The sequence below is a fragment of the Serinus canaria genome, chromosome 5, assembly GCF_022539315.1.
Source record: "Serinus canaria isolate serCan28SL12 chromosome 5, serCan2020, whole genome shotgun sequence".
Classification (NCBI taxonomy): domain Eukaryota; kingdom Metazoa; phylum Chordata; class Aves; order Passeriformes; family Fringillidae; genus Serinus; species Serinus canaria.
This window is the reverse complement of record NC_066319.1, coordinates 7,302,173-7,372,882: the sequence shown is the minus strand read 5'-3', so window position 1 is coordinate 7,372,882 and position 70,710 is coordinate 7,302,173. Positions and strand designations below refer to the sequence as shown.

The following is a 70,710-nucleotide window of genomic DNA, read 5'->3' as shown; positions in this document are numbered from 1 at the left end:
CTCAGCTAAATGTCAGCTCCGAGTGCACAGCCCAGGGAAAGCAGGAGGAATGCTGTGTCATGGCATGGGCTGCGAGCTGCCAGGGCACCAGAAAACAACAAAGCCCCTTCAGCTGAGCTCCTGCAGGAATGTGCTCCTGGAAGGAAAAGGAAAAGGGGGAGGGAGGACTGGCACACTGAGATGGGAATCAGAATTTGAAAACCTGTCTAAACAAACATCTGGCACTTTCCTCTTCCTTATGTTTCTAAAATTAGAAGAGAAAATGTGAGATTCTTTCATTTATATGTTTGTTTAAAAAAAAAAAAAAAAAAACTTGCAATGGGTGAGCAATGTAAAAAAAGGTATTAAAGGTCTTATTTAGATGGAGATTTTAGATCACCCTGAGTACCACAGAGAGATGAGCTGATGAAGTGCTGTTGTGCATTTTGCCATATAAATAATGTTTTAATTGTCTAAGCATCCATCCATTATATTGTCTTTCCATCCTGGGGCAAATCCAATGGAGTGATTAACCACAGTGCTCTTGACCAAAGGGTAGCAGAGTTGAGATGAGCTCAGATGTGGACTCACTGAACTGATGTCTGGGGTATGACACTTACTACTTGACCAGCCTCAGTATCAGAGGAAGGGAAGAGAGCAAATGTGATGCCTGTTTTCAAAAGGGGTCAAGGGAAGGCTATTAAAAAAGATAGAAATCAGGAAATAATTAGCACTGGATACCTTGTTTGAAACCCTAATGGAAAAAAAAAATACTGTAATCTTTGTTTCAAAAAGTCCCACTAATAATTATTGCCCAAGGCTGAAGAATTACTCTGTACATTCCTTTTTGTCTTGTTCTGTAGTTATCTGTAGCCTACTACAACCAAATTGACATGATCCTGAAATAAACTTATCTTCAACCTGGCTCATTCCAGCCAAACTTAGGTCCTTGCAAATCTCCCCAGACAAACTCTTCCAGTTACAGCAAAATATCTGAAGTACGTTGAACACCAAGGTTCTGTGTTTAACCAATCCCTAAATCAGGTAGGTTCTACATAAAACCCGACTGGAAATCAGGAAAACTGTCAATCTGGAAAATGATGTCCTGTGGAATAACCTCTAATGTTTAACACAGCAATCTTAAAGCCTCAGACCTCCTGAGGCAGGGACCTGGCACCAGGCAGCATGACAAAAACAGCATTTACCAGGCAAGAGGTAGCCAACTCTCTAAATCAAACAGTGTCTTAAATGTAATGGCATTTTTACCCCCAAGATTTAAAAAAAGCAGTGATGGTCATTCCCACTTCTGGTGAGAACATGCATTTTGCTTTTGAGCTGTGACACAAAGAGCTTTGCTTCCATAACGGAGTTTTTCAATGATAATGATGTTTTGTCACTCTTTCTATACACTGAAGTTGAGCCTAGAAGTAAAAGGTAATTAAATACAGGGGTAGAGAGACTGAAATTTGTAAGGTTTGTGTCCACACCTATCCCAGACCATCTCCATTGATTTCCTCAGCTCTTTCATGGTGTGCTGTGGGAACCTGGCACCACAGCCAAGCCTTCCTCTGCTCCTCAGTGGGGCTGGAATGGGCTTCCAAGGACAAAGGCTGGACCATCCCTCCAGCAACAAAGCAAAACCTGTGGGGCCAGATTGCTGATACTTTGAAGACAAGGAGAAATGAATGAAGCCATCACCAAAGCAAGGTAACAAGGTACAATTTGAGGCAAGCTGAGGAAGGAGAGTGGCCTTTGAGAGTGGTGTGCATCCTGCTGGCCTTTTGTAGAGCCAGCTGCGAGGCCTGGTGGCAGAAAGATGTCCAGGCTTCCAGATGTGCAGGTGGAAAGCCTGCAGACATCAAAAGCACTGATGTTCACATCCATTACCTGAGCACCACCCTTCTGTATTTCAAAGGGAAACCAGCTGAACTTTCCCTGTAATCACCACCTGGTGACATCCCTTTAATGAACCAGATTGTACAGGACCTTTGTGTCAGCCAAATAAAGAGTGTGCTGCCATTTTATTTTCCTCTGCTAGGATCCCTCCCAGCCCTGTTCTTCCTGCAGGGAATTCACCCAGCTTATCCTGCAACATCAAGAGGGAAAAGGCAGAGCCAACAAAGATGCCACAGGGTATGGTGGGCAAAGCCATGGTCATGAACTGGAAATGTTGGAAGAAGGCCAGGCTGAAATCTCAGGATAAGGGAAAGCATGAGCTGACAAACTCTTTGCAAGTGCAAAGAGTGCATTTGGCATTTTGTAATTTGCAAGTACATTTGTCATTCTGTAATTTGGTTATGTTGTTTTCTGGAGTTTAAGAAGTCACCTCTTCGCTCAGAGTGATTGAATGTGCCATGACAGCAACAAATAGGATTTAGTAAATTGTCCACAGAGATTTGATTACTTTGACTAATTAATAAACATGTGATTGCTTGTTCAAACAGTAGTCAGTGGACACTTTCCAATATGAACCCAGGTCTGCGACTGGTACCTGTCTCAAAGAGAAAAGCTGCTGAAATTTCTCTATTTGGGATGTGCACATACATGGTATTTCCTACCCTTCTGGACAAGTGGATCCCTAACTCATATCCTGGCATTTCTGTCTTGGGTGAGTAATCTGCACATTTCAAAAAGGCTCTGTGCTGTGCTTCTAAAGAGTTTCTGATCAACCACCCACACAAACAATATTTTTTCTCCAGGGTGTGCAGAGAAAATAGTTTGGCCATTACATTTGTAATGGTCAGTAATTCAGTGGGTAAAAATATGTGAATGGGTGGCTCTATGTCACTTAATCTTTTCCTTTCTTACACTATAGTAGCAGAGAATCAAGAAGGGACAGAGTGTTTCTGTAGACAGGAGATTTAAGGCCCAGAGGAGCCTCGACAAAACCCACATGAGGTCTAACAAAACTATTGAGAAAGTATCTTGTCCTGTGGTTCTGTGATTAAGAAATTAATTTCAAAATTAGCTCCTACCTGCTGCAGGTAGGAGGCTCACTCGTTAAACTCTGTTTCTCTTTTCTGCAGTCCCTCAATTAACTCAAAACTGTAAGCTGTAAACAGGGTATCTGTCCGCGATATTTCTGAGATTTGTGGCCTGCCCCATGCCCCTGTTATAACTTAGAGCAATTTTCAATTTTCTGGTTGGGAAAACTTTAATTTTCCCCATAGGGATTTCAGGGGTTTTGCCATAGATTTCATCTCTTTTGATCCATGTTTTGGTTTTGATTTTATCTAGCAGCCTGCTTTGCATTGTTACTTTGCTAGCTTTCCCACAAGTAAATAATCTCAAGTCAGTGATAATCACCCCCATTATTCCTTAGACCTACTCTTCAGAATCAGAGCAACACGGATCTAGATTTGGAATTATTGCACCTGCTGTATGTCCTAGCAAAAAAAAAAAAAAGTATTTCTTTAAGAAGACAGAAGATGTTGTGGATATCCTGAATTATCCCATGGGGAGCCAGCACCCACACTGGACATGGCTGGAGGGAATTGCTTCGGGTGAGGTCTAACCTGATCCCATGGACTCAGTGGCCAGTGGGGCTAACACCATGCCAGGGGAGCTCAGTGAGCACAAACCCAGGCCTGGTTTATTCCAAAGAGAATTCAGTCTCCATGCTCCAAGGCCACTTGCTCCTAAAAGCAAACTGAGGCTCGGCAAGGAGGGAAGTCTTTTCCTTCAAACCATTTATTTTGACTCCAGCTTAAATGATGCCAAAACAGACCTTTTGTTTTCTGCTGCACAGAAACAAAAGCCCAGTTTCACTGGGCTATAGAAAGACACCCCACAGTCACTCACATCAGCTGTTAACTGGAATAAGTCAATTCACCCTCACCTGTGAGGATCAGTCCTGAGAAGGGAAAGGTTATTTATTTTCCATATTTGGTCCTTGCGTTTTATTTGTTAACTACCACTTGAATGAGTAATAATAAAATCAGTTTACCTTTTTACCTCCATTCATCTCCATGGTTAGGATCGCACCATGGAGAGGTGGCTACAGATCACTTATTGCTGAGCATTAATATCAACATTATATGAATGCAATCTGATGAAATATTTTAGTTATAAGCATTCCTTGAAAGCTGAGGAAAGAGGAAACCTTTAGCTCTGTACAAGCAGCCACTGGCTGGCTCACAAACAAGCCAGTAGTAGCCATTTAAAGAACATTGCAAACCCTTTGGACAATGTGCATTTTATTAGGAAAAGGAAGCACTGAGGAATACACACACCAGGAAAAAGCAAATGGAGTAACTGACCTTAATGTGGATAAAAATGGTGGCACGGGGAGAAATTCTGTTCCAGAAAGGTCATTCCTTTGCCTCTGCATTCCTTCCCCACATTTACATGCTGCTCGCTGGATTCATCAAAGGTCTTCATTATTTGCTCTCAGCACACATGAAACAATCACTTTCAGATATAGTGACCTAATTACTCAAACTAGACAAATGAAAGAAAAAAAAAAAAAAAGGAGGCATTATTTACTTCAGATGTTAGCATTTAGGAGCTTTTAAGAAAAGCCATTTAAAGGACTTGTGGTAGGGAGTTAAACCTGGAGAACCAGGATCATCTAAAAGGGTGGGGTTTGATGACTACAGGCGCTGGTGATGATTCCCAGACATTGTGACTCAGGCTGTCCCAACTTAAACTCCTCTCCCTGTGGACCAGGTAACCATGAGCTGCACAACAAGGATGTTCTCCCCACCTTTCTCTCCCAGCTTCCTTGTGGTCAATACCAGATCATCCTGCATGCCCAGGGCCAACCCCGGGCTTTCAGTGACTCTGGGACCTCTACAATACATCTACACGAGCCAATGGTACCTTTAGAATAATTTCTGCTCCCTCTATGTGTTTTTGTACTTCCTGGGCAGCACAGAAATCAGATGTAACAAGAGAAAATTTTGGATTGAATATTGGTAAATGAAGGCATAACCAAGACCATTTATTACTCAGACGTGCTGTGCCGGAAAAGAGACCCAGTCCAAAAGGTGGATCACAATGGTTATTTTGTGTTGTTCTGTAGAATGGAACAGTAGCAATGATGCAATCACTACCAGTAAATGTCCCAGTCAGACAACGAGTCATTTGGCACCCGCATTTTGGCAGAAAAAAAAAATAGGTACCGGTTTGATGATGCTTATCAGTGCTGTGTCATTTACATAACCATATAAATTGTCTCCGTTAAAAAGAGCTGATTCTGGGGACAAGAATCAGAGTATAAACTTTTGAGCCTCTATGCAATTTCCCCTACAGATGTGAATTTTATTTGCTGTCCCACTACCTCTGCAAGTGTGGGATATTCATCCAGTGTCAGGAAATGTTCCCAGATATTATGCTTGAGCCTGTTCTGTTCAATATACACCATCCCAGTACCTCTACAAGGGTGGGATATTCATGCAAAGAATTCATCAGGAAATGTTCCCAGATATTATGCTTGAGCCCGTTCCAATCAATATACACCATTAGAGAGAGATCCAACTCATTTCCTAATTGCTAAACATTTCACATGGAATGGCAAACGGAAGGTTTAAACCCCAGTGGAATCATATGTGTCTGACCCACAAATAATTGTGTGACACCAGAAGGTTTCTTATCTCCTAGAAGGAATGAGAAGCATATTTCTTAATAGGTTCCCCACCCTGGGTAGCGCAAGCCTTCCTTTGAAGAGTGTCTCTATGGTAATTGATGTTAATGAGCAGCCAGCAAAGGAGAAATGCTGGGTCACCAGGTAGGAAGCCCCCCAAGAGATAATCTAATTACTCTCCAAAACAAATTACTTTCAACCAAAACAAATTACTTTCAATCACTCTGCAACAGATAAGATCAGTGGAGGGAACTCAAAGCTGATGACAGCTGGAGACTGAGGCTTCATGAGTTTATGGATTGATCGCTTTTCTCTTTGGTCCATTTAGTTGAATGACAATGGAGTGACAGAAAATTGGAGCCAAGAACTGAGCTCCCTTTCATTTCATTCAGATGAATGTCGAGGACCTGCCAACTCTGTGCTCTTTGCTGGGTGGCTCATTGATCTGAAATTGGAAAAGCTGGAGTCATGTGTGTCCACAGCTGTAATGGGAGCAAGACTCTCCCGAGGAATAAATATGCAGCCTGGGGCACTACAAAATCCACTCCTTGTGCAACTTGTTCTGTGAGGAAGGGAAAACATGATTTCGTTGCTTTTTTTTTCATGCTCATAAAGATATGAAGCAAAATGGAGCCCTCATTCTCATGAAGCTTCAACAGGACTAAGCTACAAACATCAATTTAAATTGCAGCTCTACAGGGAACGTAAGTCAGGCAGTTGGAGTAAGGGCTGAATGATTAATCAGTGGGGTTTTATATCTGCTACTTGCTGTGCAAAGGGTTGTCATTGCTGCCTGTGTGTGTGAGAAAAACTCATAAATTTGAGGATCACTGTCTTTTGAGAAAGGTGCTGCTATTGCCACTGGAGCCATGAATGGAAAGGGTTTGTGCAGGGCTCAGTCACAGTTCTGCTGCTCTCGATGTCATTAGCATTGGCTGCTTCCTTCCTTCTGTTATCCAGCTGATGGAACATCTGCCTGGCTGAGTCCAAACCACACTGGTGGCAATTTGTGTCCTGTTAGTCCAGGCAATGGGAAAAAGGGCATCTCCTTCCTTGCAGCAGCTGCTCTTCCTTCCTTGCAGGAAGGCTGCAGTGGCAGCAATCAGTAGCTGTTTTGTGACAGGCTTTATCTGCTGGAGGCCTCTGATAAAGAGTAATAGACAGGTCTCAGGGAGCCTTTGCTATTGATTGAAACCTCAGTGCCCCACAGGGAGAGAAGGATTCCCGCCTGCTCTGTAAATGTTCTGATCCAGGGTAAATTCTGAATTAACTGGGGGGGGGGTGTGTGTGTGTGTGTGTGCTGTGTGACTGTCTCTACAGCCCCCTTGGCAAAAGGAATGCCCTAATCCACAGACCCACAACCCAGAGTGTATGAACTGCATACTGAGCCAGGTGAAAGAGCCACCATGGACTCCACCTTTCCATCCTCAGCACATCTGTCTGCTTTGCTCACTTCAGCAACTGAGGGCTCTCTGCCTCTGGTCATGCCAGGATCTTCCTGCTACCTCCAGACATGAAAGAACCAGAGGCAATGGGGCTCTCACCTTCAGCTTGAAATGTTCAAGGAGCTTTGTTTCCAGAAAAAGGAAAACAAATCTAAGATACATTTGACATAAAAATATTTGGTGTTTAAAAATGGCAAAATAGAATTGTTCTGACCGTTATATGTCTGCTCACAGTTGTAAATACACACAAAAACCATTTAGTTTAATTCTGCTTCTTATAGCAAGTCAATATACATAACAACAATAGTCAGATAGTGGAAGATTCTACATTCCTTCCAATACTTGTGATGTTTAAATACCTAAATACCTTGTGGCAATGCAGATATTTCATTTTACCTTCCAGTGGTGTTTCAGATTTTATCTCTTGCTGAAACAAGTTATTTAATGAAGCTGAACTACTTTTGGAGTAAGACATCCATTACTCACTCGTTTCCTCACTAGTCAGATGTGTAAAACCTAAGTAAACTTGAATTACTTTCGAAAGACCATGCAGGCTCTTTCCATGCTGATTTGTTCTGCTTCTCTTACTTTCAAATGGCCTTTTAATTGGCCATTAAAGTAGGAAATTATGGCTGATTAGGATCAATCCAAATGCAATGTTTTGGATGGACTGGCTATTTGAATACCATTCTTTTAGATCCTGTGTCACTTCTGCTTTGTCAGCTAAAGGTCACTTTTAGCTGCATTGGCAGGATGCTTCAGTAACCTTTGCCCTTCAATTCCTGACCCTAAATGTGCCACAGCCATGTTTGGTGGCAGCAAAGGGGACCAGCTGCAATAAGGAACATCACAGAAAATTACTCAATTCATAGAAAATTGTGCAGCTATGTCCAAGCTACACTTTAGGCTTCATTTCAGATGAAAATTACTTCAAATGACCTCCAAGAGGAAGAACAGTTTATTAATAATCTTCCTCTCTCTTGAGCAAAGCCATTGTAAAACTTCCTACATGTTTGTCACCAATGTTAAGGACTGAGTCTGGGAGTCTTCTTAGAAAGAAGGCAAGATATCATTGCACTTTTTAAAACCCAGGTGATGTAATTCCATGTACTAAACAGATTTTGGAGGAGTTGCATGAGAATTTTGTTTTTTCTAAGATATTTCTCCAGGGTTTTAGGGCTACAGTATGAGCTGGAGTGAAAGGTTAGATATCTGTTGACTCAGATGAATGCTTTCCAGAAGCTGAGGATATGCCTGTGTGCAAAATGATCAGGAAACTTTGTACTAGTTTTTGGGTTTACATTTGTTCAGACTGTTTCGTAAAGGGCTTCACCGTTTCCTGCAGTATCATCATAATCAAAGGTGATGACAGCAGGTCAAGAAGCACTCATGAACTGAATTTGATAATCATTTACATCTCTTATCAATTTATACAGTTCTGTTGGTGCCTTGGAATTCTTAGTAGTGATAAGTAGCAGTGTAGCATGAAATACAGACAGCAAGAAAACCATGAGTCTTAGCTGGCTTCCTTAACTCCCTTTCTACCTCTTTTACTTCACAATATGGGAAATTGTTGTAATGTGTTCAGCACACACTCATATTTCTCTGATCTTCATCAAGTATTTGAGGCCCAAATAATAAAAAAAAAAAAAAAAAAAACTGCCACAACTACCCAAAGTGGGAATTCCCCAGACAGGGATTCTTACCTTTCACATCCTTCAGTCTTAACAGGGCTGAGCCATCCAGAGCTAACATGTAGGGACAATCTGTCCCTGTAGGCTGCTCTGATTATTGGCATCACATAAACCATAACAACTCTCCCACAGTTTCTCAGTCAAGCCTAACTGATTCTAGCTAAAACGCCACTTAGATGGTCATAAGCATAATAAATACCTTTAGTGATGTAATTTATTATCATCTTCATGACTAGAGGACACTGGAGTATCAATTTTATAACAAATCAGGATTATTATCATAGGTGTTTTTGAGAAACATCTGCCTTTAAAACAAAGGTACAATCACATTTCTGAGGTGGTTTAACTTCAAGGGAAAGGAGGGATTCAGTGTCTCACCAAACAGACAGGCAAAGCTAAACCCCTTTCATACCCCTCCTTCTTACTTCTGACTCCCAAAAAATCATCACCTGAGCACCCCTGGCTCGGTGTCCTTCTTAACAATGCACCTCCAGTGGAAGTTCGACCTCTGTGGGACAAATCCATCCCAGATTTCACTCAGTGAAATTGTTCAGGGGTCAGGTTTGTTTTAACAGGCCTGTTTGTTCAGGCCTGTATTGGTCTTGCTGCCAAAGTCTTTGCAAATCCTGGCTTCCTACTATGTTCTTCAGGGGCGATTTTGTGGGAATTGTCACTACATCAGCCTGAATAAGACCACCTGATTAATTCTGTCCAGATGTATTTGTACAGGACCACAGGTCCAAGTATGCACTCTTGCAAGTTTGTAGCATTTCTGGTATATCTTCTTCTACTGTTCTCTGTCTATTAAAGGAAAAATATTTCCAATGAAGCTGTAACTTGTGTCATAAAGACAGCATTATTTAGTCACTGTCAGGAAAAGAATACAGATAAATGCTCTGAGGATACCACGTTTGACTGAGAAGCTGATGATCTAGAGTCACCCTCTTCCAGAAAAGTTTCCCTTATGGTTTCCACAAACACATTGTGTAAACAAAGTCCAGGGCCATTACTCCCTAGGTCAAGCTGGAAATCAAAATATAATTTGTTGGCAAAGAAACCTGCAATTATTCATTTCTGTTGCAGGATGAAGATCTGCTCAAAACATAAGGAAAAAAAAAAGTAAGAAAAACACAGCTTTTGTTGGTTTAGTGCTGGAGAAGCATAGTACCAAATATGATCCCATAAAATCAGTAAGGTTTCTTCTATAGCAGAATTATGAAGGATTTCATAGCACACAGAAAAGATGGGGTGGAGGAAATACCTCTAAAACATGAAATAATGGCTTGCAGTGATGAAAAAAAAAGCATTTAGGCTATTTGAAGCTGGTGGGAATTTTGTGAGCTTTAGAGCAGACCTGACCAGAAGATATCATTTGACTGTGCAAGCTCCAAGTCGATTCCAGGCTCAGTACTGCTCTCTGGAATGCATTGACTGATAGCAATAGCTGAGGAAGCATTAGATAACAGAATGGTGAGAGATATTTGAAATTGGTTGTCTGGCTGTGCTCCTTGGAAAGAACCAGCAACAACACACACCAATTACAGTAGCAAAAATCTCCCCAGCGCATTGACCTTCCTTAGCAGAGCAGTTTTAGAAGCAGAACCCCTCTGGAAGTGGATCATTTGGAAAATCTATGAGTCTCTGATGCACTTGAATCCTACAAATTCGCTGAGGACTGTGGTATCAGGGAAGAGACTCAGTGAGTGCTCATCCATCCTATGACATCCTGTCAGTGGGTGCGCGCAGCGGGAGCTGTGGAATCTCAATTCTGCACTCATTCACAGCCCGGGGAGAAATATTGTCACCTCCATGCCTCTTGGATTGCAGAAGCAGCTGGGAAGCAGAGCAGTCCCTGACATATGGTGGAATAACCTCTCCTTCTTAGGCAGGTTTTTTAACTTGTGCTGTGCTGATAAGGCTCTTTATAGAACAAGCTCGTGCTCGAGTAACTGCGTATCGCAGTGTCCTGTGTCTTCACTTCTGCCTTCCCTCATTCTCCTGACATATTCTTCTCCACCAGCAGCAAGAGAAAAGGCTGGACTGCTCTGCTGGCTCTCTGCCATGGGTAAAATAATTTTCTTTTCTCTGTCACTTCTGGGATGACTGGCAGGAACCACAGCAGAAACTAGAAACCGGCAGCATTAGCACTGACATCTCCAGCCCTGCCTGGAACCTTACTGTCCTCAGAGTATTTGCAGCCTCTGTAATTCTCCCACCTCTGACTTCAGAGAAAAGAGGAGAAGACTGACAGATCTCTTCACAAAAGTAATATTAGATCACACTTTTGTAATCCCAACTCCAAAATCTGCAGGAGGTCCCAAAGACCGCCCAAAGGAAGCAGAAAGTCTTCAGTGTTTCTGTGGTATTTCCCTCTTCCTTCAGTGACTTGTACAACCAAAGCTTTCACCATCATATTCCAAAGATATTCCATAATTGAGAAAATGTCTCTTCATCCTAAACACCTCCAGTTTATCACATTTTGACCCTCACTCAGCCTTGAGTGACTCACCTATATAATTCTTCCTTTGATCTCCACCACCAAGTAGCCTGCTATGACCAACTCTGACTCATGGGTGGTTCTTGCCCTATTTCCTCACCGTTTTTTGTGGCCTTCCTTAGTTTCTTTTCAGTCGGTTTCAATGATGTCGTTATCCACTACAAACCCTCTGTTACCTTTTTGGTGTGTTCCAGGATCTCTGGATGTCTGACTTTTAATTATAACTAATTTTATTCTTCCAAAACACATTCACTTCATTATTGCCGAAATCTGGACTTCTCGATCTGCAGAAATTGCACTGGGACATTGAAAAGTCCTGTGGAAATAAATGTTGAAAAGTGCAGTGGAAATAAATGATCCATTGCAACAGGTGAAAATGCTTTTGCAATTGTGTCCTCTTTGGTTAGGAGGTATTTTTGTTCTTGAAGACTTTCTGCCTGGGTTTTCGGCTGTTTTTCCTATCCTCATAAAAGCAGAAAATCTGACACTACCAGGTTTCCTTGTTGCAGGAAGCAGGTCCAGCACTGGAAGTGAATGTGGGATTTACCCTACAATACATTTGTTCTGCAAACAGGTATTTTTTCCTGCAAATGCATTTGTAGGAACATGCAAAGGCACGTGTCTTTCTATTGAACTTTGATAAAACATGCCAATAAATCATAAAGTTCAGTGACACAGACAGGAACTGAAATTAAAATAATGTGTCGCAACTCTCGTATTTTTAATTCAGTGACATTCCCTAGCTCATTTATCTCTAGCTAAAAATAAGTTATCTTCAGTTTCTAGCTAAAAATAAGTTACCTGAATCTGAGTTAATCATCTAGGCTTTGTTTTTTTTTTCTTTACAGAGGCAATAAGAAATGAATACTTCCAGGGTATATTCAACACAAATTTCTTCAGCAGCTGTTTTGTGATAGCATTGGCACCATTCAGTCTAGTTAAGTGTTTGCAGATACTTACCTCTGCCAGGGACTACAGGAGAACTTGGACAAATTATTTAGGTTGGAACCTTCCCCTAACAAGAGACGCCATTCCAAAAAATTAGTTAAGTGCTTAATTATTGTTTTAATTTGATTCTACACTAACCCTTTAACATCAGCGCCTGCAACATCAGCAACAGCAACAGTGAAAATAATTTTTAAAGGCTCTCCATCAGTTCTTGGGAAATTCTCCTTTACAGACAGCTTTTTCACTGATTTGAAATATCATTTAGTGCAAGTGATTTGTCCTTTCTGCCTCAATTTTTGATCCTCGCAGAGATGAATGAACAAGTTCTAAGCATCAATTCCTTAGTGCTTGGAAGAAGCCTGAACTTCTTGATGAAGAAAATAAAACTTGCGATTATGATTATTGTTCCCACTACAGTACAGCAGAAGCAGTGGTCATAAACCAGCTTCTATTCACTGAGATGCACAGAAAAATTGAGCTAAAGAAGCCCTTCAGATTAATTTCAGACCATAACCTCTGCGTGTGTGGTGGGTGCTCAGTACCTTGAAGAATGCCAGGATGAGTTACATGCACAACTGCTGTGGGGCCCAGGGTTGCAGGGCAGGAACTGCCTTTGTAGCAGCCATGTAATAACATTGCAGAGGAAAAAAAGAATTAGGGACTTGCATGCCTTAGTATTATTTACTGGGCTTATAATACTGTGAACTTCCGTGATGTAAGGAAGACCAGAATTGGTAGGAAAGCCCACACATGATTTGGAGGATGCAGCAGGAGACACCTGAATGAAAAGTGGTCTAAATCCTTATTAATTATTCAGCAATCATGCAGGAAAAACCAGGGTCTTTTCTGGGTGTTTCAAGCTGATCACCAAAAAATGCCCAAAGCTAATCAAAAGCAGTAGCTGCTTTTGAAGGGATTGATGAGATTAAATCCCTTGCTCCCTGTGAGTTTGTTATGAAAGACCTTGATCATCCAAATGTGGACTGATCGATGCCATTAACTCCAGTTAAATACACCTGAAGTTACACATGAAAGTAAGGGCAAGATATCATCCTACAAGCCTCTGTATTTTTGTGTGGTTTATCTGTGTGCTCATCCTCACTGAGCTAAAATTGCTTATGAAGAAAATTTTTTTGTGGGAGTGTTTGCAGGAGGGAGATGCAAGTGCAGGGACAGAAGGATGAAAGTGAACAAGAAGCAAAATATAAAAACAGTGTGTGGAAGCTGAATGAAGCTATGTGTTTCAGAGAAAATGATCGGGAGGTGGGGTTATGTCTTGTTGAGTTGTCATTTAATGTCCTGGGCGGGAATTTCTTTATGAAATTACCAGGTTTTTTTTTTTGGGACTCTGAGAAAATTCCTTCAATGATCACTTTGGATGTACAGCAGAAGAGTCGGCAGCAATCCCTTTAAATACGTCTGAGATACAAATACAGTGGAAACCCCCCAAATTTGTCTTCTTTCCAGGGGTACTCCCTGAGCGAGCTCCCTGGGAGGAGCCCACGTGGAAACAATCCATGCGCAGACCAGAAGAAAATTTCTTTTTGAAGCTTAAATCGGGCGATGCAGTTTTACTTCACCTAGGATTTTTTTCCCCCGGTCTCTTTGTAAGAAGGGGGGACAAACAGGAGCTGGAGAGCGCCCCCAGATCGGCTCCCGCGAGGCGAGGCAGCCGCATCCCAGGGGCCAGGCTCCATCTAGTGACACGGCCGGGGATGGCCGGGCGGGGATGCAGCCCAGAGCAGCGCCGGGACACCCGCAGCCGCCGGTACCTGGCCGGACCGGGCTCTGCAGCACCGGGCCGGGCTGTACCAGCGCCGTGGTCGGCCTGGAACCGGGAGCGGCTGTCCCGCTCCCCCAGTGTTCGACCCTACCGGAGAGGCGAGCCCAGGTCTAGGCAGCAACTCTCTTGATTTATGGAAAGAGAAATGAAATACAGGACGGGCAAGGCCGAAGGCAGGGGCTGAGCCGCGGCGGGGAGCGGGGCAGCCCCCTGCCACTGGGTGGGCTGGGTACACACACGCCCACCCGCGGTCCCCGTCCCGGCGCCACATCGGGGCTGCGGGACGTGCAGTGCCCCGGGACCGCGGCCGGAGTCTGGCAGGAGCAGAGATCTCGGAGATGCGGATGCGGAGGAAGCGACTTTAGGGTGTCACCCGCTTAATATTTTCGGGGGGAGTGACCGATGCGGCTATGAAATGGGCTCTATATCGGATGAGGCCGGATCGATGGAGCTGATAACGGCGAGCTATAAAAGGCTGGGGGGCGGCTGCGGCCGCGCTACAGCCCCGAGGCGCCGCGCCGGGATGGGGCTGCGCCCCGCCGCGCTGGCGCTGCTCGGTCTGGCGGCCGCCGCCGCCTCCGCGCTGCCGCTGCCGCTGCCCGACGCCGGCCCGCACCTCAACTACGGCTGGGGAGAGCCCATCCGGCTGCGGCACCTCTACACAGCCAGCAAGCACGGGCTCTTCAGCTGCTTCCTGCGCATCGGCGCCGACGGCCGGGTGGACGCGGCCGGCAGCCAGAGCCCGCAGAGTGAGTGGCGGCGGCGGGGATGGGGACGGGGACGGGGACGGGGCAGGGCCGCGGGGGTGACATTGCTGTCCCCTCTCTCTGTCTGCCCGCAGGTCTGCTGGAGATCCGCGCCGTGGCCGTGCGCACCGTGGCCATCAAGGGCGTGCAGAGCTCCCGGTACCTGTGCATGGACGAGGCGGGGCGGCTGCACGGGCAGGTGAGAACCACGCTGCTGTCTCCGGGGGGGCTTTCCACTCTGAACAGCGGCGTGTTCTAATAATGCGGTAACAAAGCTTCCAGGTGTCCGCCGCCGTCCCTCCCCCACCTCCCCCGCCTGCTCTCCCTAGGAGCTGCGGTTCTCGTCACCGTCACTGCCCGAAAGGCTGTGGGGATTGTTAGAAGGCAGAAAGGAAACGTCCTTTAGAGAGTAAATGATGTTTTGCGTATTCCCTGCCAAAATATACCGAAAGTACAGTAATTCTCATCCGTGGGAGACTGTGATTCTGCTGCAGGAATAGATTAAGCTCTGCCGTAGAATTTGAGTAATTTCTCACTGTTCGGCTCAGGTATTCTGGGGAAAAAAATTAAAAAGAGATCGCTCCTTTGGAAGAGTTGCAGCCACCTGGCTGCCAGGCATACAACTCCCAGGAACACGGGTTGCCATCTCTTAGGAAGCTGCAGACAGGAAAAGGATTTTTGAGGGGGAAAGGATGCTTCTCCACTGCCTCACATCTGCCCTGATGTAGCAGCATAGCCGCGGGACTCTGAGGGGCTGGGGACTTACGTGCCCCTCTGATGCCACTAGGTTTAGCAACTTGTCATTGACATAAACTCTAGCTTTTAAGGCATGTGTACACGTTCTTGACTCTAGAATTTGACAGGTGCAGTTCAGATTTAGTCTGTACAGAAGCCTGAGTTTCACAGAGCGATGGCTTTTTATGATGCCACAGTAAATATACAGCTTGATTATTTTTTGGTTACTCCAGCAAGATTTCTGCTGATTTTGATCAGGAAAGGACTTGGCCCATTCTCAAAATTCCCAGTATCTTTAATAACAGCAACACTGATGTTTCTGAATGTGGATAAAACTAGGAATGCGGAACACAGAATTAAGCTTTTCTTTCTGAATTTTGTTGCTTTTCTGGGCTCAAATCAGTCGAGGCTGAGATGAGGTGCATAGGTTCAGGTGATATGGTAGGTCAATTATTAGCTTAATTCTTTAATGTATATCCAAAACAAATCAGAGCCTGGATTCTGCTCCCATTGAAGCTACCAGCTGAACTTGAGCAATCACAGAATTTTAAAATGGCTTTCCTGTAGCACCATTTTGAAGGCATACACGTTGACTGGAACAGCATTTGTTGGTGTAGTGTATTAGATGCAGGCTGGAGTTTAATTCTGAAAGCACAACAGCACGTAGCTGTGCTGTCCCATCTCCGTGTTGGGGACACCTGCTGTCACCTCTGTGCTCACAGCCCAGCCAGGCAGCTCTGCAGGTAAATCTCAACCTTATCAGCACCACACTCAAGACCGGGAGAACAAAAGGGCAGACACAGTGTCTGGGGGCTGAACCTGTGCTCCTGCAACTTGGCCTGTTTTGACACTGGAAAACTGATGACTGGGGTTGGTTTTTGAATGTGCTGTGTGCTATAGTCAGTAGTTTAGGGGAAATGCTGAATCTGGCATACCGTGATTCCTCCTGTGAAAAAAATCCCTCCTGTGGGGAAAAAAAAATCTGAAAATACTTAAAAAGTCTGTTTGGTATTTTTTTAAAAAAACAGACTAGAGACCATCCCAATGTAGTGAAGAGGGAAAGGTATAGCTGATACACAGGGACTCAATCAATATCTGTTGTTTGTAGTGTGCACTTCTTGAGCAAGAATCTTTTTTATTTCATCATCTTTTTTAGTGAGGCTGAGCACTCATAAAGACAGCCAACAATCCAGCCCTAATTTTACTCCATGTTACTGAGGGTTCTGAGAAAGGCCCAAAAGTATTAAATATGCTCTCTGTTCAGACAGGCAGAACATTCATGTAAGGATATTTCTGTCTCTGCAGACTGAGACATAATCAGCAATTCTCTTTTATTGGCCAAGGTTCAATCACCTGCAGAAGCTGAGACTGAAATAGCAACAGAGTTGTAAGAAACACAGTGCTGGTGTAAAGATCTAGAGATGTCTGACCTGCTCTTTTCCCATCCAAGGTTTGTTTTGGGGTTGAATACAACCAGCCTGGTGGGCATATTTGTCATTCTCACTATTCCTTGCTTTTCAGCTCAGGTATTCCACTGAAGACTGTTCCTTTGAGGAGGAGATTCGCCCAGACGGCTACAATGTGTATAGATCCAAAAAACATGGAATATCAGTGTCTTTGAGCAGTGCCAAACAAAGACAGCAGTTCAAGGGGAAAGATTTCCTTCCCCTGTCTCACTTCTTGCCCATGATCAACACGGTGCCCGTGGAGCCAGCAGACTTTGGTGAATATGGTGATTACAGCCAGGCCTTCGAGCCAGAGGCGTTCTCCTCACCCCTGGAGACGGACAGCATGGATCCCTTTGGCATCGCCTCCAAACTGTCCCCAGTGAAGAGCCCCAGCTTCCAGAATTGACTGTGCTCCCACACATCTTTTCATAGAAACATTGAAGAGTACTGCAGGGTTTGTAGCTTTTTTGTAGTGATATTTGGGAACTCTTTTGCGTGTTTGAGTATGGAGCCAGCCTCGTCCTTGTTGTACCTGTAGGAGATGATTGCCAAGAGGCTGTTCTATAGTCTAAAGAATTGCCTGCCCATAGTTTTGTTAGGAAAAGGAGGATTAAATGCCAAAAGTTTAGCAGCCTTATCAGAATTCCTCCAGAGGTGGTGATAAAATAACTAATTTTTCTATACCAGCTTCACTTCCACATATATTCACCTGTTATAGCTGCTCATATGAGCAAATACAGAAAACCTTTTCCTCTTCAGAGATCTAAACTCAAATACTTGGACCAAAACCAGATGAAGGAAAACATCCTATCAGATGTAACTTGAGTTAATGCTGCTTCTTAAAAGGCTGCTAACAACATTCTGGGGTAAACCTTCTATAGAAAGCATACTACTGAAAAAACAAATCTGCTTGTATATTGTGCTTTTTCTTCCCTTAGAAAATAAGAGAAGAAAGGGAAAAAATTCTCCCTTTCCTTACTGCTAAAAGGTACTTTGAGAAACTTGATCGTTGATTTCTTTTGTAGGCTAAATTATGTTCTCTGTGGCATCAGAATGACTCAGCAGAGAGTTCTCATCAAAACCAGTGAGGATTCAGTGTGTGGTTGGAAAAGTGCCCAGGGCTAGAATTTATGTTCATCAGGTAGGGAATGAGAAGCTCAAATGAATGTTTAAATGAAGATTCTGTTGTATATAAGCATGTATGTGTCATTAGCAAACAGAAAAACACTGAGAACCGATGTATAGGTCAAATCAGTTGTAAAATAGGTTTTTGTGTTCAACCTTTAACCACCAGGAATTCTTTCAAGTCACTTCCAAGATTGATTCAGCATCCATGGGAATCAGTGGAGAGATGGTTTAGTGAGTTAAAAGCTGCAGAACTGGGTCAGGATTCTCCTGCAAGAAGGGATTGTGAGGACCTCTGGCCAAGGCACCCAGTGTCTTCAAGTTCTGTCGTCCCTCTGAAAAGATTCAAGGAAGGAATGGCCAAGGTGAAGCCAAAGGGGGAAAAAAAAAAGAGAATGGTTCGGGGCTTCTACTTGTTTCCAAAAGTTCATTTATAAGAGAGATTTCTGTACCAAAAAAAAAAAAAAAAAAGAAAAGAAAGAAAGAAAGAAAAAAAGAAAGAAAGAAAGAAAGAACAAAGAAAAAGAAAAAAAAAAGCTTTACTGGAAATACCGGTGTTCTTCTGACCTAGCACTTCATTGACAATGCAATATTTATAATTAATTTATTGAATACATACATCTGTTTATTTTGTTACTGTTATTTATGCTCAAAATTCTATTTATATACTTTTGAAGGTGGGTTTTTTAGTTGTAACAAATCTTGTGCAGTTTTGTAATCAACAGAATTTTAGCCAACAATATCCAATTTTTAAATAGCTGTAATTTTAGCCAATTTTAAAATTTCTGTGACTTATCATTAATGTAATGTGTACATTTGCAATAAAAGAAAAAAATCATCTTTAACACTGAAATCTGCTTGACTCTTCTGTCTCCCCCTAAGCGCCATATCCACACATCTTTTAAATACCTCCAGAGATGGTGACTCAACCACTTCCCTTGACAAAAAATTCTGTGGGTAGAAGGCTGCTCCCATTTAAAAATGGGAACCATTCTAACCAGTGCTGCCAGGGAGAAAAGTGGTGAGTTTTGCCTGAAAAAGATGTCAGTTTCTGGCAGGAAAAGAGCCTGAATGTTTCCATTTAGAAATGCTGTGAGACACAGGAACAGCAGATTTCTCTGAATGTTTCCATTTAGAAATGCTGTGAGACACAGGAACAGCAGATTTCTTGGCTGGCAAACATCTCCCATGGTGTTTTCCCATTCTCTTTTGTACAGAGCCACTGCCACACATCAGAGGGTTCCTACTCCTCATTTGCTTGAACTTCTGATCTTCAGTCCAAAACTTTTCAGATTTCAGGGCATTTCATTTCCAGTTTTGATCAGCCACTATATTTTCTTTGAGCACCTTTCAAAACCTTTCTTGAAAAAACAAACAAACAAAAAACCAAAACAGAGAACAAAATAATATAAGAATGAACTTTTCAAGTTTGGGCAAGAGAAGAACAATGACTTTTACTCTTTTGCTAAAAAATTGCAGAGATTTGACAGGAAACATGGCAAATAGTGGAGTTTCGAGGCTACACAGTTTAATTGACCCGGTGAGAGATTTTTTAAGTGGGTGTAACATTGTGAATATTTCTCAAGGTTGCAAAGACAGGCAACCTTACATTTTGGGACCATCATCTTGAGCTCTCTCGTGACCCTATTTGCTGACACCTTTGGCTTACATTCTTCCACCGGCAGCACGATTTTTCATGCAACAGCATGGTTAGAGGTTGGTTCAATATTTATTCAGACAGAGGGAAGAATGCCAGGAGCTAAATTAACCCATACCACTTCCTGGAGAGCTTCAGTTTTCGTTGGAGTTTTCCCATCCCAGCTCTGACCAAACCTGGCTGTTTTGCTTATAAAATCTGTCAAGATCTCGGCTTGAGGTGGGAGGATTGCTGGGAAATGCTTCTCCGGCCCTGCGACACCTGACTCGGTCAGGAACCGGGTGTGCAAAACCTGCAAAAAGCACCTTTGGTTCTGTGGGAATGTAAACACCAGCAGCACCCGTCAGCACAGCCCCGTCCCCTGCCCACCAGAGCCTCTCAAAGGCAGGAGGACAATGGAGGCGCTTTCACTTGCAACAGCAAGTTTTACAGCCCTGAAACGTTTTTAAAGCTCAGGTGTCAAATGTCTCCTTGGGAAGTCTCGGCTGGAAGCTGTGATGTGCAAATACGAGTTGCTAGAGGAGCGGAGAGGCTGCAGGAAAGGAGACACTGAGCGTCGTCATTTCCACTTGGAGGAAGTGTAAAAACCTATAAATCAATTCAAAGTCATTGTGTCCACTTTACCTCTGCTCAAATCACTGAAACTCTGTTGGTGGAAAATTTGGGGGCCACCCTTTCTACTCTGCCAGTGTACTTTTCATATGAATGGGGAACAACTTGATAAATAAAATAAAATTTCCCTTTTTTTCCCCTCCAAAATATACATATTCCAGCACCAGGGTGGCAGAATAGTGTGACCCAGAGCCACATGCTCATTAAGTATCTAGAAAATAATAGTATAAGTTAACTTTAAAACACTTGCTTGCAAATGAGCATAAACGTTTCCTTTGACCACCGTTGATCTGTTCAACTCGTAAGTGTTTTAACAGAGCAGCCCAGAACGGCACACTACAATCTGGGTGGGTATTAACACCAAAAATATTTATGTTTTAGAATCATAGACTGGTTTGGGTTGGAAGGGACTTGAAAGATCATTTCATTCCAGGGGCAGGGACACCTTTCCAGGTTGCTCTGAGCCCCATCCAACCTGGCCGTGGACACTTTCAGGGATGGCGCATCCACAGCTTCCCTGGGCAACCTGTGCCAGGGCCGCAACACCGTCACAGGGAACAACTGTGGGCATACGCACCGAAAATGCACTGCTGGAAAGGCACAGATACTACGTGAGAGAGATGTGCAAACTCTATCATTCCGTGACCAGCGGCAGGAGCCGAGAGAACGGCCTGGTGCCGTGTCGGGGCAGGCTCAGGTTGGATACCGGGACAAGGCTCCTCACCCACAGGGTGGCGGGGGCACTGGACCCGGCTCCGCATGGCAGGGCGGAACTCTGGAAGCGTCTGCACACCGCTTTGAGGCACTGGGTGGGAATTCTGGGAGGAGGGCTGGGATTTTTGGCACACGGGGCGGCATTTTTGGGACACCCAAAAATGACGTTTCCCCATGGACGGCCGGAGATGGCATCTGTGGCGGCGCTCGTGCGCCCCCTGGTGGCCGCAAGCCATGGCTGCCATGGGCGTGGCTTACCGCGAGGGGCGTGGTTCATATTCATAGACCACGCCCCCTCCCGCGCGCCGTCCGCTCCCGGCGTGCCTCGCGCCACCATGGCCGACCTGTTCGATGGGATTGTGATGGCCGAGCAGAGGTGAGGGGACAGAGCGAGCCTGGAGCGGTCCTACAGGGGCTTCTCGGCAGCGCGGGGCTCTCTTGGGCCTCCGCTTCCCTCTGGGCGCTGCCAGGAGAGCGTCAGGAAAAGAAGGGCGAGCGCTGAGCCCGAGGAGGAGGGCGGGGAAAATTCGCCTCCCTGCGCGTTCTGAGGGAGCGAGAAGCGCGGAACGGCCTGGAGCTGAGTCGGGGGAGGTTTGGGCTGTATATCAGGGAACGGTTCTTCATTCAGGGGATGGTCGGGCGCTGGAACAGGCTGCCAGCGGAATTGGTGTCCGCACAGAGTGGGACCCACGCCGGCAGGCCGAGTTGGTGGGCTGAAACCAGCGGAGTGAGGCTCAGCAAGGCCGAGTGCCGGGTCTAGCAACCGGGGCCGCCTCAACCCTCTGCAGCGTTCCGGGATAGCGGGAGAGTTCCTGGAAAGCATCCCAGAGGGAAAGGGCCTGGGGGTGTTGGCCGAGAGTTTCTGAACACGAGCCCAGGTGTGCACAGGTAGCCAAGAAGGACAATGGCATCCTGTCATTGCCAGCAGTAGTGTGGCCAGCAGGACCAGGGCAGTGACCATCCCCCTGTTCTGGTCACCGCTGAATAATTGTGGGGCCAGTTTTGGATTCCATGCTACAAGAAAGACTTTGAGGTGCTGGAGTGTGTCCAGAGAAGGGAATTGACCTGGGGCAGGCTGTGGAGCAGAGCCGGATGAGAAGTGGCTGAGGGAGCTGGGGGGGCTCAGCCTGGAGAAAAGGAGGCTCAGAGAGAACTTCCTTTATCTCTGCAACTCCCTGACAGGAAGCCCCATGTGGGGCCGGACTTTACTCCCTGCTAACAAGTGACAGGAGAAAAAGAAGTGGCCTTGAGTTGCACCAGAGGAGGTTTAAGTTGGACATAAGGAGGAATTTCTTCGTGGAAAATGTTGTCAGGCCTTGGACAGGGTTGCCCAGGGAGCTGCTGGAGTCACCACTTGTGGAGGTGTCCAAGGAACAGCTGGATGTGACACTTAGGGCACTGGGCTGGTTGACACAGTGATGATCATTCAGAGGTTGGACTGGATGATCTCAGAGGTCTTTCCCTACCAAAACAAGCCTGTGATTCTGGAGTTTAAATTTTATGTGGTATTTCTAAGCTTTGGAGGTGATGCACATTTCTGTTGCCTGGGGCCACTTGTGTTCAGTGTGACTTGACAGGAGACTAACCAAGCTGTGGTTCTGCACTCCCAGGTTCCACGGGGAGGGCTACCAGGAGGGGCTTGCAGAGGGCAGCCTCGCTGGCATGGCTGAGGGCAGGAGGCACGGAGCACTCCACGGAGCCAGGATGGGCTCGGAGGTAAGCGGGGAAACTCTCCAGCACTGCAATCTTCCCATCGTTACAAAATGACAGCCACACAGAAATTTCCAGGCTGAGGCCTGCTGTGCTTCACTGCTCTGTCTGTGTCCAGGGGGACCCATAAAACTGCTTTAAAAGGTGCTGTTTGAGCTGGAGAGTTCAGTAGATGCACTTGTGTTTTCTCAGCTTATTTGCTGTATGGAGCTTTGGTAGTCTTTTTTCCCAAATGTATGGCTGAAGGTCCCGCTGCCCCCCAATACCATCTGCTGTGGCCCAGCATTGGGAAAATCATGGAATCTTGAGCCACAAAGAGGCAGTTCTGTGTGTCTCATGCACTCTTTGTTAATTGTGATGCTGTGAGGGTTTGTGGCACTGTTCCTCTGCGCACAGAGCCAGCTCTGTGTGCTGGCACACCCGGATCAATAACCATTCCTAGGAATTCAGGGGCTGGAGACTGGTGGGGAGGCACCTCAACTTGTCCCATATGTCCTCTCCAGTTTGTTACAGCTACAGGATGAGAATGCCAAGCAGCAGCTTCCAGAGCTGGATGGTTTGTACTAAATGGTCCTGGACAGACCATAAGAGATAATAGCTGTAATCTCCTCATACTGGGAAAGCTCCAGAGGGAGGCAGGATTAGACACATCAAGTGAGAGAGGTGGCTTCCAGCTTGGAAACATGTTTGTGCACCCAGGATTTAGTTTCCCAAAGAGTGAGACACAGTGTAGTGCTTTATTTTTGTTCCACTGTCTATGCTCTGTGTCCTTTGGGGTTTTTTCTTTCCCTCATGACTCTTCTAAATTAATTTTAGATTGGTTGCTACCTTGGGTTTGCACTGACGTGGCATTGTCTGCTCCAGAAATGCACAGATGAAAAAAACAGGTGAGGTTGAAAAGGCTTAAAGTCATTTCACTGTGACTTCCATTCTTCTATTCATATCTTTTTTTTTTCTGTCCCATTTTGATTAATCTGTCTGCCAGAATTGCCTTTTTGGTTGCATTTCTTTACTTTGCCCAGTCATTTAATCAGTATTTTTGCTGATTCTTGAATATTTTTCAGCTTTTGGACTGGTAAGTTGAAATGGAAGCCTTAAATCTGTCAATTGTGTTTAATTCCCAATTTGGAATAATTCCTAGTTTGGAGAATTTCTTATTTAAGAATATGGAACACACCTGACAATGGGCTGAAAGTTGAATTAAAGAAGGATGGAGGGCTGGGTTTTTGGGCTCTGGATTATTATATATCAGTATAATTTTCATAGTGATGGATTGAAAAAACTTCTGGGTTTTCTTTTCATTTGATTAATTTTGTTTTTTCTAGCAAAAAGATAAGGGCTCTGGATTCATTAATAGGGATGATTCAGAAATTCCCATATGAAGACGCCACTTATGATAAGCTGCAAGAAGATCTTGAAAAAATCAGAGGAAAATTTAAACAGGTTTGTAGGATTAAGTTACGTGCTAATTTTAGCACGTAAATTAATTTTTGATACTTTGTTTCTAAAGCCACTCCAAAATTTTGTGGAGCAAAATTATTATTTCCATTCTGCAATCATAGCAAAATACTTGAAGTATTTTGCTATGATTACATGAGATACATGTGAAATACAAGTGAAAATCCTTGATAGTTGAAAATTTCCCAAGCAATAACAAATGCAAAATAAAGGAAAAAAGTCTTTAAAAAGCAAGTTGGAAATAATCTTTGGCAATTTGAATTGCAAGTGGGATCAGAGGAAGATAAATGGAGCAACTGGGAGTTGTGTTGAACATTCTTCTTGAAAAACAGACCCCCTGAAACACTTCTGTGTATTCCTTTTTAGGTTTGTTCAATGCTAAATATTCAGTCTGATTTTAGACTTGGTAATGAGAGATCTTCACTGACATTTTGAATGCAACAGATGAAGATAATCGTGGATGACCAAAGAAAAAAAAACATTAAAAGAACAGAACTGGAAAGGTGTCTATCTACTTTTATATTTTAAAAAAATCAAAATAGTGAAGAGATGTTTAAGGGGAACTGAAATATCACTGGACTTTATTATCTCCAAGTTTTATTTAGGTTAATCCACACACTAGTGTGTAAATCTGTTAAACAGAAATATTTGTTGTAATTCTTTGCTAGTCTTTTACTGATAATTCCTCAAAAGGAAAACAAACATTTGCACAGTTTCCTTGTTTAAAGGTTGTCTGTTACTTAAAAATCTGTGTATGCAGATCATTCAGTTTACACAATGTGTACATGCTGTGGGTGAAGGAAAATAAAATCAATTCCCTGCAGATATTTTTGTGGGAGAAGATGGAATGACAAAGGAGGTCAGAATACAGAGGAGAAGGATGAAGATACCTACTTAGAATATGGAATTTGCACCTGGATTTTCCAACAGTTTTGCAGACTGATGGGGGAAGGGAGCAAACTCCAGAAAATCTAACCCCTCCCTACAAGTTCCCAGTTTAAGTGGTGGGTGAGATGAACATGACTGCCAGAAGAGTTGTGATTCTCATTGACTGCATCTATCAGTACCTCTTACACAGACCAGCTTTTTATGTGCCAGCCTTGAAAAATGACCACTTCAGTCTCATTCCAAACCAGGATGCTGCCAGCTGTGAGAGGAGTACCTGGAACAGGCTTTGCCTTGGGCTGCTGGATGTCTTTGCATTCCAGTGAGAAATTCCAGAATTCCTTTTACCACCTGTACCCTGTGTGCGTCTGCAGGCTCTGCCTGCATGGCACGGTTCAGCCTTATGGATTTGATATGAAATACGAAAATCAAAGACAGATTTGAGGGTTTTGGTTTGTTTAACTGTCTTACATGTGTATTTTGATACCCTCAGGCAGTGTCAGAGCCATCTAGTGGATGTGTGGGATTGTAGGAGCTCACAAATACTTGTGTAGGTGAAGTGGTTAAAATAGTACAGAACACACACACACTCATGATAATTCTAATTATGTGGAGAATATCTTTGCAATGAAGTATCACTGAGGTAGGAATTAATTTTTACTTGTTTCCTCATTTGCTAAAATGTCTGTAAAAGCAAGGGCAGGGTTGTGAGAGCTCCAGGTGGAGAATTTGTTTAATAGAAGTGTGTGATATGTGAGTGACAAGCCAAGGTGCGGCTCCAGAGATTGAATCAAACACAGTTATTTTTGTTCAGCTCAGGAGAGAAAGGGTCTTTGGCAGTCAGGTGGTGACTGTTATTTGGAAAATTGGTTTGGTGGCTAATTTTCTTGTGTTGCTTTAGTTCTATTTAAAAACAATAATATTATAGTAAATTATTATATAAATACATGTGTATATACTGAACTATAAGTATTGTATCAACCAGGAATTCCAGCCGGGACATACCAAGTTTAGGGTTATCTATTAGGTCTTTTTTTTTTTTTAATTAGGTATTTAATTAAGTTTCATTTGTGTGGACACACTGATGCAGTCTCTTCTTCCATGAGTCTGTATTTTTCTGAATATCTGCTGTTTCAAACCCTGTGTGGACCTGATTTCGTTTATTAAATGAGGTACAGTTCAAAATTCTGTTGGATGTGCTTTCTTCAGTGCCATTTTTTTTGTTTTCTGCAGTGATTTGTGGGGGTTTGTGTCATGTTCAGTGCTGTGGCAGTGGAACATTCCCAGCATTCTGAAGAGGTGTTTTTATGCCTGATTTATAGCCCAGGTTACATCAAGAATATTCATTTGTCTTTGTCTTAGGGTCATAAAGATACAGAAAAATATGCAACTTTGTACATTATGATACTGGTTATTAATAAAGCAGGATATCGAGATTGTGGCTTGGTGCTGATTGTCCAAGAAGTTTGAAATTTTTGCAGAAGTAATACTTCAGAATATATTTCTGTACTCATTCACCACCCCTACTTAACAGCTCAGTAGTTAGGGAGGAATGTGTGATACATTTCACTCACCAATTTCTGACTTGCCTGGACTGCGTTCTAGCTTGTTTTGTCTCTTTGTGATCATTTCTCAGCTGTGCCTGTGGAATATGGAATTTTATTAAAAGGTGGATATAGAGCTTATTACTGCTAGGCTGCTGAAGTCGTGGCAATCCAGAAGAGTTGTAATTTTCCTTTCTGCAATGTGTGATGAGTACAAGAAATGGTGAATTTTGAGGCATCAGCAGAGAGGTGAACTTTGAATACCATTTGGTAAAGTTCCCAATCACAATTCTTGTTCTGTCTTCATTAAGCAACTTCCTTTCAATTTCTTGTCAGCTGTACTAAAAGTGATAAATTCCAGCTTTGAGTGAATATTTGTAATCAACAGAAATGAGTGAAATAAATCAGAAAAAAAAAAAAAGTACCTGGGTGTGCAATTGTTTGCTTCAAAACCAGCCCTGTAGAGGTACTCTGGCTCATTTGAATCCTGATCTGTTTTTCTGAAACAAGGTTGTGATAATTTCCACATGAGATTAAATTTGGAGTTTTAATTTTCCGGTAAATCAGTTTCAAGGTTTATATAGGTTTTGGTTTTTGAAGAGATCCAAGAGAGAGTTTGAGCCTGCCCTGTATTTATGAATGCTTATTTACACTTTGGCTGGAAATGCAACTTCCTGCACTGGAATAAAGGGAAATCCATCTGTCAAAAGACTGCCTGCACCCTAATATCCCACAGTGCTTTGGAGTAAGAACTTAATATTTCTGGTATTGTTTTCTAATTCTTTCTATTCTTGGTGCCTTTTGAATAGTGCCCTTTGCAACTTCTTACAACCATGGCTTCTGGTCTAATTGCAGCTTAAAACTTCAGCTTTCATAGTTTGGCAAGTAACCATGAAGATTCTCATTTTACAGTCTGCCAGAGTTGTTTTTTTAATGGATAAAGTTGTGACAGTACACATTCCCACAGAAGTGGATGTATCACCAAGGAAAAAGGGGATTTGGGAGGTGTGAGAGGACTTCAGCAGGTTCCCAGTTGCAAGTTGTAGTGTCTGGGACTGATGTGTAAAGGCCAACTGGAGCAAAGCACTGCTGAAGCACTTCTGTGCGTCCCAGAGTTTGGAACTGCAGGACCAGCCTAGCCTGGGGTGATAATAAAAATAATAGTAAAAGCTCTGTGTGCTATTTTGTAAGCTTGCACAGTCAGTTCATTTGTAGCTAACCTGAATATCTCTTTGACATTTCACTGGGAATGCTCCCACCTTAATCACTGGAGTGTTTATTCCCTAAGTGTGGTAATCAAATTTTTTCAGCATTTTTGGTGCTAGAATTCTGTAGTACTACTTATCAAATGCTGCACTTCTGTGTGGAAGGAGACATGGCCACTAAGCTCATCTGAAACTGGGAGACTTCCTAAATCCACAGAATATATGAGAAGTGAAAAAATCTCAGGCATTGTTTCACTTGATTCCAAAGCAGCTTGTTGCACAATGTTTTAAATTACTTTATCCTATTCTATAACCATAACTAATTGAGCACTAGTGCAGCATTTTGTGTATCTGGTTTTGGGGAGATCTCTGAATAGGAATAAGAAATGGCATAAAACTTTTGCCTTGGAAAAATTAGCTACACAATTCTAGTTGTGCAGAATTTGTTAGGGTGACACCTGAAATGGCCTCCTGTCTGATAGAATTTAACTGATACTTATTTCTAATAAAATAATGGAGTTTTATTTTAGCAAAATGTTCAGCAGAAAGGAGGTTGATTATTCAGTCCCTGAATCCTGACTGTGCATCAAACAGAATCAACTCAGCATTTTTCACTGTTCCTTTTCTGATTTTAGCTCCCTGTTTTGCTGCTTTAACTCAACACTTTTTAACTTTCAGCATCTTCAGGATTCTGGGGAATAATCAACACTATGTGGAATCTTTCTTGATAGTAGGAACTGTGAGTCAGCAACCCTTTAATTTTTTTAGTTGCAGCCATTGTTCCAGCAGCAAGCTTTGCTGCTATTGTCCACTGTTTGTCCAGCTCACGTTTACTGGACTGTGGGAACGGATTAGGGTTTCATGGCTTTTTTTTTTCTTCTTGCATAAACTCTTGATCAAAGACATTCCTTGGATGACAAAACACTGTATACTGTGTCACACAGCCCTGACCAGACTGCACGAACAGTAGTTTAAAAACACATGCCTACATTGTTCTCTAAACTGGCCTGCTTTTTTTTTTGCAATGTATGTGCAGACATTGAATTTTTGAGACCCCTTTTACTTCTGTTAAAAACACACACATACAGAAGTTATTGTTAATAAGCACTTGACAGTTTCTGAAATACAAGTTAAAAAGAAAATTACTCTGAGACTAAGAACAGACAGAACAGAATGTCATTTCTTAGCAGAGCTAGGAGTTATATCTGCAGTGTATTTCCTTCCTGAGGAGACCTTGGTTGTGGGGCGAGTAGTCAAGTACACTGGAAACCTAAACCCTCATGGATTATGGCATCATTTTATGTGTCACAGCCAGAACACCTGAGTAGGGTAGAGAATGATTGGAGCACAGTTTGGGACTGCATTAACCTGCTTCACCATAAGTGCATTGTTACAGCCACATTTTGAGAACCTGGCTTATTATACTTTTTATGTCTCGGTCTTCTTTTAAGTTCTCTTATGCATTAGGAAGAGGACAAATTTCAGAAAATTCCAGTAGCATCATTATTCCTCAAACTAATGAGACAGCAATAAATGGTGTTAGCAAGGTTTTTCAAGGAGCCTTGTCTTGTGATTTGCCTGAAATACTCCTTCAGCAGAAACACGGAGGAAAGAGATTCCTGAAGACATGTTGAGCAGGTTTACAGAGGGATTTAAAAACATGGGAGGGCTGAATTTTGGTGGTAGGAAAGCTGTGAAGGAGAGAAACGATGTTCCACAAACATGAGTCTTTGCATTGTCTGGCTCTGTAACACTGTTGAGCACTGTCATGCAGAAATGAAGGCTGATTAAACTTCTTTCACTGACATTGGAAAGTCATATCCATAAGGGAAAAACCCTTCTGATCCTTTACAGTCCAAGGGTCTCCATGGAAAGAGAAACCTAAAAAATATGTGGCTAATGGATGTGTTGTCTAAAAGGAATTAAATGGTCAGAATGAGTGACTGAAATGGCTAGAGAAATATTAAGTCAGACCCACAAAATAAATGTATTACACTTAGAAGAAATGATGTTTACTTTTGAGTAAATAATTTATGATGTCTTCTGAAAATTTAACAGTATCCATTGGCTGAAGCTTTGCTCTTCATATTTAAAACAGCCAAATATAAAGAACTTTGGTCTGTGGATGTTCAGGGAGGAAAGAAAGCTGTTCGAAAAATAATACCCTGTATTTGAACAATCTGGAGTGATACAATCTAATAAAGGGGAGAAATGAAACATCAAAAAGCTCAATTGCCCGTTGCAGACAGTTTGCTATCGGAGAGTGGCTCAGGACACGAGGTCACTGCCTCGGGCTGGCTCAGGGGCATTGTCACAATGCCCTGCTGGTGCTTTCATGGGCCTTGGGTGAGGATCTGCCCCTCTCAGCCCAGCCCCTTGGAGACTGCTGCTAATGCTACAAATCACATCCCAGCCACAAACGTGGTGGCTGTCACGGGAGACCAGGGAATTAAGCCGTGTCACAGGGCTGCTGCCAGGTGGGATGGATGAAACAAAACTACTCAGCAATGCAGAATCTAAAATTTATTTACTCAGCAGGGAAGGGTGAGTGGATGGCAATTTCCATTCTGTGATGCACACACTACAAGCACAACTCAGAGCTCTAGACCTCTGTTCCCCACACGGATCCAGAGGATGATTCCTTCTCTGGCCAGTCCATCTGTCAGGTCCTGCCTTGGAGCTTGGCCCCTGCATGTCACAATTCCTCCTTTGGTTCAGTGTTCCTGGTGCTGGTGGAGATCTGGGCCTGTGAATTCCCTGAAATATGAGACTTTTTAATACCCAGTCTTCGCACAGGCAGAAAGGAGGACAGGTCTAGGTAGGGCTCTGCAGGTGCTATAAGATCAGCAAGGAACTATTTCTGGTTTCACTCTTAAATGTTTATGACAATCAAAAAGCAAATGGGTAACTTTTGCCTTCTTCCTACATTTGGTCCTGCTTGGCCATAAAGAACAAAATCAGAAGTCTGGCAAATGTCCCATTATCAGTGAAATCCCATTGACTAATTTGCATTCCCTTTCTCATCACTTGATTGGAATATGGTGTGGGACTCAGTCAGAAGACACATGGGAATCTATGCTGGCCATGCCAATGCAATTACTGTGAGCAATTGTATTTGTGGGATCATAAAAATACCTTGCTTGTTTGAAGAGATACATTTTGCATAAAATGATGCTGTCCTAGGGTGAGTGTTATCCCCATTCATGTGTGTAATTTATGCTGGATAGGATGTTCTGTGCCTTTAAGACTGGCAGAGTGAAAGTTTTGTTTTGGGCCTCTTATCAGCCACTCAGCGAGACATACAGATAGCACCAGGATTTAGTGCTTTTTTGCTTTTTGCCCTGCTTTTTGCCTTTGCTCTTGCTTCTGCTTCGCTTCTGCTTTGCTTGCTCTTGCTTTTCCTCCCCCCCTTCTCATTAGTTAATTTAGCTAAACAGTCCAAATTCCTTCCTGGACTGTTCCCCTGTGTGGACCTGCTGAACCCGCTCCGGACTGGGATTTTGGAAACACCGAGAGTTTGCACCCTATGGCTGCAGCAGCTGCCCCAGCACCAGAGGGACTGATAACAGCGACCACCGTCAGGAGACACTTTCAGAATTTGTCATCTTTTTCAGAGCAGTGAAAGAGTGGTGTCATCCAGTATTGTTCATTTTGTGTGCTGGGGGCTGCTGTGCTTGTCAAATAAACAGGTTCTTTCCACTTCTCTTGGAGGAATTCTTCCTGAACCAGTTGGGGGGAAGGGCCGTGTGGGTTTGTTGTTTGGAGAAGCCCTTTTTGGGGATTCTCTCCCAAATTTGCCCTAAACCAGGATAGATGCCAACAGGAATTCATTAAAATTCATTAAAATGTCATAATTTACAGCTTTACTGCCATTGTCCCATTGTAGGAATCTCAGCGTATGTAGCCCATGTGCACGGGTCATTCCTGTGACTCTTAAAAACAACAGCTCTAACCTTCTCTTTCTTCTCTATCTTCTGGAGTTTTCTATCACTTAAAATGCCAGCTGTGCTTGAATGCAAGTGGTTTTGGAGGTTTTTTCATTTGCTAGTTCTTGTTTATTGTTTAATGAAGAGCATTTGAATTTCAATGTTCATAAAAGGTCCAAGATTGTCAAATGGCCTGAATTCAGCAGTGGAACTAGGAAGGTTTTTGGGAGGCCTGTTCGAGGTTTTTCCTCGTACATGTCTCAATTTGATACAAAAACATACAGCAGTTTTCCCTTTAATAAGCTACAACATAGTCTAGCTGAACATGCATATTTTTTACAGCCCATAATAAATTGTTTTTCTTGCTACATTCTTGTCTTTCTGCCCTTTGCAATGTGAGTAATACTGGCATAGTTCACCTAGCACTCAAGTTTAGGAGTCTGCATTTAGAGATGATGTTCAGGAGAAGGAAAATGTAAGTAATAGAGCTGACTATGTGGGCTTAAACCTACTTAAGTCACAACACTTAGTCAGTTTAACAGCATTTATAAAAGAGATGGGAATGGCAAAACCTACTTAACACATTCAACCAAACACGGGTTTACATTTCTCACTGAATCACTGTAATGTTTTTATCAGCACAAGATTTTTGTCAGAAGTCAAAATCCCCTCAGTGTGTCCTCACTTGGTTTTCAAACACTTAAGGTCAGAGGGATGAGCCATCAGCCATACAAAAGAAAGCTATTTGTTCTTTCTGGGGTTTGGGGGTTTTTTATGCTGGGATAAAATGAATCATTTTTGGCCCAGACCAATTTAAGCTTTGGCTTGATGTGTTTTTGAAGTCCCTGTGAGTTTAGTTCAGGGGTCATCTTTCAGTGTTTTACACCTCCCAGTGTAATTCACTGTCCAGAGGAGCTGCCCCTTTCAAAAGGAACAAACCAGACCCCATTTGTACTGGTTTTACTTCACCCACCTGACCTGGGATTTTGCAGCAGGCCACACAGGCTTCAGGTTTCTGGCTGAAATGACTGGGAAACCACCGAGCTCACACAGGCTCATCTGGGATTCTTCTGATGCAGGTGGCTTCCCGTCGAGTGGTGACTGCCCTGAAAGGAGCTTATTCTGCACTAGACAACGATTAACACGTTAGAAGCTAGCTCTGCAGTTTCATTTTTCATTTCCTGTGCTGCACTTGCTGCACAGAATCAGTTTTAACATGAAGTTTAGTCAGTGGGAAACTCAGAAGGCAGATACCAAATTTCTAATTTGTGACAGGGAGGACAAGCACTTGGCCTTTTATGTAAGTTTTTTTTAAGGCAGAAATAATTTCACAGGATAAATAATGAAATACATAGGTTATAAGCTTGACCATCTCCACTGAAAATAATCTGCTTCTGCTGTGTTCAGCACTAATAATAATAATAATAATAATAATAATAATAATAATAATAATAATAATAATAATGTGCAGCCCCTATTTTCTGAGATATTTTGGATTGTGTATTGGAACAGAGGTTATAATTTTTTTCTCATTTGATTTTGTAATAATATCTAATTCCTGTCCTAGGTCCAGTTCTTTTTTTACATTCTTTTAGTTGGCTTTAATGTTTTTCAGGTTTATTCCTTATTCTCTTAGCTATAAAAGCTGTCTGAGGGCAAGGCACAGAGAAGAAGGCAGCTTAACCAACTGGTTTTTAAAACCAACTGTCTTCTGTAAAGGTCTTCTGTGATGATTTTTTCAACCTTCCACTGATGAGAAAATACCAGCAAGCATTCTGTGCCATCCAACACCTAACTTTGTTTTACCCTTTATTCACATGAACTACCAAAGGGCATTTTACTATGACTAATTTCCTTTAATGTGAAAAAATAAAGTCTTCAGGCAGGGAAAAACATATTTTGCTTCTTTAAAAAGACACGTTGGTGTGACAGGCAGGCAGTTACCTACCCATGGCTCGAAACACCCACGGTTTCCTAAAATAACAACAAAAGGTCTTCAGCTTTTCAAATGTGTCAAAACTAGAAAATGGCATGTGCTTTACTCTCAGCACCACGGAGTTACAACCATTCAGCATTTTCAAGGCAATTAAATGTAAATTAAAAGACGACAAAAGTTGGGTTTTACCAATTTTATTTCTAGACTTTAGATTTTTTTGCTGGAAACTTGTCTGTTACAGGTCTGTTGGTGAAAATGTGCATTTCAGACCAGTGATGCCAATAAGTACAATATAAAAATGTACAAATCTGAATTGCTTTTGCTTACTACAGATTGTTATAATAATGTGACAAATAAAGCATCTCTGTTGGCACGTGAACCCACTTATCTGGATTTGGCCTTTTTCAGTACATACAATATTTCAAAAAAATTTGCAGTACACACTACCACTCAGTGTAACACATAATAAAACCAACAAGCACTAAACTCAATAATCATGTTTGGTTCAGAGACACAGAGATGCCACAAACAGAAGTGTTTTATGAGGTAAGCAGTAAGAAACGTTCCTGAAATTTGGACAGAATGTATCCAGTCCTCCTGGGTCCTGCGACTGCTAGAAGCATTGCAATGCTTATTTATGCACTATTTAGGATCTTAACTGCATTTGCCTCAAAATGAATTCTAATTCTGTTTTGGTTTAGCAGCATACAGGCAATAGCTAGATTATTCTTCAGCATACAACTCTGTTAGCTGGCTTATTTATGAGATTTATAGGCTTTTTTTAAATTAGCATTATGCTATAATTATAAAAAAAAAACCAAAACAAACAAAAAAAACCCCTAGTATATCATAACAGATTAAACACACAAAATACTTAGAGTTCCAGAAGATAACCTATCATACCAAATGATGTGTCCTAGCTGAGGGAGAATCACATCAGGTGGCACACAAGAGTTATATTATAATGCACCTTTCATATATCAATGTGGCTAGTAACACAACTTAAAACTACTATGATAATAAACCCCAGATCAGACAAAGTATCCAGCTTTATAAAATGCATAACAAAAACCAAAAACCAAAAAAAAAAAAAAACAAAAAACAACCAACCCTTGACATAAATTGATCTTCTGAAATGTCTGCTAGTTTTTAAATTAATGCAGAGACCCATTCAGAGCAATGTTCGATGCATTTCCGTTTGCAGTAGAACTATGAGGCACTGTAAGAACGTCAAAACCTGGTCTAGACACGGGTAACTGAAGTATGAGGTATTGTGAAACAGGAACCTTTTTTGGAATAGAGCAGTAATCACATTAAGTAAAAATTGATCACATAAAAAAATCTACAAAAAAATGATGTCAATAATATAATTTTCTATGAGAAAATTAAAACCTATTACATGGCAGTATATGACATTGTATAACAAAAAAAAAAAAAAAAACAAACTGATCCACAAAATAGCAGCAAAACACAATGACAAAGATACAGAAAAGCAATGTTAATTTTTTTTCAAACCATGCTGGGAATTTATCCATAGCAGCTCAATAAAAACGGAGCATCCGCTCCTTTTCTTTTGTCTTTTTCTTTTTTTTTTTTATCTTTTGAATTTTTATCTTTTTTCCTTTTTTTGTTCTTTTTTTGTTGTTGTTGTTGTTTTTTTTTTTTACAATCAACACCTTAGCGGCAGTTTTCTCACATACATTTCACCATCACATTCTCCTCGAGCATCAACTTCAACAGCTATGTCCACGTCCCTTCAGCTACTTTCTAAAATAATAATAAAAAGATACATAGCCAAGATGTGCAAATTTTCTATTTGTAGCTAAATTAAAAAAAAAAAAAACAAATGGGGCATATTCTGGAATAAAAACTTCTTTCAAGTATTCCAATTTTCATATCTATTAACTATGGCGTTTTTTCATGGTTAGACTGCTTTTGAAAATGTATAGGAAGGGGCCAAATAGACTGCCTGGTTTTGGGTTTGTTCTTTGAAGCGTGTCCTTTTTTTGCTTTAATAAGCTGGGTTAAAACTGCAACATCAAGGGTAGAAAGATTTTCTTTTTCAAAAGGGGCGATTGCATTAATTTACAAATGATACTGGCCTTACGAGCATCCTCTGCAATAAATATTCTTTTTAGCCTTAACTATAAATTATATATTTTAGTGTTTAAAAACCTTCAGTTGTAAAAACATCTAGCGATAATCCTTAAAACTATGTGTCCTATATGTGAACCTTTAAGGCCCCTAATTTATAAAGATGAGTTGGCACCAAAGGATTCTAAACTCCAAACTTTTCTATAGAAAAGGAAAGGAAGATATCCTGGCAATTTGTGAATGCAATTTTCTCTCACTGGAACACAACAACCTTCGGAAAAAAAGAATCACCTCTCCTCTAACACCATAGTTAAATGCACTTGCTTTGCAATTCCAAGTTTGCCAACAAGCACTTTATATATTTCCAAACCATTCCATTAAAAAAACAAACAAACAAAAAAAAAAAAAATCCCACACAATAAAAGAATGTATTTCCTATATCTAATGGACTGAAAGTGCTTTGAATGGAATGGTTTTAGAATATCACAAACAAACAAAAAAAAAAAAAAAAAAAAAAAAAAAAGACTGAACTGTGGATTGAACCTGACCATAATTAGGCTGAATATCTGTGGGGTCAGAACAGCATTTTTACACAGGTAACTACAAAAATAGGAAGATTACAAAAATATAATATATTATGTCACTATTTCAGTTTCTCTTTATAATAGGGTCCTGTATGAGTAGTACATTGGCCTTTCCCAACCACGCTAAGCTGGAACCCTACAAATGCCTCAATGCACAGGCAATCCACAGGCACAAAAAAAAGAAAAAAAGAAAAAAAAAAAAGATTAACATATAATAATGCTGCATACTAATATACACTAACTTATGGGTTACGTTAACCATTTATAAGGTGAAGAGGATAAAAAAAACTAAGGAAATAAAATAAACATTTACAGATGAATTATAAAGTGACTAAATGCATAAGCAAGCAAGATACAGAAAAGCCTAGAACTGCGTTAAAGCTATGCTTTTTAAAGAAAAAGAATATTTCCTTTACTATCTAAAAAAAAAAAAACACCCTCTTCTACTTTAAAAATGGTTGGTTGGTTTGTTTTATATGTAAGAAATCAAATCTAATACCTCCCCTGGAGACATTTCGTGTGTTAATGCCTATTTTTACAACATACAGACAAGAACACTTTAATATAAAAACTAGATGATTATTATTGTATAAAATCCTCTATTTTTGTAGCACAAACCCCTGGGGGTAATGCAAATACTATTTTTTCTTTTTTTAAGACAGTTTTTGGGGTATTTTTTGTTTATTTGTTTGTTTGAAGTCACAGATGGAAGGGAGACAGAGCAAGAAAAAATATAACAAGACTGGTTTTCCCTTCTGGTATAAAAATGTCCTGGAGAAAAGGGTTTCTGGGGGGGAGATCCTGATGCCGATTCCTTCTCAGATGCCCTTTCTTTGTCTGCTTTTCTTGCCAAGCAAATCCATTTAGGAAGTCCTCTTTAAATGTTCACGTCTCGCACATCAGTAGGTGTGCAGGAGAGGTCTGCTTCGTCCTCTACAGTCTTTGTTTCTGAGGATATGTTGTGCTGCTGTGCCTGGCGTAGACTGGACTCCAGGAGGGACTCAATCTGTTCTTGGCAGGCTCGTAAACAATCCTGCAGGGGGGTGCAATGGAAGGGGGGAAGAGAGGGAGAGAGAGACCCAAGAGTCCTTTAGAAAGATCACAGGCCAAAATACCGGTTTCTTGACAAAGCAAGAAAAATGTCACCAGGTTATCTGGGAGAGCAGCAGGCTGGAAAGGAGGGTGGGAAAAGCAGAAGCACCCGACAGTGAGAGAACTGGCTGAGCAAGCCTGTTGTTTTGCAGATTGTACGTTGCACTGCTGCTTCTCTGCCTGTGCTCTTTACAGCTCCCTACAAGCCCACTGCCCACAGCTGTGATGATTTCTACTTTTACCCCAGGAACCCTTCAGCAGCAGAGTCTGCTAGAAGCAATGCTGGCCAGCAGTGACTTTCTTCCCAAGGCTAAATTCCCATGATAGAAATGCCATCTATATGTTGAGATCGCCTGCCAGCTGCTGCAATGTCCAGCTGTGGGTAGCTGATAAATTCCTAACCCTGAAAGCATCTCCAGAGATGGACTGGACCGTCAGACCCCAAAAGGGAGAGGTCTCTCAGGAGCACCACAAAGCGCCTCCCTAACCACGCACTACCAAACCCATCCAAGCCTCCTGTGTGCTACCACAACCCCCTGGAAATCTCAGTCAGGGTGAGACATTTTCCTCTCACTTCCACAGTGCTTTCTCCAAGCTGGATGTGCACACGCTCCTCCTGGGGGTTCAGGAGGCTGCACAGGCCTCGCTGGAAATTAAAAAACCATAAAGAACTAACAGAGATCCTGTCTGTCTGTGGTGGGGAAAGGCAACTTCCCCCAGGCATTATGCCACAGTGTGAGGAGAGATATCAGATTCCCAGCAACCACAACTGGAGAGGGCCTTTCAGCTCAACCTGCACAGCTTCCTGCAGGCTGTGGAGCTCCCTACACAATGGTGCCCCAAACAGCCCAAACAATCCCACAGCATTTTGCCAAAACTCATCCAGCGTGCTGTTTACCCTTATCTTTATAACAAACACGGTAAGCTTTTCCCCCCAACATCTTTAACCCTGTGTATGAAGGACTTTGAAGTTTCCTTTCAGCATTGCCTTTTCTGATTTAACCTATGACATGTGTTAGCCCTTGCGGTGAACCCAGTCTTCCATGATAAATTGCCGTCAAAAGTGTTAGGATGTGCATGACTGAGAATGAATGTTGTTTTCCTGAGAGGGTGACCTGCCTGCTGTTTTCTTTATTTCCCAGTTTCAATTCTGCCTTCATTCAGAGGCTTCTTGTGTGATCTACCAGCTTTTCACTGATTCCACTACCACAAGAATCTCCTCTGCCACCAATAAGGGCACATGGCATTTGGGGTAAAATAAGATTAGAAACCCAAGCAAACAATTCTCTGCAAGTCCTTTCTGAGAGAGAGGGAGGTTAATCCTACCTCTAAGCAGATCAGACCATCAGTTACAGCTCACTGAAAACACATAACCTATGACCTTTCCTGGTTTAAAGCCTAGTGTAATATTTCCTCTTGACAGAGACACACAGCGTTTTAAATGACAAAAAGAAACGCCTCATATCCTAAAGTCATCATGCCTTTGGCTCCTGCATACCTCTGGACTCCACAATAAGGTCTCTATGAAGTCCCTGCACCCAGCTCTCCTCCAGATATGATGGATCAATCCTGACTGTAAGGCTCCCCCTTGGACACAGACACAGTAAAGAGTCCACACCAGCACAGCTTTAGGTGTTCCTGGCTTTACAAAGCCAATTCTGGGCATAATTCTCTTTTAGCACATTCAGTGGTCCAAACTGAAAGAATTTTAACTTTTCAGAGCAAAATGAATCCTCTTGGGTTTTGTTCTGGGTTTTTTTTTTCAGGTGGGAGTAGATTTTATGGTGAGTTTTGATGGGAACTTTGTGGGTTTTTTTTTTTTTTTAGTCCTGACCATTTGCAAATATTGTGTTTGAGCTCTGAATACTAAAACCATTCAAAAGAATTTCTAGAAATACCTATTCTTCTCCCTCTGGAGTCCAGTTATGAATAATTACATAGGAGTATGTAATTTAAAGGTACTTTTTGCCCACAAAAATTTTTTTTTTCATTTAAAATTCTCAGAGTGCAGCATGCTGTACCTGTTTTTTTAAAAACAATCTTTACAATATATTATGAACAGACTGTCTTAAGCTTCAGTTGAATGAATTTTTTTTTTTTTTACTCTTTAAGGCATTTTGTCTGTGTCTTGCTCACATGGCTATTAGATAGCTATTAGATAAATAGTTTGCCTGTAGGAATGCATTAGAGCTAGCAAAAAACAACTGCAAAACAAAAAATTCACTGTGAACAACCTCACCAAAGCCGTTTTCATTCTCAGTACTTCCCAACATCAAAAAGCAAATACAAAACTTGTGCATTACTCTGATAACTTCTCCCAACAACTTTTCTGCTTCAGTACCCAAATTTTCAATGCCCACAGTTTGTTCAAGGTCATAAACCCTTCCTGGATTAATTAAGCTCCTCAGTGAAAAAAAAAAAAAAAAAAGAAAAAAAGAAAAAGAAAAAAAAAAGACTTGCTAGCTTAACTGATGTGGTCAAATACCTTTAAGACACAGTGGACATGATCAGACTCCAGGGTCACACAGGAAAGGAAACAAACAACAACAAAAAAGGAACTGCTTGGAAATCTTTTGTTCCTGCCTGACCCATTCTGGATAACAAGCACATGTTTGAAGGTGCCTCTGAGAAGGGGCAGGCAGGAGGCGAATTCCAGTGCACTAACAGACAGCATGGAGACCCAATCTAATCTAGTTCAGCAAATTTCTGGGCTGGAAATGAATGTCAGGTAAAATTCCATCTGTTTGGATGATGGGGTCAAGAATAGAATGATGGAAGACAGCCCAAGACTTCTAATTGTGATTATCTGACTTCTAATTACCCCTGATCAAAGGCAAAATGGGAAATTGGACTCCTACCAAGATATAAACATGAACCATAAAGGAATTCCAATCAGGTGATATTCATTTTACTTTAGATTCAGCTCTCTTTGAGACTAAAGGTAAAAAAGTGTAATTATGTAACCTGAAATCCAACAGACCTGAGCTCCAGCTAACAGATCATCAGGGGGAACACCAACCCTGCTCTTAACATTCCAAAATTATCCAATATAAAACCTGTTCCCTGACAAGGGGAGCCATCACTGGTTCCATACAAATCCTAATGAAATGGGATAGCAGGAATGGCATTTGATACCATGGGTTACACAGACAGGTATTTTGGGAAATGTCTCCCTGCAGGGGAATCATGCTCTGTATGAACCCAAGCAGATTCCTCTCCCAGAACAACTGCAGTGGAAGTTGCTGTTCCCTTATTCCACTCCAAACACAACAATATACCTGTGCATACACAGAACTTTGTGATGCTAATTTTCTGTAGCAATCCATACAAAATCCTTATTTCTACCTAACACGTGAATATATTTAACACTGGAAGCTGGAGGGGAGTTCCTCCCTTTTCAAGCTGTTAACCAAGTCCAGGTCAAACAGACTGTGGTCTTGCAACGACTCAGGACAATTAAAATTAAATAATAATTTTAAAAAATCGTCTTTTCTTGCTAAAGCAACTTTGTTTTCTTTTTCAAGAGCTCTGTCTCAACTAAGTCAAGTCACATAAGGACAGGCTGTTGTTCTGCATGATGTGAGAGAATCCACTTCAGTGCCCAGTATCAGGAATGGTTAAATCATCTTGCTTGAATCAAGACGCTGCCTGGACAGACAACAAACATTTTCCCTCAGTACCTGCTTCAAACATCTCACCCTGGGCAGTGGCCAACCCCACACTGGAATTATCTGCCCTGTTCACAAACTGACTAAAAGCATCACACGTGCATACCAAACTGAGCAGCCCATTAGTTCAGCATTTCTTAGAGTATTCAGCATTTCGGGTGCTTAGAGCATTTAACATTTCCACACTGTATTGCTTCAGCTGCAGTGATGTAAGTGGCAAAAAGAACATGCTCAATACTGAGGCACTGTTCAGGTGATAACATAAATTAACAAGGTGAGATACTGCATTTTTCAGCAATTGTTTTCACGCAGTCTATCAAAAGTAAAATATTCATTTGAGAATAATTAATTGCAATGAAATTGCTCAATCCCATCAACAAAGCCCAATTACACAAATCCAGTTTTGCACTGGCTGGACTGGGACAGTTTTCTATGCATTTAAATTATTAATACGTAAAATAATTTAACAGCATCTCCAAGATTCTGCTCCTAACCACAGAGTTGCCTTTATTTGACTCATTGTCCAGCTCTTGGAGACCTCACAAGAACCTTTTTAAAGCATCTATTTATTGGTCTTCCACATTGTTACAAAACAAAGCTCAACTCTGCCCCAACTTCACACACCATTATGACATGGATCATTGACTTTAGGTCTTCCTTGTAGGCTCCCTTCCTGGCCCATTCACTCATGAAAGGTTTATTGCTCACTAGTTACTGATGTGCATCTCCTGGAAGCTGCAGGGCAAAATGAAGGGTCCTGTGAGGACCATCTACCTTGTCAGAAAGTCGTGGGACAAGCACTCCTTCCAAAAAGGAATTCAATACCAGCTACTGTGAAGGTCTAGCACGTAATAAACCAAATTAGATCATTAGAACTCTTTTAAGAAGAGCTTTTTCACACCACTTGGCACAATAAAAGGCCTCAAGAATGGTCAAAGATAAGGTCAGAGTTACCACAAGGTCTCAGCAACTGTTTCCTGGTCTTATTCCCCAAGTTTTGTTTTACAGGGGCTCCTGGTTTAATTACCCCCAGCCAAAGAGCCTTTGCCACATCCTAAATCAGGGCAGGGCTTCCTCCTGTCCCAAACACCAGAGCTGGATGTGCCATTCCCAACCGGGCATCACAGATTATCACTGTGGGCATCACAAGAGCCAAACACGCAGGCTGGGCACAAGAGAACACACGGAGACCCCCCACTCTGAGGCTTGACCTTTTCCATGATTTGCTGTCAGATTATCTCCCATGCAGTAAGCAGGCATTCATTCTTAAAAACCCTTAATGCAGGAGATCAACCGAGAGAAAGAGTCACTTACCGGATCACATTTGATAACTTGTGATAGGAAATGTGTGAGGCATTGATAGGAGAGGAAAGTGTTAGTGTTCCCCAGATGCAGGCCTTGCACAGCTGCTACCACGCTGCCAGCTGCGATCATGGAGGGTGGGTTTGAAATAAATTTAATATCTGTATGAAGAAAGGAGAGAAAAAAAAAAAAAAAAAGAAAAAAAAAGAAAAAAAAAAGACTGAAATGATTGCTTTAGGAGAAGCCTGTCCATACACATACACTCTTTGTAGCAGCATGGCTTTCAGCTGCCAACTATTGCATCCAAAAGGCAGTGAAAATGGTGAGCAAAAAGGTGCCTCCTGCTGTAAAACTCTTACAGGTCCAAACCTGCAAGCACTTATCCACATGAGCAACTGCTCTGCAGAGAGTGGCCCTTCCTAGCCCTGGGCCTGGGAGGCCATTCATCACTTGGAGGTACTTTTATCATAAGCAGGGCCCCCGTTTGTCCAGGTTTAAATACTTTGCTCCTGTGAATAATGCCAGGGGGGTCAATGGCACTGCACATCTGAGAAAACCTGCTCACATCCTGCAGTGTTTTGCATGGTCAGATCCAAGGTGCACTCTAACAACGAGTCCTGGGCCCCTTTAAAGCAGAAACCTTTGCTCTGACACTCAAAGGAATATTGCTTTAATGAACAACAACATCAACAAAAAGAAAAGAGAAAGACTGCTTAACCCTGTCAGGAGGCAGATAATCCATATTTAAATTAAGGTTTCATCTTAAAAATGCTTTGTCTCAACCTAGTCTCTTGTCAGTGGCTGCCATCCATCCTGGCAACAGGGATTTAATGTAAATGTGGCATAACTAAGTGACGGGGGTCCCAAGAATTGGCGGACAATCAGTTACATTCTGATGTGACACCATGCTGACAAGAGGCTGGGCCCCCTTCCAGACTGCATTGCTGTAGGTCTCTCCACAAAGCCACTCCCAGCATCCCTTAAGGGGCTATCTCTGCCATTTAGCATGTTTTTCCTTTGGGTTTGTTTGGTTTGGTTTGAGTTTTTCTAGTTTTTTTTAAATAATAATAATAGTCTTCATTTTAATGATAAGACTCTTTTCTACTGAGCAGGAATGCATTTGATCTGTGGCAGTGAACACCTTGGAGGAGAATCGGGAACAAAGGAAGCAAGTGGCACAAGTCAAGGTCCAGTTTTGTGAGGGAGAAAGGGAAACACCACAATGCACACCAGAACCTGAGATACATTCCTTCAGCTTTTATCAGAATACGACTTCCTTTGGGTTGGAAAAATATAAACCATCTGTCAAACCCCTGAATGAAATCAAAGGAATGGACAGCTTAGAGGGCTCAGTGGAACTGTTTAAGTATTAAATCATGCATCTCCTTTATTATGATAAAATAACTTTTGTGTAAATGTTTTACCAGTGGAACTAAAGCCTTCAGGACTCCATGGAAGTCCTGGCTCTGAATCTGTTTATTCAGACCCCTCTGACACTCCACTGCGTCCTTGACCAATACCCACCTCCAAAGGGGCACTTGGCCCAGCATCCTGCAAACCTCCTAAGCTAAACTGATACACAAAATTCTGGCCAGGCTTTGAGGATGCACTGCCAGCAAAAAGGCAAGCTTGAGCAAAAGTCATCTCATTTATGTTTAAATAAACACATCAAAATAAATTTGGATTGCCCCCTTTTCCTAACCTGCCTGTTTCCAGGCAGATATAAACACACCCACGTTCTAGCAAGCTGCTGTCATTCCCAAAAAAAAAAAAAAAAGCCTGCCATTCCAAAGCCAGTCCTGAACTGAAATACTGACACAGAACTGCAGGTTGGAAATCGGGGATTCCCAGCAGGGATCCCACCAGGATGGGGTTGCTCTCAGAGGGGTAGAGTGGCAGTGCCTTCCCGACACTGTTTACGATGCTCCACAAACGGGACATGACCAAAATGTGTCACTTTAATGAGCCCGTCCTGACAGGATCATGTTTGGGATTAATATTTGTGTTCTTCTTTTAAATGGAGCAGTAAACAAGAACATGAATTCATAGTCACACCCTCATTCTTCCCAAGGTGGAAAAGTGATAATGAAGTTTAAATGACCAGTTTGTGTCTGTCCCTATAACCACTCCAGACAAGCAGCATGGACTGCCTTTTTGTTGCAACTCAACAAGGAATTATTTGTGGCAGAGGCCACTAATTTCAGCATATTAATCAGGGGGCCCCTCTCGCCTGTAATTGGATGCCCCCAAGTGAAGAGTGTGGCATCATTGTCAGCCTCCATCGCCTCATCTTGCGCTATTGAGCACTCAGGAACAAGGGGGCTTCGGTGAGATGAATTAGACCTGACACAGCCACAATGGGGTAGGGGGCCCCATCAATTGAAGCACACATCCCCAGTAGCCTATCTGAGACTTCATCCAAAAAGAATAAACAACTTCAGCGTTGTTAAAAAGAGAGAGAGGGAGAGAGAGAGGAGGGGGAGGAGAGAGAAGAATGCCAGCCACCCTGAAGGGAGGACAAAGCAGGCATATAGGCGCTGCAGCGCTTTAAAAAAAATTCCTAACAAGGCGAGTCACCCCTTTTCCTTTTTAAATGGAGCAGCAATTCCATCCGTCTGGAGAGCTGGGGGCTATGAATGAAAATCTTTTCATTGAGGCAAATCAAAACTGTGAACATAAATCACTTGCTGCAAGATGCAACAGGTTCCAACTGGTCACATACCTTGAGACTTCCAATTTTATAAAGGCCGGAGAATGGGAAAATTGTAACGTGCACATTTCAAAGGGAGATCTTTCTTTCTCCTTCGGAGAGGACCAAAGCAATAACAATAATAATAGCAGCAGCAGCAATAATAATAATAATAATAATAATAATAATAATAATAATAATAATAATAATAATAATAATAATAATAATAATAGTCAAAATCAAAATAAAAATCAATAAAAAGGAGCCTGGTATGTTTTGATAACCAGAGGAACATCATGAAATGCTGAAGCTCCAATATTTGTTGCTATTCATTGTTATGCTTGTATAGAGCTGCAGTTCTCCCTCAACACCGGTCTCAACTTGGGCCAAAAGAGGCCTGCTTCCTTTTGAGCTCTCCCTGCCTTGCTCTGCTATGCCAAAGTCCCATTCATTAAGCTCAATTATGTGTTAACTTCAAACAAGCCCTGGTAATTTTTTTTTCTTTTCTCTTTTTTTTTTTTTTTTTTTTCCTTTTCTTCCAAACCTACCACAGCACAAAGGCATCCTTTGGTGAAAATGGATTTTTCAAAACCAAACCAAATCAAACAAATCCACTTCTACTTCTACTAATCAGACAACTGGAGAGGGAGCCTAGGAGGAATTCCCCTCAACTTCACCTTGCAGCGTAACCTTCTTTTTCTGGAGCAAACACATACACACTCATCTACAACACTTCCACAGGCTTCACCTTGGTAAGCCAACTGGCCAAGGGTTTGTTTTCTAAGCAAGCATTATTTCCCAGTCTCTTCACAGAAGAACCTCCTTTAGAGAAGAGGACACAGGCAGAGGAGAGACTACACTTGCCCCTGAGGCCACTAAAGTGGGCTGTCATTGTTTCCAGTGGACTTTGGATCAGACCCCACAGAATCCAGGCAGCACAAGGCATTTGCAGTCCATCTAGGTTCGTTTTGGCAAGGGGAAATGCAGCACAACCCAGCAACAGCAAAGCAAAGTCCAGATGCTGCTTAAGCCACATGTGATCTTCACTAGCCAACAAAGAAGTCATGAGAAAAGCAAAAGGTAGAGAAACCCCTGACATCCAAAAATAACAATAAAAACACAGAGCCTAGTGGCAGCCTTCCTGAGCGCTCCTTCCCCAGGCAATATTCCCAGCTCCAGTAGGGAGCTGAAGAGGGCCCCAACTGGTGAGCTCAGCACTGTTTTTTTTAAAAGCTCAGTAAAACTCCCAGAACATGGTTCTCATTTACTGATCCATTCTCCAGCTGTGGTGTGTAGCAGTGTTAAATAAAGGCTCTGGATGTGCTTCCTAAAAGAAACATAACAACACCGACAGTAGATCAAAGTACTGGACTCTTAGCAAGTCTCCAACCTTTGAACTACTCTTGCTTTCATCCCTGTCATTGCCAACACAACAACCTAGGTTAAACATCCCCACATCCAAAGGGGAGCCCGGGTGGCCGTTCTTTTTAGCTCCAAACTTAGCAAATCATGCCTCCAGAGTCGCAGCAGCCTCGTATCTGGTAGAACATGGCATGGAGGGACACACTGGACTTTCCCAAAATGTCGCTGCTGGTGGTTTGAAGGTTGTGGCGCTCCCAGCACCAAGCATTTCTCCAGGCAACCTCACCTATGAGCTGCCCCTCACGCTGATTTTAGGCCCAAGATGAAGAGCAATGCCAGTGTTTATAAACTTCTCTTTTATGGCTTGGTCGTTCTATCTTTAGGCCTCACAGTGGGGCTGGTTCTGTGAAATAATTAATTTTTTTTTTACTTTTTTTTTACCTTTTTTTTTTTTTTTTTTTTTTTTTTTTTCGGTTCCTTCTGAGTGCCTGCCATCTTCCTTCAACCTTTCCATACCAAATCCAACCTCTGGAAAACAAGGCTAGACGGCACTAGCGGGTGCCACCGGCCACGCACTTCCGTCCCGCCGAGGTTTCGGAGTGTGGATACCACGACTCCTTGGCGTCTTTGGAGGCTGGCCCTGCTCATGGCTCCAGCACAGCACGTGGTCACGAGGGTGCAGATGGCAGCGGCTCGGTCCTGTGCCAGGAAAAGCCTTGGGCCGCGTGGCCCTCCTCCAATCCACCGGCCACCGAGGAGGAAGGGGGGGGAAGAGGCAACTTGAAGAGGGAAGGTTTAAAACCTCCACGCAGTGCCATTCACAGGGTAAATCTCCCTCTGCCTTTAAAACTCGTCCTAAAGAATGAATCCACACAGGGAGGGATTCCCCGCACGGGCAGTAAGCCTTTTGCAGCCCCCACATGAACCCGGTATGGGGAGGCGAGGAAATCACCCCACGCTGAGCTACAGAGAGCGATGGGGGGTGGGTCCTTCTGCCTCCCTGACATCCACACAAAACTCCGACTCAGAAGCGAAATATCTTCTGAAAAGAAAAACTTACCTCTGGCAAAGTAATCCACCTTCTGCAAACAAGGGGCAATAATCGGGGCTTAAACTACCTCCCCGCAGCTCTGCGAGCGCGCCTGAGACCGACAGCTACGGGAAGCCTTACAAGCCAGGGGGTGGGCGCGTGTCGGGGAGCAACGCGCTTTGCGCAACGTGCAGGGCTCATACCTGTAGCGCACAGAGCCACAAAAGTCTGAGCATGTTTACGGATGATCTGCTTGGTGTCCTCTGCCAGAGGCATTTTAGTAAGGAAATGTTCAATGAAATCGTGGGGGGTCATTGCAGCCAGATTCCATTTCAGCTTATTCACCAGCAGCAGCTCCATTTGCTGCAAAGAGAAGAGAGGGAGGGGAAGGGGGAAGGAGAGAAGAGGAAGAAGGGGGTGGGGGAGCGTGGTTAGAGCCGCTCGCACTGGGTGCCGGGGCGCAGCAGCAGCGCTGTGCCGGGCTCGGGGCGGGCGGCGGGGGTCCCCCCGCGCCGGGGCAGAGCCTGCCGGGGCCGGCAGGGGGAGCCCGCGGGCCGCCCAGCGCCGGGCCGGCAGCGCGGGGGGGAGCCCGGTCCGCTCCCGATCCCATCCCGGCCCCATCCCGGCCCTATCCCGGCCCGCCGCCGCATCCGCAGCTCCCGCCCGCCGCTTCCGAACGTGAGGCGTTGCCGTTATTTTTTTTTTTTTCTGTTTTTTTAAATATATATTTTTTTAATGTTTGTTTCGATTTTTTTTTTTTTTTTTATTCTTGGAAGTGATTGAACGTGAAATTACCAGTAATTCGTCGGGTCTAATGGAGTTATCTGTATAAATGCACAGTTTTTCTGCGGTCAGAGGAATAGTTTCCTTCATTTTTGAAGCCACAAACATGCAGGTAGCTCCGAGCAATTGCAATCGGCTTTTCTTGAGGGGTTCAAACGACAAAAATCTGTCCAAATAATTCATAGCCAAGGGGAAAACTTCCTCTTCACACTTCTGCTCCTCGCAAACCTGCAAGAAGGAGAGAGATCGTTGAAGAATAATTTAATTGAGGCGAAAGCCAGGCTTGTCCCGCTGCTCTCGCCCTCCCTCCTCCCTCACCCCCAGGCTTTGAAGGGCAAGGTTGAAGGAGACGAGGAGGAAACGCAGTTGGGGAAAATGGATAAATATGGGAAAAGCAGCGGCATCAAAGAAAATGAAAGTCACGAGTGACAAAGTGGGGGGAAATGTTGCGTTAGAAACCCGCAGGCGATTCATGGCAAAAGGGGAGGAGGGTAATCGAAGAAGAGGTCTGTGCCCAGTTTTTCAGCCCCTAAGAACAAATTTTTAAAAAGGGGAGAAGACGGAAAGCGGAGGTCGGTAACGGGGTGCAGAGCCGGGCTCGGCCCTGGAATTATTTATTTCGCTTTTATTTTTCATCTAAATTGCCGTTGTGCTGCCGCTTCCCCTCCGGTCGAGACACAAAGGTGGCGTCCAGCCTCATTTCCCCAGACGTCATCTTTTCAAAAAATATTTAAAAATATTTAAAAAATTATTCGAGCTCTCAAAAAAGGCTGAAAATGAAGCGGCGGGGGTCCTTTACCGAGCCCCGTGCCTCTGGTCCTGCTGGGGGGCTCCAGGAGGATCCCCCGAAGTGAAATCCACCGCCTCCCTCTCTCGCCCTGCAGCACAGCCGGGCGCGACATTTCCCAGAGCAAGGCAGGGCGCTGCGGTTTCAAAAATTAATTAAAAATACATCGCGGGCACCCAGGGCTTCCGAAAAGGCATGAAAATGTAGCCCAGCTCCTGGGACTCCCTCTGGGAGCCCCCCCAGACGTGTCTCGCCAGGGACCAGGCCCTTTCCAACTGGTTTTTCCCAGGCGACCTTGCCGCTCGCTGCCGCAGCACAAGCGTGCCTTTGAGGGGTGACCGCAGCTCCAGCCTCTCTTCACGCTGAACAAAGAAACTTTCACCCTGCAACTCCCCCCAGAAACGCCGGAGCCCCTCCGGCCGGTCCCCCTGCCCGCAGCCCCAGCGGGGTCCCCCGGCCCCCGACCTTCCTCCCCCGGCCCCTTCCCCCACTCCCCCCCGCCACACACACACCCTTGGCTTTGCTCCCCGGGACTTTCTTCGTTTTTCTCCCGATTAATAAACACTTTTGCTTTGCAAATAAAAGAACAAAGATGGCGCATAATACTGGCACGGGCAGCCGATTGCATACGTGTACAAGGATATTAATTTAAAATAAAATCCCCAGAAAACACGAGCTGGCAGGGGCTGGCGGCGGCCCCGCGCGGCCGGGGGTTCGGCGACCGGGCCGGAGCCGCTCCCCGCCGGCCGGGGGAGCCCCGAGCCGGCTCTGCCCCGGCTCCCCGCGCCGGCACCGCCTCGCCCCGACGGCCGGAAAAGGTGCCGGGCACCCCCCGACCCCCGGGGACACCGGCCGGGGGGGGGGGGGCTCGTCCGCCGCCCCTCGGCGCCGGGACCCGGCTGCGGCAGCGGGGACCCGGAGCCGGCGGCCACCGCCACCTCGGGTCGCTTCCCCTCGTTCCACGCGGGCGTTTCCGAGGGCAGGCAACGTGTGCCGCGCCGGGGAAGCGATCCCGGGCGAAAGGGAGCGGGGGCAGGAGATGGGGCAGCGGCTCCCCGGATTAATTCGTTTCGGTGCCGGAGCTTGCAAGGAAAAAGTCCCTGAAAGATACAAACCTCCAGCATCCAAGTGGCAACTATTTTCCTCATATATGGCAAGATCTCTTTCTGCACGCACTTGAAGTAGGAGACGGAGGGCGAGCACGTCTCCTCCGCCTTCAGCATTGTCTGCAGCACCCTGTCATTGAGGAGGTTGGCATCCAGGTAGGCTCGTCGGATGGTCTCCACCTCGCAGCACAGCAGCTGATGTTCCATGTCTGCCTTCGTCGCCTCGAGTCAGTTCTCTGCAGCCGGACTGAGTCAGTCGCTCGCTCGCTCTCTCTCTTCCCCTTCCAGGAGTCCCTTGGATGCTGCTTCTGCTACTGCCGCTACAGCCCTCTGGAGGCTGAAAAACTTTCTAACTTCCAACAAAACTCCTGGTGTAGTCCCAGTGACGTTACTGTTGTTAAGCAGAGATCAAAGCACGAGAGAGAATGAGAAAGAGAGAGAGAGAGCCAAAAGCAAGGGGCAGAGCCCTAAAGCCATCCCATAGGCTTCAAGTCCTTCCCCTTTGCTTAGCTTATAGAGAGCAGGGTTTTAATGCAAATGAGACAAGGGCTCGCTTTCTTCAAGGGCAAGGGAGAAGTGGGGGAAACCCAAATTGTCTCTTCAGTGGATCATGCATAATTTTAAAAATGGAGCAAGTTCTGCACTGAGAGCCAAATGATGAATGGGGCTAAGGCCACACACAGACACCAGGGAGAGAAATGCAAGGAGACTTTGTATTGTTTTACGGGGGCGTCAGGGAGGGGAGCGGAGCAGCACCAGTCCCTTGCTATTTGCTATTATTATTATTATTATTATTATTATTATTATTATTATTATTATTATTATTATTATTATTATTATTATTATTATTATTATTATTATTATTATTGCTGTCACTGGCACACACTCCCAACCTGAACGCCTACTCTTTGTAGCTGATCCCAAGGGAAAACCTTTCTCTTGTTTCCCCAGCCCTGTTTTTTCCCAGCCAGGATGGTTTTACTGCACACCAAATTTTTTAAACAACTGGGGAGTCCACCGCTCTGCCAAGATGGTTATTTTTCCAACCTTTCTTCTTCTTGGTTTTTTTTTAAGGTCTTTCCTTTCACTTTAAAGGTTTCACCTTCCCAGAGGGGCACGGAGGTGGCAGGGGACAGGGCGAGAGCTAATCCAGCACACCGGGGAAGGCCCCACTCGGCACCCCACCCCCACTGCTCACCGCCACCCAGTAAAAACATCCCTGCAGAGCAGCAAGCACAATGGAGGCCAGGGCTCCCTCCAGCACCTATGGGGACACGAGCTGTTGGGGAGGGAGGGAGGTGCTGGAGCTTGCAGGGGCCTCATCCGCATCTCCAGGACATTCTGTCCACGTGTGACGGGGCCCCGCCGTAAATAACTCCCTGCTGTAGCTGAGCACGCTCTGCTTCGTGCTGTTTCTGTTAAAAAAGGGCATCTCTGAAGGCCTCACTTTCCCGGGGGCTGACAGCGCAGCTTGAGGCCCACTGGGGAACACTGGAGTGGAGGCTGATGCATGGGAGAACTGACTTGTCCTGCCCCAAAGTGGCGCAGGGAGTAGCGGGAAGGCCATAAATTGGGGTGGATTAACCTCGGCCTCGGTGCTTTAGCATCACCTGGGTGCCGACTACCTGCCAGGGGTACCACACTGATGGCAGAAACTCCAGCTGGTGGCAGGGGCCGCTGGCCATGGAGGACACAGCATCTCTCCTCCGTGACCTGCAGGGAGAGCGGTGCCAAAGATCACAGGGCATGTTGTTGCACAGTTGTGTGTTTACGTAATCTCTTTGCATGGACTGTCTGCCCATCTTTTCTCATTTACTCGTTTGCTTGACCATTTGTCTCCATTTTGTCTGTCTGTCAGGAGGAGGAGGAGGAGGAGGAGGAGGAGGAGGAGGATGTTGGAGGCCCCGTGCTCTCAGTTCCCCTTGCACACCACAGCCCGTGGGATGACTCCGGAGGGTCCCTCAGCGAGGAAGCCATCCCCTGTCCCCCTGTCCCTACACCTATTGTGCTTCACGCACAGGACGTCCACTTCTGTTTCCACAATTTTAGTTGGACGGGAAGGTTTTAATATTAAATGAAGAAGCACGCACGACCCCGTGCTCTTGGGTCGGAATCGGACGTGCCTCCATGCACATCCTGGGGGACCCTATTTAATTATCAACTCTGCACCCCCAACACCTTTCTGGCGAGCAGCTGGTTTGGGGAAGTAGGGCGAGCCCTTGGGGCAGCCGGCTGCATTCCCCTGGACCGTGCCAGCGCTTTCCTTCTGAACATTTCCTCCTGGCCACGCTGCCCAGGCACACGGGTCCCTCTCCATGCGCGGCGCGGCACCCGCGCCTCGGCATCCTCCCGGTGGCTGCCGGTCGGACGGGCTCTCCGAGGTGCCTTTCCCCCCTCGGAGCACGCGGCCGCCGCTTCATTCATAAAAGCTGCGCGGCGGGGCGCGGGGCTGCGCGGCGGGCGGGCGGTGCCGGCGGCGGGCGGGGCTGGCGCGGGGCCCGGGGAGCCCCCGCGGGGCGGCGCGGCCGCAGGAAGCGGCGGCGAGGGAGCCAATGGAGGCGCGGGGCTGTTACCGGGCGGGACGGGCAGATCTCGGCCGAGGCTCGCCCGGTCCCGCCGACACAAAGGGGACGGGCCGGGCGGCAGCGCCAGAGCCGCCGCCGGGCCGCCCCCGCTCGCCCCGGTGGCAGCACCGGGCGGTCCCCGAGCCGCCGGGACCGCACCCGCTGCTGCCTGCCCGAGCCGCCGTGCCCGCACCGGAGCCCCGGGGTGCGCTCCCTGCCGCCTGCCCCGCTCCCGAGCCGCTCATCCTTGGATGCGGGATGCGGAATGCGCGATGCTGGATGCGGCCGCTTCCGCCGCTCTCGCCCCCGGGGGCTTCCGACGGCGCTTCCTTCCTGCCCGCTCTCCCTCCCTCGCTCCCTCCCCGGCTCGCTCGCTGCCTGCCCGGCGCTCCCCTCCCCGCGGCGCCCGCCCGCTCCCGGCGGCGCTGGGGCCGGCCGCCACTTTCTCATGATGTCATCCCGCCCCCGCCGCTGCGCGCCGCCGCGGCCCCGCCGCGGGAGCGCGCATTCCTGGCGTGCCGCTGCCCCCGTAACGCCGCGGAGAGCGGCCACGAAAGAGAACACCTACCCCCCAAACAAAACCCCTCCTGCTCCGGACTCCTCTGGACAAGAAAGAGAAGGAGCTGCTGGAGAGGGTCCGGCAGACGATGGCGGGTCTGAAGCAGCTCTCCTGAGAGGAGAGGCTGAGGGAGCCGGAGTTAGTTTGGGGAAGACTGCGAGGGCATCTCATCGAAGGCTTTAAAACCTTCCAGGGGTGCCCAGAGGAAGGTGCCGGCCTCTTAGGTGGGTGCCCAGCAACAGGATGAGGAGCAATGGCCGTAAACACAAAACACGAGAAGTGTCACCTCAAGGGGAGGAAGAACTTCTTCACACCGAGGGTGGCAGAGCTCTGGAACAGCTGCCCAAGGAGGGCAGGGGTCTCCCTTTCTGGAGACAACCCAAACCCACCTGGACGTGTTTAGTGTCACCTGCGGTGCCCAAAACCCCAGGGCAGCCGTGGGGGGCCCGTGAAATGAGGAATTTGATGGAGCAAAGCTCACAGAGGTTTTCTGTAAGGGAACCATCACCAAGCTGACGAGAGGCATGAGTCTGGGTGGGAGGGATGATGGGGATGGCTGGGGGGTCCCAAAATGAAGAGCTGTCACTGATGGGACCAGAAAAGCAGGGACAGACCCAGAGCTAATGGAATTTGTCCTGGGGGGTAAGAAAATGCAAAAGGGGGAAGAAAGAAGCAGGGAGCAAGGTTTTGTTTCTTCATCGAGGAAAACCTCCTGTTAGGCCATGCCAGAAGTGAGGCAGTGGAGGGAGAGGCGCCAGAGGAAGCCTGGCAGACAGTAACAAGGTGAAATAAACAATGTATTTAAGCACCAGCATCCTTAAAGCGAAAGTGTTTTAGTGAAGAATATTTTGATTTTGTACCCAGCAGCTACAGTTTCTGTTTTGCTCAGCTGACAGTATGTTTTGGTAATATATCAGCATGAAAATGGCCAGCACAGACACTGGGGTTTGATATGGATTTGTGAGGTAGGAAAAGGCACATCTTGACCACATAGAGCATTTACATTTGATTTACAATGTAAAGAAACATTTTCTCTATTCTCCAAACTGGCACTCACTGCTTGTCATCCCAAAGGCACATAAATTAATACCATTGGAAATTAGTTGTTGAATTGCTTATTTAGAAGGTTTTGAAGCACTATGTTATTCTTTAAAAAAAAAAAAAAACCAAGAAACAAACAAAAAGAAGCAGCAACAAAACCACGGGGAGATGTTTTATAGAAATTTTAGGTGTAATTCCCCATAAATAACAGTAAATCAGTGTGGATCACACCCACTGCAGAAATGCTCTCTCAGAAAGGATGGTCTCCCATCCTTTCTGTTGAGTTAAAGTGAGGTGCTGCTGTTGGGCAGACCCTGCGAGCTGGGGTTGCTGTGGTCACTGCAAGATGTTTGCATCCCTCAGACCTTTCTGACATCCTCAAGCACTCTGCTCCTTGGTTGTAAAGTAGATTGGCACCTCTCTGAAGGACAAGTATGCATTCTTTGTACCTTTAGTAAAAATCATTTGGCTCAGAACCAAGTCTAAAACACTGGATTATAGTTTTGACCTGAAGGACAGATGACAAAATGATACATTTGCAAAACTCAGGCATTTTTCAGAGCACATGACTTCAGTGGGAGTAATACCACCAACTTCAAAGGGAGCAGGATTGAACCCTTAATGTGTAGCACTAATGAGTACAATCAAATAAACTCACTTTGCCTGGGCTTTCTACCACCTTTAGCCTCGTGTGTGTGTGTGTGTGTGTGTGTTGTGTGTGTGTGTGTGTGTGTGTGTGTGTGTGCACTTTTATGTGTGTGCCAAAGGAGTGGACTCAGGGTGCTGCCATTTCAAATCTGTAGCACCCGTGCTAGATTGGTGAAAGTATAAATAATGGTGCAGGGTGACAAGATTTGGGGAATCTGGTCCGCTTGTTTCCAGAAATCAGTAAAGGAAGTGAAGACTTGAGAACCTTGAGGGATGAGATTATAGTCTTAGTGAAGCCTTCAGAAATACTTAATTTGGGCTGTTTGTGGCAACTGGTGTTTTCTTATTTACTTGAGGTGCAGTCTGATTTGGTTCAAAATGAGGAGGGAATAGCATATTTTTGGGGAAACACATCATCCTAGAGTTACATTTTTGTATCCTATTTATTTTATATTCTTTTTGCTGTGTCTGTAACACTACGCAGTGTCAGCAGTGGCTGCTTTTTCCCCTCTGGTTGGTTCTTACCCTGACTCACTCTCCATTTAGTTACAGAAGAGGATGCAAGGTATGAGAATAACCTCCTATTTAACTCAAGTGAATGTCTTTTGTTGGCTGATTTTAATTTGTGTTTACATCAGTGACCAAATTGCTCAGATTTGCAACCTTGGACTATGAATATTTCTCTTTTCAGAGAAGAAGAAAAAAAAGAAGAATCTTCTTTCTGATTGTGCATTCCATTTCAGAGGGATTAAAGTAAAAAAAAATAATGAAAATAAAATATGAATTTCAGTTTTGATCAACAACTACATCAACCCAAAATACACACAGAGGCCTTCTCCAGCTACGAGCTGGTGGTGTCATGGTGTGAGTGCTGACCACAGCATGCCTTGAAATGAACAGGTAATGTCCCAGAATACTGAGCTGGGAAAAAGGAGGATCTGGAAAAGGGGAGTGGCTGCATTTTTGCTTGAAATGCTCAATAAAGCTGTGCCCTCACTTTATCTCTCCTCCTTAAAATCCGTGTATAGTTGGAGCATATTCCCTTCACAACCAAAGTATTTCATCAAATCCCACCTTTGCTTTTGAGTTCAGACTGGAGAAGAAAACTGGTTAAAAAAGCTGAACCCCCCAGTAGAATGTTGGTATAAAAGCAGGAAATTTTTCTAAAGAAATTACCAAGAATATTTTTTCCTACTTCTGCAGTTATCAAATGATGTAGCACAATGATTTGCACTGATGGAAGTGAGGCTAAATTGTGAATGTTTTAGAAGCTAATTCAGGAAAAGACTGAAACATGTACCTAAATTTAAATAAGTAAGTACACTAGAACTTACATGTGCCTAAAAATTAAATATATGTTTAAATACATTGCTAAAGTGAAGCCTAAGGGTATGGTTTAAAGTTAAATCTAAACTAGTCTAGACAGTAGCTATTGCTGAAAGTGATTATTCTTCTCCTGGTTGATTTCTCTGAAATGCCCATCCTTGTTAAAAAACCAATACAGCTTGTTGACAATAACAGCTACTTCCTCAACAGCTTTGAAAAGCATCCATTTCTCATAAAAATGAAAGTAAAAGTCTCAGTTAATGCTAAAATCTATGGAGATGGATTGGAGTCAGCTTTTGTGCTAACATGCAGCCCCTGTTTGATTTCACAAGCTCCAGCCTGTTGGAGACAGAACAGAGGGGAGCAGTTCTCACGCCGACTGGGATGCTTTTATTTCCTGCGCTCCTGGGCTCTTCCATCCTGCCAGGGATATCCAGGGGGAAGGGAACAGCAGAGAAAATGTGTCAGTGAAACCAAGCTGTCTGCAAAGCAAGTGAGAGCAGACGGGGTGCTTTGAGATGCTCACCCCTCTCAGTGGGATGCAGGAGATGCTGGAGTTTTGGGATGCTCACACGTGTCTCCTGAAATTCCTGACTGGAACTTTTCTGGAATAAAACCACAGAGGTTGAAGGATGTTGGCCTGACACAAAGGCACGTGGCCTCTTGGAAAGGCTGAGGCTTCCTGGACCCAGCCCAAGAGGAGGTGGGCTGGGTCAGAGGATGCTCACAGAGCTGTCTGTATTCTAAAGGCTGGTGATAGCACATGTCAATCTCTCACTGCACACACTGAAAGGCAGTAGAGGTCTGAGAAGCCCAGGTATCCTTCAGGCAGGTTTTCTGTGGAAGGACTTGGGGGCCTGTGGATTTCCCTCATGGACCATTTGTGCTGCTGCTCAGCACTTGGCTGGCTGCCTGCCTGTGAGGGCTTTGTGATAAGACCCTGAGCAAAGATCTAGCAGGTTTTTAATCAAATGTTTCCATTGGCTTTAATATGTTGTACCCATCAGATTAGAGTCACTCAGCAGAACTCCGGCCTTCCACACAGTGTCTCATTTATCCTTGTCCCTACCATGTGCCCAGCTTTGCTCTGCTGACGTTGGTTCTGGTTGTGCAGTCCTGTTGTAGGGGTTTTTTTGGGTGGGGGAGTGGTGCAATTAGCCTGGTTGAAGCAACTAGGCCAAGGAACATCAAGCAGTAAAATAAAGTCTTGATGACATATTTGAACTCTTGGAGACCATGGGTTATCTGATCTGCAAGGTCACTGCTATTCTCTGGGAAAGTTTTAAAGAATCTGCTCCTGTTTCAAGCTTAAAGGGCCCTTCTTGCATTGTAGGATGCAAGTATATGCAGTTGGTGAGTGTTTTAGGCTATTTAGTACCTGTGGTTTTATTTCCTTTTAACTGCTCATCAAAAGCAAACGGTATAGAATTAGTTTTAATGAACAGAAGGAAAAAGTGACTCCAGTAAGGTTCCTTCTGCTACCAGAACTGAATGAAATGCAGAAAGGAAAATAACAATAATATGAAAATGAGAAACCTAAAAAGAACTTAAAAAATTCTTTTTAATCATTTAAGCTGTCATCAGTAGCAGAAGTAAGGAATTATATTTCAGACATGACTTATACCAGGCATGCTTTAAAAAGAAAAAGGCAAATTGATAGTGCCTGAAGAGTCTGTGCCTGGGAATAAAAAAGTGCAGAATTAGGCCCTTGGAAGCCAAGTGCCTTTTCCACCATTCAGTCTGTAGAAGAAATGATGGCCCTTGATCTTTAGCAGCTCTAACAGATGGGCTTGGGGAAGCAGGGGGAAAATAACATCAGTGACAGTTTTGTGTTTCTGTATTTCTGAAAAGTCAAAATGTTAGAAGCTATTCTATTACAAAGATTCATTATGGGTATGATTGGCTTAACAGTGTTCTCCTGTAATACAGATCATAAAGTCCCGTCAGAACGGAATCAAATGCTAAAAATGTTGCATAATAACTTTCACAGACCATTAAGCTTTAAGGCTACAGTGTGGGAGTTTGTTACAAAGAGACCCTCTTAGAGCAGCAGATACTTTAAGTGAGAGGTATTTCCCACCCCGGGCTTTATTTGCTGCCAAGTCTGATTTCTGGCTGTGTTTATGTTCCTGCACGGGGACTGGCTTAGCTTGGCAGTGGGGTTGCTGCAGTGGCACAAGCAGAGCTGTAGGAAGGGATTGGGCAGGCTGCTATTTTCATTTCATGGGAAGCTGAATATGTAAACTGCTGGCCATTTCATCCTCGCTGGCTGTGGCAAAGTATCCCCCCTCTGCTTCCCTCCTATTATAGCAACAGCATTATTCAGCAGAATGAGGTTCCCCGTGTCTTTCATGCCACTCTCCGTGCTTTTGGGAGCAAGGATAATGCACACTCCCTTGCCTCAGGGATTATGAATTCAGTGTCCTCAAGGAACATGCAGTTTATGTACAAAGCAATGCACTGCTTGTGCCATAAAAATCCCTTATCACCCGGTAGGAATATGGATTCAGATCCATTTGTTTGGCTCTCTGTAGGTATTGGGGTTTACAGAAGGGATCCTATTGCCTTGCCATTATCTCCTTGGGCTGGTTTTGCCCTGGTATAGTTCCATAAAGCTGCTTCTGACTCAGGTGGGAAATGATTCAGTGCATGGGCTTGATGAAATTACAGTGATAGCAAAATGTGAGCTGGAGTCTCTGGTGGGGAAAATCTTTCGTTTAGCATTGATACAATTTTATGATTAATCACTGGCTTGATTGCATTACCTTTTAATTAAGCTTGTAATGGCTGAAGAGTGGGGACTTCGCTATCTCCTGATTGTGGCTCTGCTGGTGTGATTTTATAGAACCATAGGATCATTTAGGCTGGAAAAGTCATCAAGTCCAACTGTTAAAAAAGGTCTTGCAGTGATTTCTCCTTGCTGTAAGACTTCCCAGGAATTTAAGTCATATTACTCCCTGCTGAAGCTTCCACAGTTGGAATGACCTCAGTGGAAAGCAAAAATGCAGGTGAAAAAATGCGTTGGTTTGAAATCTTAGGATTTTCTTCCACAGAAAACTGCTGAGTCTAAGCAGGGATCTATAGCCCAGGGAGCTGATCCCAGCACTTTATGGTAAACTTCCTCAGACAGGATCCCTCTGCACCTCACAAAATCACCAAAACCACCACCTCAGACTATGTGGGTCAGGATAGTTTCATCTTGAGCCACAGGGGCCAGTTCCACCTCTGGTGAGACGTGTCCTAGGAAGATCAGGACACAGGATGGCAAAGGGAGAAGTTTAGTTCTGAACATGGGAAAGTTCTGAACCAAAGGAAAGCTGGGTGCTGTGCTTCAGGAGGGCTCCCTCACAGAGCTGCAGGGAGCCTCAGCTGCTTTTGTCCTGAGGAGGATTTGGTGGCTGGGCTCAGTTAGGAATGGCCATGGGACAAGGAGATGGAAAGGGAACAAACCCCCTCAGGACTGGGTGCCATCACAGCGCCTCAACCCACCTAAAAATCCAAACTTTACCCACTTTCACAAGTCATTCACTGCCTGGAGGGACAATCAGTCCCAAACCAGGACAGACTGAGACCTTTGATGGTATCAGCCTGAAGATAAGGAGGAGACCTGCCAAGACAGATGTTAGTTTCACTGCGTGTCTTGCAGGCAGCCCCTGAGACATCCAGCCTTTTACAAGTCACCAAGTCACCCTGGGGAAAAGTCACTGCTAAGATTCACCCACTGGAAAGGCAGGAGTTGGAGGAGGGCAGGGGTCAGGCCCCAGCTCTGTCACCCTCTCTGAGCTCAGCATTTTGTGGGGCTGTTTCAGACAGCATTGCCAAAATCCAGTCCTCACTCCACGGAGCGGGCTGGAAACGTGGTCAGGAACAGCTCTCTTCTGCTCCAGTGCATCTTCTTAGCAGGAGAACCAGGTTCTCAGCTCAGGCTGGATCTTCTTTCCTGCTCTTCTGACAGAACAGAGTTTAGAAACCCTCTCTGCCACCTTTGCTCCCCAGCTGAGGGAGCCCAGCCAGCTCAGGGCCCTGGCTCCATTCATGGTGCGGTTATCTCATATGTCTGGCTCAGCTGATCAGGAGAAAGATGCAATTACACCCAGGTATGCAATTTTAGTCTTGTTTAAATGATATAATGCAATAATAGTAACGATAATGATGATAACATCTTATGCCATATGTGAGAAAAATTAGCCATTGTCTCAGAAGGTGGCTGACAAGCAGCACAATGCAGTGTTACGTACTCAAGAGGGAGAACACAAGTTACTTCACTCATTTTCATCCCAGCCTAGGGCTTAAATCCGGGAGACAGAATCATCTGCATGAGAAATGTGGCATGAGGCATCAGGCTGGGCTGATAGGAGCTGCAGGCTCCCACACAGCCCACCCCATGATAGCACTATCAGATGGAAAGGAGCTATACACAGCCTTGTGTAGCCTTGCAGCCTCAGCTGAGTATCTTTGCAATGGTTTCCCACATCACTTAACAGCTTGTTTAACCTATCATGATTAACCAGCAGGCTCTACAAGAATTTCTCACAATCAGTAAAAATGCAGCAGAAGGCCTGAAGGACCATGGTGGAGGGCAAACACAATGATGGACACTCACTTTGTACTCATGCCTCTCCTGAAAAGTACCCACAGCTATCTGGGTTCCAAAGTGCTGTAAATTCATTGCTAATATTTTAGTTTCAATCCTTTCCACATATATTGCAGTCAGGCTTAGGAAAAGCAGCAGAAATCTTGATTGTTGAAGTCCTATTACGTGTATAGCTTTGCAAAGCCACAGTTTTTTCTCAGTTTTTGCACAAATAATCAGTTATCTCTCTGTGATTCTCAGAAAAAGACTTATCATGAAGTGATTGCAGCGAGGTCTTTTACCTGAGTCTGAAGAGACTTCTATAAAATATGACAGATAGTGCCTTACCTGGTATGCCAACTTACTTTACATTAAGACCACCTGGAGAAAGACAGCATGTTGATTTTATGATGCTTTTCACCTCCTTTTTGCCATACATCTTTGCCTGTTTTCTCCTTTGCAAAGTTTGGCAGTTGGTAATGGATATGCCAACCATGCAAGCTCGAAAGTTTCCCTCTCTGTTCTCTACTACTGTACTACTGTTTTCTTCTCATTCTAATTGCAAACCGCTTTCTTTATCATTAAAATTTTAAATTTCCATAAATAGCCATCCTGAAGTCTAAGTGAATGCTAAACAAAGCTACAAAACTAAAAAACAAACTGAGAGGAAGTGCAGTGTGCAGAAATAACACAAATGCATAGCTTGTATTCTTTCAGGAGGAGCTGAGCACCCCTGAAAGCTGCTTGCATTGATGAAGTTCAGCAGTGGAGGTGCAGAAGCATCCTACAAGGTCTCTTGAAAACAGCTCCTGTCAAGCCTGCTTTCTTAGATCAAAGTCCAAAGCTTAACTTTATCAAGCCACAAAACTTTAGTCACAGAGATGCAGGAAGGAAAGGCTGGCAGATGAAGGTGACAGATAGTAGAAATGCTTCTTAGATGAGAATTCTAATTACTTAAATGCTCTTCAGCTTAAATATTGCCTTTCCATAACTTAACTCCTGGAAACCCAAAAATATTATTCCACCCAGAGAGAGGACGCAGGGTACGTTAGCAGTGATGTAATATTGACAGACAAATACAGCAATTGTGTTCACAAATGCTCTCCTTACAGAGCAAAGAGCATTGTGGCAACACATCCTCACTGCCAGCATGGTAGACTGCAATGCAGTCAGTGCCTTGGATGCATTGGGAACACAAACAGAAATAGATTAGCTAACAACCAAAATTGTATTTATCTTGCTTGATGGGTCTCGCTCAATAGTGAGTCACTTTCTGATCCAATGGTGCTGCCATCCCGGGGGCTGTGGGCAATGGTGCTGCCCAGAGCAGGAGTTCCAGCAGCCCCAGAGCTGCAGAGCCAGGAGTGCTGGCCTGTGTGAGTGTGATCCCCCTCCCCAGGAGGTGCCGTGCGACATTCCCTGAGCAGGGAATGCCAGGGGCTTGGCCTCCTGAGGTCCATACAGCTCTCACGGGGCTTTCGTGGGAGCTGAGCTGGTTTTCCAGGCAGGATCACAGCTGAGGGCCTGGCACAGCCTCCTCCTGATGCTCTCTACATGCTCTGCTGGCTCCAGCATCCCTCACCTCCAGAGCCTTGGGTAGGAAGAGCAAAATCCTTGCTCTTGCCGATCCCAGGAGCGCTGGGATGGAGCCGAAGGTCAGCATCAGCCACTCTTCTGAGCCCTGTCTTTATCTGCCTGGAGGTGAGGGCCTTCCAAATGCCAGCACAGGTCTCAACAGCAGCATCACCAGAGCTCGGGACATGCTAGTATCCCAAGGATTTTTCCAGGAGCCTTGCTGGTTTTCTGGCCACGGTCTGCTCCACCCACACCTGCATTTCTTTGGGATCTGCAGCTCTGACAGATCTCTTTGTTGGTAATCAATGGGGATGTGCAGGAAAGTGTATCTCCCAGCATCGCTGCTTCGAGGATTAAAAGCGCCTTGCATTCATAATGAGTGTAATTAACTTGTTTGAAAATAGTTGTCAACTTAATGTTGAATAAGGAAGCTTTGCGTTGAGGTCACTGGGGTTCCAGGTGAAAACGTGCTATGGAAGACAAATACTCAAAGCAAGAATGGGCATGGATGTGATTTGGCTTGGATCTGATCAAGTTTACATTTGTTTAAAGGCCCAGCCCAAGGCCTGTGAAAGTCATTTGGAATAAATCAGCTGGAGTCAATGGGATTACCCTACTGTCAGCCCGGTATGGGTGAGATCAGACCCCAGGTCATTATCTTTTTGTGGTTTTCCTTCCCGCAGAGGGAGTCGGTGCGAAAAGCCATTGATTGTTTTGTAAAACATCCCTTGGATTCAGGGGCAGTCTGCCTGCCTACAGGATATGGCCCATAAAGCCACCGGGATGGCGAGCATTCCTGCCTCTGGATGTGCTGCATCTGCTGGGCTTTGCTGCCAGGGGTGATCGGAGATGAGAGCCTAGCCAGGAAACAAAACGCAGCACGGAAGGATGAGTTAAACCACCACATTCTTCGAGGGAAGGCTGATGGGTGACACTTGTCTCTGGCCGCCTTGGTCTCCTGCTCTTGCATCAGATCCAATTACTGAATTTCTCTTTTTGTGCGTGGCAGTGATGCTTTCACGGAGAACAAATCCATGGAAATGCTAAATACCGGTAAGCCAGGAGAAGGGAAGGATGCAAACCTGCAGTTTTCCCATGGCCTGAAAATGACTCCCTCCCTGGCTTAGGGCAGCCACAGGTATGCTGTTAATTTTCAGTCCTCTTGCCAGAAGGCTATAAAATGTCTTTTCATCTTATGTTACATAAGTATCCAACAAATAAGAAGACTGTTATTACAAAGGCAACCACACTGAAAAAAGGTTTCATTTACTCTGCACTAAAGACTTCTGATGTCTCTGTGGAACTTGTAGGTTGCTGAACAATGTTGGAGAAGAAAATCCGTTGGATTTTTTTTTTTTTTCCCAAAAAAGAAGCAAGTCTGATGCAACATCAAATTGGAATGCTGTGAGGAACCAAAGTGTGATAAATCTATTGTTACTCATGGTGATGATTTGCTGTCAAAGATAATGAGCTTCTATATTCTTTCAGCTTAACAGGCAGCATTCTGGACAGCAGTGCTGATGTCAAGCACTCTCTGATTAAACATTTCAGTGATCCCTCTGAACGAGACAGAAAAGTTGGATGCATGTCAGGAGTGAAAACTGCGAGGTGCTAAGAACACCTTAAAACACAAAACCACAACTGAGTCTGATGATGCTCAGGACTTGAGAGAAAGTGCTCAACAGCCACAGGAAAGGTCTTCAAAATCCTTATGCTTCTTGTCATGAAGGAAATAATTATGCTTAGCTCGCTGGATGCTGAATGGTTGCTTTGCACTTTGACCCGATTTTCTCCAGGATAATAAAGTGTGGTTTTGTGCCAGTAAAGGCAGACAGTGGGACTGAGAGGTAAGGCACAGGAGGCTGCCTCTGTGGAGGTGATTCAGCACACATCCAACATACCTCCCAGCAATTCAGGCATTCTTCCTGAAGTTCTTTAGTTGTGCTGTACCCTTCTACATCTTCACAAATTGACTAGCATCAGGTATATTTGAAATATGTCCTAAGTCTGTTAACTTGCAGGCAGTAAGGCATCCTCACCTGCTCATTTCACAGGGGGAAAAAAGCCACAAACAATAGAAAGGTCCCTGTGTGTGTTGACATCCTGCTTGTGAACCAATATTTTCACAAGCAATAGGCTTGGAGAGACAGGACAATCAATGAATATGAACTGATTTACCCTGAGCTAAAATTAGATCCAGTATCCTGATGGAAGTTAGTACAATTAGCTACATAAACACACAAGCTCAGGTAATTAATTTTGTAGCACCATGGTGCCTAGAGGTCACATCTGAGACTGAGAGACATCTATGCTAAGCTCTGAAAATACATGCAGTAAGATACAGCCCTGATCCTGAAGAGCTTGCTGCTCATATAGACAAAAGGAACAAAGGACTGGGACAGAAATCATTCTTTATTGCCTCCATGTCGGAAAAACTGGCCCAGAAAAATTGTCTTGCCCAACACTGTATAAGAATTATTTGGCAGGAATGAGAAGCAAATGGAGAACATCAGCATCCACTTCACGGGTCTGCCTGCCCTTTCTCTAGCACAAACTCCTTTTTTTTGTCCAGGAGGCTGCTCAGGCATAAGACAGTTTTGGACTCTTGTTTCTTTACATTCCATTACTACTCTTTTCAAGCACAACAGATGCTTTTGGTTTCTGAGCCTGTGTCCTGTCCATCTCACCAGAGTGTAACGCACCTCTGCTCCCTATTAAAATTATGTTTTTTCTGCAAAATTTCAAGTCCTCAAGTGCACAAATCCATGATCTGCCACATCTGTGCTGACTGCTTTCACTTGTTTCGAGAGCTCCTGCATATTCTTCCTTAAACCCAGGAGTCCAGCTTTCCCTGCTTTCTGTACACTTGGAAATCAGCTATATAGAGAAATCTTGTCAAATCTCATTGCAAGGGAGCAAATGTGTCTTGTAAACCTTAGAGTGGCATCTTCAGGTGTTACAGACCTTTGGCCTTTCTCCCTCTACTGTCTCTCAACCTTGGTTCTTTCAAAATCAATGATAAAATGGTGATGGCTTTAATTTAATATACAATTTCATCTTCTCCAGAAAAGCAGTGCATGGTTATCAAAGTTTCTTTCCCTCCTTTTCTGCAGAGAACAAACCTGACAAGAAAGCTGAAAATCTGAGGTTTCAAAAGTACTATTCTTTAACCTCAGATTTGTGTTCCAGATTTTGATAGATTCATTTTGCAGTCAATCAATTATCGTTTGGGTCTGAGGAGGTTTGAAAAACAGGCTTGAAAGAAATAGTCTGTTCTTCTTGTAATCTTGACTATGGAGGTGATTGTAGTGATTCTGTAATGAAGATTTCTGTTTCCAGCAGTTTAGCTATAAAATATGACTTTGTGTGAATCAATGAGTTCATCTGGGATCAACAAGTCAATGTTCATAAAATTCCTGGCCATAAAATTATTTTCTGCCTCTTTGCCAGGCTGAAAGTTCTAGGAAAGGCCCAACTGACAAATTACAGAACGGTGCACCAAACAATATTTTTTTTCCCAGATAGTCACATGTCTGAAACAAAATTTTCCTTTGGGTAGCATGGATATATATTTGGATGCATGCTTATTTCCTAGTTCTGGAATATTTATTTACCTGAAATCCTGCAGCTGTAAGAACCACATTGTGAACTGAAGATAAAGGTGGCCTCCTGGCTGAGAGAGTGAAGGAAAAACCAATCCTCTGAAGCAAGAATGAGGTTTCCAGCCATGGAAAAGCCTTTAGAGACACAAGTGAGGTTTTGATCCCTGGCCCCAGTGTCATCCATCCTGGAAACCCTTCTGGTTTTATCCTTTCAAACAGGTCAGCAAGAGCAAGGTGGGAAACTGAGGCTTCAAAACATCGCCCACCACGCAGTGTTCTCAGCAAAACAGTGTGTGATGGCAAAGGCAAATCCAAACTTGGTTCTGGATCCCTTGCAAATTCCTTCAGGTCCCAACATCTCTGCCTGTGCCAGTGGTTTGGTGCTCAGACCTGGGGAATGCAGCTGCCTACGATAACCCTAAAGTCAGGGTGCCACTGAAGAGCCATGAATGAGAGATACTTTCCATTTCCAGCTCCGTGTCATATGAATGGAAATTATGCAACTTGCTCAGGATGGTGCAGTTTGGGGCTGTGCATTTCAACAGGAACACAGGAGCTGTTTTCTGCTTCCTGTGTTTGAAAGCAGTGCAGGCACGATCGGGGCCTTCTGCAGTGCTGCTCGCCCAGACACTCTTTCTTTAGGAAAGTAATTGGGGAAGAACAACAAAGAATTCTCCCTTGTAGAAAAGGTTGTGGTTGCCTGGCCAGCTCTCAAAATTAAAACTGTGTTCCAGTCAAAAATGCCTATTCAGGCTGACATCAAAGAGAAAAATGCGAGCAGGTCAGGGAGTTTAATTTCCATGGCACTCCGTTTGTGATTCACATGTCAGGCGCAGTAATGACTTACATGCCCATTGGCAATAATGGAGCAGAGGGCCAGCACAAAGGGACACAAAGGGAAAGGATCCCGAGGTAGCAGGGACAGGAAGGAGCCCCTTGAAATCGGGTGGTGTCACTGGGAGCACGGAGCATGGGCTGCTGGTCTCTCTCACAGTTCCCATCAATGACAACCTTGTGGAGCCCCCTGCCCGGGTTGAGGCTCATGGGGTGCCTGTTGCCAGAGGGCTCCTTTTCATTGTGCAGAGACCAGGTCCTTTTAAATGCCCTGAACGTAGTGGGTGAATCCCAAAAATCTGGGTCTCAGGGCGTATTTCCTGAATCCTTTGAGGTGTGGTCTCTTACCAACTTTCTAAGTTCTCAAATTCTCCAGTCCAGGTGAAGGGCTGTGTCATGAGATTTGAAAGCAGGAGATATGTAAACTTTTTAATAGTGTCTGTATATTCTCCTACTACTTCTTATTTGCTTTTCTCATGGGACGATCCAAGTAGGCATTACACACTGTTGATAAATAGATTTTCAGCCCATTTCATTTAACCAGTACTGCATTTCCATATCAAAGATTCTACGCTTGGCATGCCCGAGCATATTTTATTTATAATCTATTCCCAAATGAGGAGTTTGGAATGTTTTTTTCATTCTGTGTTTCATCTGCAATGGACTGCCCTCATGTTATTTTTTAAGATGAGATCTTATACACTACCACAAGTTATTGTACAACTCATTGGCTCTTATTTATTCTGGCCTCCTAATCTAACACCATTTCTGTGTTGAAACTTGTTGCTATTTTTTTTCCAAGGATACACCATAGGATATTAAGCATGTGCTCTATATCAAAGTGCAAATATAAACTAGTTGATAGTCTCTAGTCACACCCTGGATAGGTGTGGCATTTGGGAATTTTTCACTTGCTGGCTGGAGATCAGAATGTACTTAACATGGCTCCACACAGGATCTTGGTTGGGAGAGAACTGGTTGGGGCTTTTTGGGGTTTGGGTTTTGGGGTGGCACTTTTGTTTTGTTTTGTTTTTTGGTTTTTTTTTTTTTTTCCAGGTATGTTGTTTGAAGAGTTGGGAGCTAAATAGTTGTACTGTTTCCAGAAACAGATTTTTACATGTTTGGCTATATTTAGAGCTACAATTGGGAGATTTGAGGATATGATAACCCGGTACCTCACTGTCTTTCCTCTTCTCTATCATGTTGTGATGGACAAGCTTGATTCCAGTGTCAGCCTAAGGCATGGTGCAGGGCTGCACCACTCCAAGAGAAACTCCAAGGAGGAAGTATGACTCAGAGAGCTGCAATTCCTTCCACAGTTCCTCCTTGTTCCAGCCAGGGAAGTAAGTTACTTCGGTGTTTGAGCTGCTAGACTGAAGCTTGCTTCTCCCCTGGTGCTCAGAAGCCTCAGCTTGCAAGAGAGAAGGAAGAGGGATAAAAAATTTCCTGTGCCTGGATGAGGTGTCACCAGCCTGTGAAACGGTGGCACCACTCAAGTCCCCTGTGGGGTTTCACTGTGAGCAGTCACCTGCCAGCCACTCACCTTTAAGAGCAAGAGCAAACCACCCGCCTTCTTATACTTAGAGACTGGCAGAGAATTTGCAGGCAATCACTTTCTCGCCAAAACAGAAAGACTAATTGCGTCATTCCTGGTGAAAATGTTCAAAATCAGTATTTCCTCGCTGGTAGTGCAGCTCTGAGGCCTGAGGACATCTACTGATGTAGGATCTGTTTGCAAATGGTGCACGTGACTGTTTCACCTGCCTGACATTCTGCTCAGCGTCAATGTGCTCTGGAGAAAAATATAAAATAATAATAACAACAACCATAAAATTCACAGCCTATTTTTGAATGTGCTTTTTCATGGATGGCAGAAATGCTGTACTATGGAGGGATCTTCAACTGAGCAATATTTTAAAAGAATTTTTAATGTGGCAGTAAAATACTGTGGTAACTGAGACAGCATCAACTGAGAGCACAGACTAAATGCTGCAAGATAAAAGGGGCCAGGAAAACAAGAGAGAAATTTATCCATATGCACAACAGCTAGATGATCCAGTTAGGAATAAGACCTTGTTATTAAACCCTCCAGGATTACCAGGGATAAGTTTTCAGGAAGTATTTTTCAGTTAAAAAAACCCCAAAACCAGCAACAAAAAAACAACGAAGGAAAACCAGGAGCAAGAATTGACTTCAGAAAACAGATCTGGCCCTCATGTGGTGTTCAGCAGCACAGATACACACTTCCTGCCTGAGTTATATCAGTTTCAAAAATAGCCTGTGAAAGAAGATTCAGACTATTGGAGCAACTTCTGCTTTCAGCAAAGTGGACTGAAGCATGGAGCTGAATTTATACCTCCATGTGTGATTTGAGGTACCCACATGTATAAAGCTCATCCTCTGCTGTAAGCTCTAAATGGCATCAGTGCTAATTCACCTGGGTACCTGACAGAGATCTCCAGAAAGATATAGAAAGAGAAACACCATTCACTTGAGCTGGTCTTTATTCCTACCCCAAAAATACATGATGTAAAGGAAGCCTGCAGTTCAAACGTGCAAAAAGTTACTTTTGTTTTGCATCAGTTTACTCAGGTATTTTAAACAGGCCTAGTTAAAATATTCAGTTGAGCCTTTCTGACAACTTTGTAAGAAAGCCTTATGTGGCTAATTCTTAAATATCATCAGACAGCAGGCTAATTGTGTCCTGGTGCACAGTGTTGCCCCAGGTTGCAGATAACTTCCTGTGTTGAAGCGATGACCTGAGAGCAATACCCTTGCAGACAAGGAAATATCATCTTCCAGTCCTGCTGGCTCTCGGACTAATCTGTGAGAACCCCCCTCAGCTGTCTGCCTGTGCTTAGTCAAGTTATTAGGCACATTCAGGATGCATTAAGCTCGTTAATACACCTTCTAAACTACTGGGTGGGTTTGAGTTCACACAGCCAGCTGATTTAGTCATACCTCTGGTGCTAACAAAAACAGAATACACTGGACCTGCCAGGAGTGTTGCCTGTGTAGGTATGTAATAAATGTGCTTGGATGTGTTTGATCATACAGATATGCAATGGGCACCTTTACCACCTTCTGTAGTACCTATCCTGTTCTCAGTGCTTAGCCATATCCCTTTTGACAGGAGATAATACTTTGGAAGAGCAAACATTCATATTTCTGAACACATACTCAATCAAAAATATGGCAACGGAACAATTAGTGGACCAAGGTATGTACCCTTTTGAACAGAAATAAATTCAAAATAATTCCATTAAGTCAAGTCAGGGGAGAACTTACTCTGCCTGATAAGTAACATAAAATTGGCTGGATGATTCACTGTGAACAGTTCAGTGAAAATATTATCTGTTTTGTATACCCTTCCTTTTTCTTTTCTCCATATTCCTCTTTCTCTTCCTCATCCCTTTTTAGCCCTTTCTGCCTTGTGATGGCACACAGAGAAGACCTAAGAACCAGAGTAAGACAGAGTGATAAAGGATAAAAACAAGCCACTGCTGGAAGTGTAGGAGATGGTGAAATACCAATAACCCATGTTGATATCTGGCATGGCTAACAAAGGAAAGGCTCATTCCTTGTATTGTCTGGGTTCCTGAGAGTGCCCCTTGCCTGCTCCCTTGTACAATATAGCCCGGGTAAAATACAGCTGCAAGAGGGAAAAGGTGACACTGATCCTGCTCTAAACAGGAGTCAATACTGTGCTCATCACTGCCGTGCCTGAAAGCAGGACATACTGTTGCTGCTGCAGGACAAAGTTCATGGAATATCAAGTGTTGACAGTCTGTGCTCAGAGTCTGTAAATGTATGTACAAATGGGTCACATCCACAGCTGGCATCTGTCTGGCTCCAGATCT

The 70,710-nt window shown here is 44.2% G+C and overlaps 3 protein-coding genes across 3 annotated transcripts; 2 read left to right on the top strand and 1 right to left on the bottom strand.

Moving 5' to 3' along the window:
* The first annotated feature begins 14,453 nt into the window (after window positions 1-14,453).
* Window positions 14,454-17,668, top strand: FGF19 (fibroblast growth factor 19). Its single transcript, XM_030240399.2, has 3 exons — window positions 14,454-14,679; window positions 14,772-14,875; window positions 16,933-17,668. The coding sequence occupies exons 1-3, from the start codon at window positions 14,454-14,456 to the stop codon at window positions 17,263-17,265; spliced, it is 663 nt and encodes a 220-aa protein (XP_030096259.2). The 3' UTR covers window positions 17,266-17,668.
* Window positions 17,669-21,254: 3,586 nt separating this feature from the next.
* Window positions 21,255-26,456, top strand: LTO1 (LTO1 maturation factor of ABCE1). Its single transcript, XM_050975059.1, has 5 exons — window positions 21,255-21,343; window positions 22,578-22,683; window positions 23,494-23,564; window positions 24,003-24,120; window positions 24,502-26,456. The coding sequence occupies exons 1-5, from the start codon at window positions 21,303-21,305 to the stop codon at window positions 24,568-24,570; spliced, it is 405 nt and encodes a 134-aa protein (XP_050831016.1). The 5' UTR covers window positions 21,255-21,302; the 3' UTR covers window positions 24,571-26,456.
* Window positions 26,457-33,809: 7,353 nt separating this feature from the next.
* On the bottom strand, window positions 33,810-50,579 carry CCND1 (cyclin D1). The gene is made up of 5 exons (XM_050975057.1): window positions 50,138-50,579; window positions 48,248-48,463; window positions 47,656-47,815; window positions 42,384-42,532; window positions 33,810-37,342 (listed from the first exon to the last, which is right to left on the bottom strand). Exons 1-5 carry the CDS (start codon window positions 50,333-50,335, stop codon window positions 37,187-37,189), a joined length of 879 nt encoding a protein of 292 aa, XP_050831014.1. The 5' UTR covers window positions 50,336-50,579; the 3' UTR covers window positions 33,810-37,186.
* Between the last annotated feature and the right edge of the window lie 20,131 nt (window positions 50,580-70,710).

Excerpts from the sequence above, each read along its gene's own strand:
- FGF19 (XM_030240399.2), top strand. The coding sequence starts at position 14,454 with ATGGGGCTGCGCCCCGCCGCGCTGGCGCTGCTCGGTCTGGCGGCCGCC. Across the intron at positions 14,680-14,771 it reads CGGCAGCCAGAGCCCGCAGA|GTCTGCTGGAGATCCGCGCC; the intron begins GTGAGTGGCGGC and ends GTCTGCCCGCAG. Across the intron at positions 14,876-16,932 it reads CGGGGCGGCTGCACGGGCAG|CTCAGGTATTCCACTGAAGA; the intron begins GTGAGAACCACG and ends CTTGCTTTTCAG.
- LTO1 (XM_050975059.1), top strand. The coding sequence starts at position 21,303 with ATGGCCGACCTGTTCGATGGGATTGTGATGGCCGAGCAGAG. Across the intron at positions 21,344-22,577 it reads ATTGTGATGGCCGAGCAGAG|GTTCCACGGGGAGGGCTACC; the intron begins GTGAGGGGACAG and ends CTGCACTCCCAG. Across the intron at positions 23,565-24,002 it reads TGCACAGATGAAAAAAACAG|CAAAAAGATAAGGGCTCTGG; the intron begins GTGAGGTTGAAA and ends TGTTTTTTCTAG.
- CCND1 (XM_050975057.1), bottom strand. The coding sequence starts at position 50,335 with ATGGAACATCAGCTGCTGTGCTGCGAGGTGGAGACCATCCGACGAGCC. Across the intron at positions 48,464-50,137 it reads TTGCCACTTGGATGCTGGAG|GTTTGCGAGGAGCAGAAGTG; the intron begins GTTTGTATCTTT and ends TCCTTCTTGCAG. Across the intron at positions 47,816-48,247 it reads TTAGACCCGACGAATTACTG|CAAATGGAGCTGCTGCTGGT; the intron begins GTAATTTCACGT and ends TTCTCTTTGCAG.